The following is a 70,462-nucleotide window of genomic DNA, read 5'->3' as shown; positions in this document are numbered from 1 at the left end:
AGGCGCAGACGGGGAGGGAGAGAGAGGGAGAGAGAGAGAGAGAGGGAGATAACTTCATCACCGGGGTCCCTGGAAAACCCGCAGAGCTGTGGCGGATTAAATGTTAATATGTCAGACTGAAACAATAGGTATGTTGCTCACTCAAGGGAGGTTGATAGAATTACTTCAGACACTTCAGAATCGGGCCCGTTCACTCGTGAAAGGAATGGCCACTCGGCTGATTGTGTACATTCCACAAATGACCCACGTCCACATGTATTATCGTCTCTAATGACCGTGAAGACAACAGTATGAAGGGCTGGAAGGGATCGGTCATACCGCCGTCATTCAACCGCAGACGGACATTTGAGTTCAGAAAGGAAATTAAATCCATTTTCATTCATGTAAATAAACAACAGGATCATTTCTCCGAGCTCATCTATCTGACTAAATCTAATTAAACAGCAATCGTTGAAGAACCTAAACCTATTTATATGAGCAAGTGGGTGAAACTCCCCTTTATGAGGCCCCATAGCAATGATTCTAACAGTTCTGGAGCAAGGTCAACAGCAAGAAAATATAATAACGGCTGCGTGAGAAATGCACGTAAATGAAGTGTAAAAATAAACGGTACCTCCTGAGATTAATGGAGTTCCTGTCCTGGCTGATGTCTCTAATGGCGATAGTTGTGGGACCTTGTCAGCCCCGTTCTGCTGCTTCGGTGGCGAATCGGTGAAGCTGCTTGATGAATTGGCCCTCAGCTAATGGCAGGACTATTTTACGAAAAGACAAAACCTTTTTAATAATAAATCCGCCAGCCCTGTGAGAGGCCGAGAAGCAAACGGCTCTGAGCTCATCCGGAGCTTCTGCCACAGTGAAACGGCATTTTTCACATGGGCTTAGTATTTTAAATCGTGTGTTCTCACACTCTGGATGACGGCGGTGGATATTCTCTTTTCCATGCTCGAGTCAAAGAAAAGTCAACACAGGCTGGAAGTTTGAAAAGCGCTGCGGCGTTACGCAACGACACAGGAGAGCCAAAGACAATGCTGATGAAAAAATAATGCCGCCACAACAGTCAGTCAGAGAGCGAGTAAAAGCTGTGGGTTTAAAGAAAAACTACGGTACAAAGTCACATGCGATCAGTGTTGTAACTTATCTGTATTTTCCCGGGGCTCGTTTTTCCTTTTTGAAGCAAACCTCAAACAATCACATTTCTTTTCGTTTTGTTTTGATTTTTTTCAATAGAAGCGTGTTTTGTTGCAATTCTCCACCTACAACTCAGCCATTCATCCATTTAAAAAGAATTTCTAAGAAACCCCCTAATCAGTTCCCTGTGTTATACTCAGTTAACAAGCTCCAGAGGTATTGATTAACGTTGCAGATATGAACAAAGGGAACCTGTGTGTGTCGCTTCGCCGGGGAAAAAACACGGCGAAATAGGCAGCTGCCTGTTTGATATTTGACTGGAGATAAAATTGCCGGTTAAAGGTTGCGGCGACAAAATGTGGCCGGCTTTCGCCTGGCTGATCTCCCTGGAGGAGAACAAAAGCAGGCTTAGGCCAACTCAAACACGACCGGGACGCTGTTTGCTCTGTTTGATTAGGAGGAGAAAGAAAGCGGAGGTGGTAACGTGTGGTGGGGAGGAACTGAAGACGTCCAGGAGCGAGGTGAAGGCGGCGGCCTGTTATCTGACGCCAGCGGAGGGCGGGGAAGCTTCTCTCAGGTTCGTGTCGCACCTGTTTGGCTGGAGGTAAGAGCAGGTAAGAGCTGAGAGACGATCGGGGGGGGGGGGACGGTACGAAAATGTTAGGAAAGATAATAAATGTGAGGTTTAAAGGGTCTTTCTTGTCTTGGTTCTAAGAAAACAAAGTGTGACTTTTCTTTTTCTACTGGATCAGAGTAAAGGTATGAAACTGCTTCTTTGTTTCCCGACAAACCACCAAGGAAATGTTGATATTTTATAAAACCAAATGTCTGAAGAGTGTTGAACGCAGCACCACACCGAGACCAGAAGATCACAAAACAAACCAGCATCGGCCTTAAAAGCCATGCTGTCAGGATGAGTTTGTACAAAAATGCATAATACAACAGTTAAAAGGGAAGTTCTTGTGACATTTCACTGTATTCTGCACCAGAAGGTTTCATTAAAATTGGCTTCCTGTTGAGACTGAAGTAACTTTCAGGAGACATTGTTTTCATGAAACATACTTTGCACCACAACAACGAAACGTTTAATTTAACGGCTATTGTGGAACTATTTTACCGTCTCCATGGCGACGGACGCTGATCTCCTCTGTGAGGTGCCTCTCCCATCCGCTTTGTATGGGACATATTTTTTCCAGAGTTTTTTTGTTTTTGTTTGGGATTCATTCAGAAACGATTAGCCGTGAGCGTCCCAAGGATGATGACAAATCATCCCTGAAGATTTCATGCAATTCGGGTAAATAGTTGGTAAAATACATACATGCAAATCAATTTAAAACAAAAATAAATAAATACATGCAGACAAAAACATGACCTTTCCCCAATGTTCGTTGGCAAAGGTAGCCTTTCTGTGGTTTCCCTATAAATTCCCTTGCGACGTTGAAGTGTAACCAACCATAGAATTACTTAATACTTCAAGGGGGTAAATAACCATATAAGGACACTACCAGCTGTTTCTTATTTCACTGAAACGAAATGAAATTTCCCTTGTTACCTCACCTGCTTTGTTGCTGCTTCTTCCCATGTTTCCCCAGAAAGTTCAAACACATTGTACACCTCTAATACAACTCAGAGAATCTATTATTCCGTTTTTTTGTTTTTTTTAATAACTTGTTATTCTCCAAATATTTGAACTTCAATCCCAGCGAGAGCGCATCTCCCCTCCCCTCTCACATTTAAAGGCGAGACTCCGACGAGGCAGTATTCGCAGAAAGAAAAAAAAAGTGCGTAAACATGTCATGCAGCTATTTCTGTAAAACGTTCACAAGATTTCCTCCCAGATTTCTGTTTTGTGTAACGAGAGCTGGAGGCAGAGGGAAGCAGTGAGGGGAGCTGTGTGGAACACACAGACAAAGACAGACACTGAAGTTTTTGTTCGTTTTTTTTGAAAGTGAAGCACAATGTCGGCCCCTTTCGTTCAAGTCTGTGCAGTGTTGAATAATCTTTTCTTTTCTTTTTTTTTTTTTGGTAACGCTACCTCAGCTAATGATTACATAAAACACTTCCTGATCCGTGCAGTGATGTAAGGGGTTGGAAGCTTAAAGGAGGATAAAGTTAAGAGAAGATTTTTCACTCTAATTGTTTTGCTTTTACCCTCGCGCTCCTCCACGCCACCTTAAAACTGCAAGACACCTGTCCCTTTGTGTGACACTTTGCACACACACACACGCATACACACACACACCCACACACACTGACTGAAAAACCTCTGGGGGTTTCTGCCCAGTCATTTGGCACATTTTTGATGTTGAATCAAAAAAGACAAAATGAGCGAAAGGGGAGGGAGCAGAGGAGGGAGAAGGAGCAATCTAGGCTTTCCACTCCAGTGAAAGGCACTCTTTGTTGAGCGCTCCTCTCTGACTCCCCCCACCTCCACCTCCACCTCCACTCCCACTCCCCCTCCCTCCCTTCCAAAGCCCGGGTGGATTTTTCATTAAACGCTATCAGAAATGTGACTGGTCCTATTCATGGGCAGATGGAGGGCTGGCTGTGCGGCTGGAGACCAATACCTTCGCTTGGAGAATGACAGGAATCTGGGCTGTAGGTGAACAGAGGACCTGACGGAGGAGGAATAAACCGGAGAGAGCCGCATCGCCGACTTGCTGTCCGATTTCCTCCTTGTGTGCCAGGAGCTCCATTTTCTCAACCCCTGAAATGTGTTTGATGTATTCCTCCGGACCGACGAGAAAAAAGAAAAAAAAAGAAAGAAACAACCTCAGTTTTGTTATACTCGGGTGGCAGCTCCCTGTTTTCACTCCGGGTCCCCCTTAAGTAAGACCTCCTTGTCCTCGTCTTTTCTCCTAAAAGCTACTTAAAGAGTTAAGAGCACTCTTGTCTAAACAAAACAACATATTGTGCCCACTGTTCCCCCAACACAAACAAGGTGACCGGATCCATCCGCTGTTCATTTCTCACCAAAGGAGGGAGATGAACCTCGCATATTGTCAGAGGGCGCTCGATTATGTCCCGGGACAATGGGAGGCAGCGGGTTGGAAGAAAACACAAACAATGATTTCCGCAACAGCAATTTAATCCTCTGGCGTTAAAACCCGACACAAAGTGGACAAAGGCGAGGAGGCTGGCACGAATAAACCCCGAACCTGAAGATTAAGCAGGGGAGGGGAGGGAAAAAAAAAAAAAGAGAGGGAAAAAAAAAAGGGAATCTTTTGTGTAAAAAGGCCCTTTATCTGCTTTTGAAGTCGGTGAGACCTGCCAGCCGTCCTCAGACTCTCTTTGTAAGCGGCCCCCATGTCCCACAGCAAACCACCACCTCACTTTCATCTGCCCGTCATCTTAGGGGGCAATTAATGCCATTCAGGTCTACCCACCACGCAGAGAGAGGGAGCGAGAGAATGGTGGTGGTGATGAGGGGGTGGAGGAGGAGGGTGGAGGAGGGGGGGGTGAGAGGATGGTGGGAAGGCTCATCTACTTGTTGAAGCAGGAAGATGACAACAGTTTAGTGTCGCCTAATGTGTCGCATATAGGACAAGTGACACTTCTTGATCGGATCAAATTGCACCTCCCCCCCGCCCCCCCTCCTCTCCCCGGTTATTATTTATATTTGATTGGGCTTTTGTTTACAGGCAGGCAGTGTGGAAAGCAGCCAGGGCGGTTGCTTAATGAATATTTCACTGCCTCCACACAATGAGCCTCCCATGATAGCCCCGTGAATAAGGTCCCGCTCTGCTCCCGCAATTCCGCCGCGCCGGGCGCAATAACTCCGGCTCATACTTGATAAAGCTGCATGTGAGGAGAAAGCCTCGGGTTTTTATTGTTGACCTTTACGCTCCCCGCTGTAGTTCCTCCACTCGGGGGACTCCCACTGTTTCTCCTTCGCCGTCTTCTAATACGGCGGGGCCCGGCCCCGGCGTCTGCGAGAGGCAGGGGAAATAAAGCCTCCATTTGCATTACGTAATTTCATGCATTATTCAGGGCTTCGGAGAATCATTTCACCTAGACAACTCCTCAGAGGGCAGTGAGGAGATAACTGTTAGTGACAGGGCTGGCTCATGAAATGCAGAGTGACTTAACCACGCAATCTGCAGATATTACCCGGGCCTGAATTGGAAATAGACGCAGATGCGCTCCTTCAAAGAAGTACACACTCCCCGCTATTCTCACTTTTTCTCCTTCAATCGCTGGGGGAGAACAAGAGATATCAGATGCACATTTTCACGGTATATCTGTTTTATGATGCTGTTGATATTTCAAAGGATTATAAAGCCACGGTAGATATAAGCAAGGAGGGGAAAAAAGACAAAAAAAACCCAGAAAAACAGGCAAAAGGCTTTGAATCCAGAGAGGCTGTTGGATAACGATGTTCTAGTTCTGCTCGGCTCGCTCCTTCCACAGCCCGTTATGTTGCAGCCCTGTCACAGCGGGGTGCGTGTAAAGATTTTATTGTCATAATCTGTCTTTTTTAATAGGGCACATTAGTTTGCCAGCTCTACCAACAGCAGCAGCGACGAGTCCGTCACGAGGCGGAGGGGGAGCAGGCGGGCCAATTAGTGCAATCAAACCGCCACCGTCGCACATGCAGCACGTTCCCCCCCCCAGCAGTCCGGCCACTGATTATTGTTTATTGTCCAAATAGGTGTTATGTTAGGGATCTGCGTGACTTTCAGACTTGGCATAACTGCTCGCACTTAACAGACACGTAAAACTGCAGTAAAAGCATCTGTACGGATTCAAGCAGCGAATTTTTAGTGCGAAAATAAAGTTTCAAAGTGCCTCTTGAACCCTGCCAAGTGCAAAATCGTGTCGTGTTGTTATCGCTATGAGTTCGCCCTGTTAAATTTGTGTTGGTGTGGCGTGTTCTTAAGCCATACGTCCGTCTTCTCTGTGTACACAGTGTGTGCATAAAAGAATTGGAATCCAAATTGTAAGTACGTAAAACAAAGGGATGCATTTTTTTTTTTGGGGGAAGGTATTTGGAGTTGCTGAGACTTGCATGTCCTGCTCTTTTCACGTCAAACCGCTGTCAAAAAAAAAAAAAAGATCCACATTTTTGACTAATAAAGAGGCTCTTTGTGCACAAACTAACCTGGAAAAACTGTAAAGTCCACACTAAACAAGCAACAATGGAAATTCCAGCAACCTGCACCTGGACAGGTGATTCTCATGAAGGGGAAAAAGCTCCTTGTTAAATTTCTTTTTTTTTTTTGTTGCCATTTTACAAGCAAACAGACAAATAATTAACTGTGGTACCTCTTGGCTTTCTTGCTCAGGTTAAAAAAAAAACTCTTTCCAGTATTGAGTTCAGCTGTTAAAGGCGAGGCAGAGTTATTACCAATTAATCAAATAAACCAGAATGAAAATAATGGCTTTTTAATTCAGTGCAATCTGCTTTTACCTTGTCCTATGATTGCTTTTTTTTGTTTTTTTTGTTTATTTCTAATTCTAAAATAGAAGTAATCTTGAACTCTAATCTTAAAGGGAAGCAAGCTTGTAATCTGGAGTTTGCTGGTTTGTCACATTGCGGGTCACGTGACCTGCTCAGAAAAGTATTTTTCAAGCAGTTTTCTTCCATTGATCCTCTATTCTTTAGTGCACTGGAGCCGATCCCAACTGCCTTTGGGGCGAAGGCATGTGGTGAAGCACTGGGAGAGACGCTTACATTCACACCTACAGACAAATTAGATTTGCCAGTTTGGCTAAACTGCACGTTTTGGGGAATTGGGCGAGAAAAACCCCCAAATACATGTAAACCCATGCACACAAAAGGCCCAAACCTGCTGTGACGTCAGTGAGCGATCGCCAACCCCGACTCCACCATGTAGACTCCATTTAGTTTCACTTCGATCAATAGCATAACCCAGTAGACCTGAAATGCCTGAAATGTAACTGGGTTGTCTGTAAGAGCTTTAAATTGGATCAATCTGAATAAAAGCTGTTCTAAATAAAGTTATTCTGAGACATTGAAAAGGTTTCGCGTAGATTTTATTTTGCTCTTTTTGAGGTCTAATAGTACTGCGTTTTCAACTGCAAGCATCCCACTACACCCATAAGGAGAGGAGGGGGGGGGGGGGGTTTCCAGCAGTCATGCAGAACTCAGCATAACACCGGCACTCAAAATAAAGGCTCACAGCTCTAATGGTTGTGCCGTTGTTATCGCAGCCGGGAAACACACTGCAACACAAGACTGCCGAGAAATAAAGCCCTTCTCCATCTAATCATAGACAATGGCAGAGTATTTCATTAAGCCAGATAATGGTGTGTGCATTTCATTACCATAGATAACTAGGAATATTTAGATGAGGGATGAGGTGCTCATAAAGCGCCAGTTGGTCGCCATGGAAACCTGGACCTTGGCAAACAAAAGAGCCGGGGAGAAATGTTTGCTTGGGGACGGAAAGAAAAGGGGGGAAACGGAGGGGGAAAAAAAAAAAAAAAAGAGGGAAGGAAGTGGACAGACGGAGTCGCAGGCCGACGCAACCGAGCCGAACCCACGTTTGTTTTGTTTTTTTACTCCAAAAAAGAAAGAAAAGAAGCGACTCAAGTGACGAAGCGGGATCCTCCTTTGTTCTGCAAAGTTAAATATTCCTTTCTCTGTAGGATACCCCTGGGATAATCACATGCTAATGTAGCCGGGGGGCCAAATAATAAACTTAATCACCCAAATGTGGAAATCAATGTGCAGTAAAAAAGAAAAAAAAAAAAAAACCCTAACCATCCATCTTTGCTCCACTACTGTGAATATTGCAATCCAACCCCCCACGTGTCACAGTGCCAGTCAAACCTGGCTACATTTCTCTCTGAATTTCAAATGAAGATCCTCTCTGACAATGAGCCTCGGCGCCCGAATCAGTCCAAACTCTGACCTTGACCTTGGGAGACGGCGCTCATTCATCCCGTTTCATCACCGTCACATTCGGGGAGGAAAGAGCGGGACTTGCTTTTTATTGGCGCGGCCGCCGCCAAGGCGGCGGGAATCCATCCCTCTTCCAGCGGCGTTAAAGCGCCGCGGCGGCGGCGGCGATCTATCGAACCCGTCATTATGAATGCAGGGACGTCATTTTGCAAGCTGGAAAATTAGGGGTTGGAGTGAATGACAAGTCTATACAGCTGATTTGACATTTGCCAAACACGGCAGTGATTACAGCTGTGTGCATTTATTTCCTCCTGAATTGGCCAGTCAAGCTTTCAGACACACACACACACACACACACACACACACACACACACACACACACACACACACACACACACACACACACACACACACACACACACACACACAGTGGTTACAAGTCACAACTGTGTCAATTAAAACATTATCCTGTCACACTGCCCAAAGAAAGCAATTCCCCTCACTTGACATGTTTTCTGCCACTTCCTTTGAACTTAATTCATTTTGTCGCCGAGTGACGTGATCGAGGTTTTTCTCGATTGGGTTTGAATCCTGAACACGAAGTCAGGATCTGTATCTTGCGCGGATGCATTTGCGCCTTGACGCCACACAGAACCGAATCTCTTCACCCAGAGGCTCCGTGGTGAAAGAGCTTTTGATTTTCAGTGTGGATTTTGCATGTTCTCCCTGTGTGTGGATGGGTTTTCCTCCCACAGTCCAAAAGCAATCAACTAAACATTAAAGCTATAAAGCAGGGGTGTCAAACTCATTTCAGTTGAGGAGCCACATCAACCTGATCTGACCTCTGGAGGCCGAACAAGTCAAATATAACATATTAAACTGCAGATATGGACAAATGTCAAAGTCTTTCCTTCTTTTGATCCTTTTGTAACTGCAAGAATTTGCCAGTCTATTCTGAAATTTACATATTAAAGTTAATCAGATATTATATTTGCAAAAAAAAACAACACAATATCTACATCTGGATATCGTATTTTTATTCAGGATTAAAACAATTTGTCAACATCTAGAAATTTGTTTTGCGTTTACGTGTCTAAAGTATCATTTCACATAAATTGGACACCTTTATTGTGAAAGGTGTTGCATCATGTGACCTCCACCGATGCATTAATTAATTCTGACCAAGGGCGGTTTTCAATGTCATTTTTGCCAATCTAGTGTTTTTACATCAGCCTCTGTCAGTTTTCATATTTATACTTTTTTTTTAAATGGTGGGCCGGATTAGATACTATGGCGGGCCGCTTCTGGCCCCCGGGCCGCACGTTTGACACCCCTGCTATAAAGCCATAACCGTCAATTTATTTTATTTTTTTCCAAAACTTTCTTTGTTCCTTGTCTGCTGCTCTTCTCGGCACAAGTAGCTGCAGAGAGAAAGCAAACAATCCTGTGAAATGAACCACACGAGCTGGTTTAAAAAAACAAAACAAAAAAAAAACAACCCTCCCCGGCAGCGCATGTAATAGATGCTGAGCTACAGTCTATCAGTCTGACATTGCTATTTCTCAGACTCCGCTTCCAGCATAACTAAAATCCCCACAGCAGACGAGGCAGACGCGAGGAAAAATAACTGCACATGACCCGCGGGTAGAGTTCAGCCATTAGGTGAAAGCAGATACGACTCCATATGGACAATCGCATTCCACGCTGACAGGAATGCAGCGCTGCTGTCAGGCGTTCGATGTAAAGGAGAAGAAGCCTTTTTAAACATTTATCTATCCTGGGAACTGTTCTTGCGGAGGGGAGCGAGGGCGCTCGCCGACACCCTGCCCGGCTCTCGCCCTCCTCACTGAAGACGTCGAGAAGCCTCCAAGCTGGGTTTGACGGTTTCGGAATTATTATTGTATTCGCGATTTATATTGATTGCGAGCTGAATTTTAACACGTTGGGGTAAAAAAAGGGGGGTAGACTGACACCGAGGTCCTGAATATCTATTAAATATTCAGGCCCGGTGACGGTGCAGCAGGATGAGAACCGCAGGGAAGCACCGCACACGCTCAATAACAACCTTAAATGAGGGGCTTTCGCAAGTGGCGGTACACAAAATTGGCTGTTTCGGCCTTCAAAGACCCCGCTGGAAACATAAACTGCGCTACGCTCGGTACCCCTGTGATAGTCCGACGTTGTTTGTTTGCATAACTTCACGCGGCAGCAAATCCTTAGAAAAGCATTCTTTAGTTTCGAACTTCTGGACAAACACAAGAAATTGCGAAATTCCCGAAATGCATTACAAACGGGAGGGGCAGCATTTTTCTGGGAAGACATCACGAAAAAACCCCCCCCAAAAAACAGGAGTTTTAATGTATTTAAGTTTATGGGTCACGACCTCTTTGTCAATGTTTGGAGAGGAAGATGTCCTAATCCTAGGGTAATGTAAAAATGCGAGGAGATTCTAGCTCAGTTTGATCGGAGCGAGAAAACGCTGGATGTGAGCATGTATGATTACTTGGCCCATAAAGGGGGTAAACAGCAATTAAAAGATAAAAAGCAATCGCACATGTGCAAACACACACACACACACACACACACAAGGTGAATCCAGCCTGTGACAGTCAGCCGCCGCCACACCGATTCCCCCGGTGGTGCATGCAATGTGTTTGTGCATCCAGACACCGGCCCCGGCCCAGAGTAATCGGATCAGGCTGTTTGGGCCCCGACAGGCCCGGCCTCTCTCAGGGTGGCCCATCTGGCCGGCGACCAGGCCGCGGCGCCAGCCACTGGCCTCCTCTGCTTCGGGGACCCATCTGTGGTCCTGTGTGGTATCGACCAGGACGCTGCCAGGCCGGCACAGATCTGCACATGGGTACCCCAGTCAGTGTGTGTGTGTGTTACAGATGGTGGCGGGGTCAACTCATGGCAGCACATCACTCTTACTGACTGCAGAAGCAGGGATTCAAAGTGTGAGGGGGGGGGGGGGGGGGGGGTCACAGTCAGGTGAGAAGTGGGACAAAAGGACAGAAACTCATGAATTTCCTTTTAAAATGGTAAAAGTATTCTTGAAATGCGTTTGTTTCTCACTTTCTTTGAAGAATAAATCACTACAAAAACATTTAAATACAACCACAACATTGTGCTCACTGAGTTCCGACGAGTTGAACCTCGATTGAGTTGCACTTTAATCTGAAATACTTGGCCAACTGCTGAAATTCCTTCATGCTTTGTTTCACTTAGACTCTGGTTGCTGACGGCTCCTCTCTTCCAAGCGGTTGCTTTGTATTGTACCTGAAATGTGTCTTTTCATACTCGGCACACTGATTGTAGAATCATTCAGCAAAGCGAGCTGAAGTGACAAGCGCCCGGATCCACGATGAAATCCAATACATACGTTTGAACGACACTATTATGACACTTGTAACCACAAAATAAAACAAAAGTCGTGCTTTTGGTTGCTTTCATACGTTGTATTTGCACTTGGACTTTAATTCAGATTGGACTGCGATCAGAGGTTTTGTTTCCAGCTGCTGGCTTCGCCTCAAATTCACCAAATACACGTAAAACTCAACATTTGTCAAGCTTTCCAACGTCAAATACATTCAAACCAATATGGGACCATTTAAATATTAACATTTAAGGTGAGCGATATGTGTTTTAATTCAAAATACACTGGAATTTCTTTCACAACTGAAATATCTGAACTTTTCACATAACATTGTCAAAACTAGTATAAAGCCACACTATTTAGTCTGAAGGGAATCATCAGTGAGCACAATCAGTAGTGGATTTCATGCCTGGCAAACATGCAAGTATCTATTTAAGAAAATACGTGCTAAATTCATCAATGCATTTATTCATTCTCTATATCAGTTTTATCTCAGTTAGAGTCACAAGGTTATTATTTTTGTAGTAGTAAGCATTAAAACATGGGGTCTTCTCGCGCAGTAAAGTAAAACAGAATAAAAGACGATTTATATAATAGCCTTAGATGACCGTGGAAGTCTTTCCACTGAAGAGCCGGGCGTCAGGATATTAACCTGGTGATACTGTGGCAGTGGGAGCCGGGGCAAAGGAGAAAAAAAAAACAAAAAAACCCACATCCCTGAGTCGCGGCCTCTTCTGGCCTCACATTGAGACCTAAATTACAAAGTTTCATGCTGAGACTTGAATAATGATGCTGAAAAATCACTTTAGCAGCTTTTCATTTGTTTGACTTTATCACTGCTTGCGGTCGGTAGAGCATCTATTCTTTTTTTTCCCAGTCTCGTCTGTATTGATGTCAAACACATTGCTTTAGGTTGGTTACTCTGACCGACGATCAACTGTACAAACTGCCATGTTTACTAATTTGTTGACTATTAAAGGGTTCCAACTTTTCAAATTTTATTTATTTCCCAAACTGGGCAGGGTTTTTGGTTTTATTGAAGTCCTTCACAACATCAAGACTCATTTAATCTTAAATGGATGTTGAGTTTTATTGTGTAAATGCCACAAGATGCTGATACAGTAATTGGTGCTATACAAATTGAACTGAATTGGAAAAAAACAAAACGCGAAAGATCAGATCTGTCAAAGGGTCAAAGGGTTTCTCAGATCACAGGGGGTCTCAAAGTAGATTTGCATATGTAAAAGTAGACCATAATAGGAGTCTATCAAGCCTGGGAATCTGGTGTCGGTGGCAGTTTGGCTTCACTGTAATGTTTTGGCAAAAATCAGAGGAAGACTTTCCTCAGAGGGTTAAAAAGAGAAAAAAAACACATTTTGAGCACCTTCTCTTTTAAAGTTCTTCCTTCACCTTCTATCTCGCGTCGCCCACACTGGTGTAATCTGGCTGGAGCCAATCTCAGCTTGCAATGGACTGAAGGCAGGGTACAACCTGAATATTAATGCCGCTTCAGCATTTCGATCAGATTTCCAGGCGTATGCCACAAAGCCCAGAGGTGAGACCCCCCCCCCTCCTCAGAACAGTCGGCCTTTGGAGTGATTTCCCCGTTCAGGACATTATTGACCCTGTGAGACCTCTGAAACCACACCGGGGAAATGCAACCCCGCACCACTCCGGGCACATCGGGGTGTCCGTGTCCAGAGCAATAATGAAATCTTTGTGTTTGAGGCCACGTTCTATCTGGTCTGTAGACGTGATCCACACAGCTGTTCAGCAGCGTTGACTTGTGCGGTTATCGTTGAATTTGTGTTTTTGTGACGATCCAAACGAATTATCTCGTTATGGGACAACTGACCATTTCGCTGGAACTGCTGCATTTTGTGTATTTCACGCTATTACATGTCCACGACTGGAGCTGTGCCGCTTGCCTTCATGCTTCAAAAGCTCCACCATCAACCGAGTCCCGAACAAACCTGCCGTCACAGGACTCAGTGACTGCAGACCCGTCGTCCTGACGTCCGTGGTCATGAAGTCCCTTGAGAGACCTTTGAAGTCCTTTGAGAGACCTTTGAAGTCCTTTGAGAGCCACCTGAAGGACGTCACAGGCCCCCTGCTGGACCCCCTGCAGTTTGCCGACAGGTGGGTGGAGGAAGCAGTGAACATGGGACTGAACTACGTCTGTACACCGAATGTAAATACTGAAAGTTAACTACCTCATGTTACATCATCACCCTTTTGCACTATTATCTATTACCTTTTTTAGTCTTGTACATATTAATCTTTGATTACTTGTTTATATTTATTGTTTTGCTTATTGTTATTATTTATTGTTTACATCTGTACAAAGAGAGCACCAGTCAACCGAAGTCGAAATTCCTTGTATGTTAAACGTTACTGGCCAATAAAGCCAATTTTGATTCGTTGACAACGTCCAAATGATACATGATTAAATCGTTATATTAAACTTCACTTAGTTGACCTGATTGGTGTTTAACTTTAAAATATAATAAATAAACTATGAAAAACTACCACATATGTTATAGTTAGAGGACTACCTGTGCAAATAATGCATTATAAAGAAGGATAATGGAGCACAAGGGAGAGTTTAAAAGTTGGAAATGGTGAAATATGTGCAGGTTTCATCAGCACAGGGGTGTTTCCCTTTAAAGAATTAGACTAATCTTAGATAGTGTTTATTTAATCAATGCCAGTCGCTCGGGGTTTAAGAACATACGAAAATCTGCCAGAGGATGAGTAATTAGATAGGAAGGAAGCAAAGCTTAAAAAGAGTGCGCTGAATCCACCAAACAATGAACGTGACGTCTGTGACAATGAGTGGCAATATGGGCGAACAAAAGGGAAAAAGGGATATAATTTGCATACATGCCAAAGACTTTGCAATTCTACTTTTCGCTCGAGCAAAGAATCTGAAACGCCGCTTGTAGCGACGCAATGTTTTCGCACACATCAACTAGTGTGTGTGTGTTCGTTGCCATTTCTGCAGATGATGAAATGTTGAGAATGCGGCTTTTCTGACTCGCACTGTTGTCTGATGACAGATTCTCATTATTCGTGTCAAAACAAAACCAAGATGTTGGCGCATCTGAGCCACCCGCCGCGATGTCTGACAAGAGGAAAATGTTTGAGATCTAAAATGACAACGGGGGGGGGGAGGTAAATAAATAAATAAATAAATACATTCTTTTTTTAAACATTTCACACGGCGTTCAATTTTCACGACCAGCAGCAGAAGTGTCGAGCATCAGTGCGAACGCCGGCCTCATCGGGTCCCGCGAGACAAAACCGCTGCAAACAAAACGCGACTTTTATGGGGGTTTCATGTCCAAACAGAATGAGATTTCCACCGAGCTGCGCGAATTAACCTGAATCTGTTCAACCGCGAGTGTTCGGTTTCTCTCTTAATTCAGTTTCGGGAAGCTGAAAGCGAGGCGGGGGGGGGGGGATGTGGACACGACAGCAGCTGCAGAGCTGAATGATCACAGGAGACAGCGGAGCATGAGCTAATATGAGACGAGACACATCTGCCTCAGAGATCCGCCGCTCCTGTGTGGTAGCAGTTCACTGCATAAATAACGCTACGGCGGAATCTGGACGCATTCCAGCGTCGAAACAATAGCTTTGTTCCGAACACATCTTTGCATGAACAATGAGGACACGAGCAGTAATCACACACACACACTCACGTGGTACTTTCACACATTCATTTGTGTGAATAATTTACAGTTTGACTGGTGTTGGCAGTCTCATATTTTCCAATAGATTTCTGCTTATTTACAGAGGCGCTAACGCTGACGACGCCAAAATGCTAATGCTGAGCTTTATTTCCCCGATGAGCACTGGATGCTGGCGGCACGGCGCCGCAGCGGTTAGAACTGCTGGCCTGACGGGCGTAAGACAGGGGTTCAAACCGCAGTTTCTCTGTGTGCAGTTTGCATTGTTCCCCTTGTAAACACACTACAAATACACTTCCTATGTTTTTAGGCGGGGGGGGGGGGGAAACTGAAAAGATGCACCTAAAATATTACATTCAACCTATCAATCCATTAATTTCCCCAACCCTCTGCTTTCCTGTTGATGCCACACGGGTTGCCGTGGTAACCATGTTGTTTCACAGAACTGCATTTCGTGTTTCATTCGAGGCCTTTATACGCGAGGTTTCCCGACACACGTTGTGCACATCCCTGCACACAAATGTGCATATGTATGAGACAAGTCTAATATAACAAGGCCCAGGTGAAAACAATAGATAGGATATCATAAGAGCATACAAATAAAACAAATCTACACCTGTTCATTCCAACCGTGCATCACATGAATCCTATAAACAAGATGAAACAAACGTGATTTTACGTCATTCTGGTAAAAGATAGAACATAGTGGATGGTATGGAGCCTTTCACTGTGAGGTTTAAGTGCAGTTCCCGGGCCATATATTGGTATTTATGAGACATCCTGCTCACTGAGCGAGAAGAATACCATTAATGATTTTTTTTCTAAAGACTTCCACCACCTGTCACCTGGACACAAATCCTCATGTGATAAAGGAGAAAGATGGATGCAACAAATAGAGAAGAGAAAAAAAAAGCATTAAGTCTGATAATTAAGTTCCCCACATGCCAAAGCCTTTTGGAATTATGATAGCTTCATTAGTGCTGCCTTTTCTAAATATGCTTTGAATCATCCGGTGAGCCTGTTCCTGATCGGCTCTGGAACTGAGGGATGTGTCATTAAGGTTTCAGCCTGCGCCGCTCTGGGACCGCCGGATCCCATCAGGGGGAGACGGCCTGAGATAATGCGGATGTGACTATTAAACCTTTTACCTTTCATATAGACTTTCAGCACATTACGGCTGCTGTGTCACAAGCCATTAAGCGCCATACCACCGCATGCATTACAAGCATGGGTGGCCACCGGGGCAATTAAAGTCCTGACAGTGCCTACTGTTAAAGACTATTTTGTTCCCACCGTAAAATTGATGCCCGCATCAGCATTGTTTCGGGGGGGGGGGGGGGGGGGGGGGGGGGGGACCTTTCCTACCGGGCTGCGTTACTACAAGTTGGACTTCAAACGTGTCCCAGTCCGCTCGCCTGGCTGCACAGTTTAAGAGCTCGACACGGTGCGTGGGACAATGGCGGCCCTCGGAAGGCCATTGTGGTAATCGGGGCCAATGGAATTTTCCCTGCATCATTAAAAAGGGATTGGTCTGCTCGCCGCGTTCATGGGAAGTGCCGTTAGTTAACCCAACAAAGGTGCTCCGGCTGCGGACCCCCAGAGATGAAGGGCATCGCAGGAGCTCAGTGAATCCACCTCTAATCCCCCCCGGCCCCATTGTACCGATACCCCCCCCCACACACCCTAAGCCCTTTGACCACTTCCCGCTCTAATCTCTGCAGATTTCGGTGAGTTAAACAAGTTTCTGATCCTGCGGGGCTTGCAATGTTCCGGCCCCTCGTCCTCCGCCGGGTCGAGATTCGGCAAAACTGACCTCAGCAAAGGTTTTCTCTGATAACACACTCTCAAGTTCTCAAGTTCACATGATCCTACAGGTATTTACTTTACGGTGTGCGTTCCAGTCACACCGACTTTGTCTCATCATCAGGAAAAGCAGTCGGACACTTGACAGGTAACCATAACCTCCACAATGTGAGGATTTGCTGTTCTTTTTTTTTCTTATTTAATAACAGACGTGACCCTAAACTGAACATCTCTGGCTTTTAGGTGAGGAATTAACAGTGAGAACAACTAACGTCTGACTTGTGATCAAATAAACATTTAAGAAACGCTGAAACCAATCTGAGACAATTGTAAATATTCGATCAACATTCCCCCCCAAAAATATATATCTAGTCTTGTTTATTACAATTTTGATAGTGCTAATGGTGTAAATACCATAAAACATAAAAGAGCAATATAGATCTACAAAACGGTCAAAAGAAATGTTTAGATATAACTAATTTTAAAAGAAAAGACTGTCTATACATCACTTCTGTTGTCTAAACTTACTGATATACCGAGTCAAACTGCTCATCCTCTCATTTTGAATGGTGCAGTGAAGTTAAAGAAATGGACAATGACACTAATACGTCCAACTTGCCAGCAGGATATTACCAATATGTGTGTGTGTGAATACATGAATGCTAACTGCTGGGTGGAGGGGGTGGAGTCAGTAAAAGCAGGAAGGTGTGTGTGTGTGTGTGTGTGTGTGTGTGGGGGGGGGGTGGGGGTGGTGGTGATCTTGACAAAGTACTTGACGGGCCGAGAGACACCCCCTAATTCCAGGTTGACCTTGGCTTGTTTAGCATTCTCCACTGCGGCTGGTGACGGTGACACGTGTCTGGGGCCGGGTCAAGTCTAGGAGCAGGGGTCTGGAGGGGGTGGTGGCAGAGAGAGAGAGAGAGAGAGAGTGTGTGTGTGTGTGCAGATGGACGACCGTTGGGGATGCGGTGCTCTGTCCCCAGGAGAGGAGGCGGAGGTCAAGGATCAGAGCCCCGGCTGATTCCCCACCCAGCAGCTCCGTGTCGGGGGAAGAAGCACCGGGCCAAGAACCAAGTGAAGCTCCGGGCCGGCAGCATTATTCAGTTCATGCAATTAATGCAGCAGCAGGGCAGGCAGGGGTCTATAGGAGCAGTGTGTGTGTGTGTGTGTGTGTGTGGGGGGGGGGGGGGGGGGGGTCTCTTGTGCCAGGCCATTGTAGCTTGCACAATGAAGCATCACAGCTGGCACGTGCTGCACACACACACACACACACACACACACACACACACACACACACACACACACACACACACACACACACACACACACACACACACACACACAGCAGAGTCCAGAGAGGTCTTTTAATTAAGGGATTTGTTAATTTTCCATACAACTTGACAGTGATGAATGGGGGTGGGGGACGGGGGGTGTTTGGGGGGGGGGGCTATTCAGCAGACCGAGCCACTTCTGGGTACGAGCCCCGATCTCTGAAGCTATATTTACACATGAAGACATTTTTTTTTTAACCCTTTACCAGCCAGAGACGTTTTCAAAACACTCTCATGCTGCTGAGAAGAAAACATCAAGTGTCCCACAACCAAACAGGAGGATTTGTTATCAGCACTGGCTGCAGCGGCGATTAGCAAACTGTTATATGAAGCAATCACGACTCGAAACACTGAAAATGTCAAAGAGTAATTATAATTTCTTTGTGTTGACGGTGCATTGTGGGGAAAAAAGTTAAAATTGATGTCGTATTCTCATTTGCATCTCAAAATTACATTAAAAAAAAGCTCTCTGTTTGTTTACAACAATTACAAGTAATCCAAGACTGTCTGACTTGCATAATTACGATCTAACAACTTGTAAAGTCTCTGTTGAGTCCCTGTGATGTCGGCTCTGGTAACGTGACGTTGTTGCAGCTCGTCTACTGAACGTATTTAAATAAAGTCTCTCACGTAAACTGAGCTGCTCGAAATGATTTGTCTTGCATTCGTCTCAGATTACGGTGCAATTTGACATCCGAAGGAAATTCTGCGGCCGCACGTCGTTGCGGCGTTCTCGTGTTACAGAAAGAATATCGCCCGCTTTACCGACGACTCAAGGTGTCGTGTTGTACGGAGTTTTGATTGGCTCCAGTCCCTCTGCCGCACAAGATTAGATGAAGCAGTAGAGAAGATTTATGGGGAAACCTCGATTTAAATTCGTTTGGAAAGATGTTGGAAAATTAGCGGCAGGCAATTCGTCACAATGAGGGCAGAAGTCAGAGTTAGTAAAAGATTGGTTGCTGTATTAAGGTACATCTGAGATTTTTAAACGACGGGATTCTTGTTTCTGAGAGTAACTGACTAACACTTCTCTCTGTAATCCTACACACTCCGCATACTTAGCCTGTTTTAAATCTAAATAAAAAAAAAACCCATCTTATTTCTATAAATCTTTGATTATTATTCTCTGCTGCGCTTTGTGGCTCTCTTATTAAATGTGGGGATGATTTATCGCTGCACCATCACCTACATGGTAACTCCCACAATAACAGCGCTATATTTGTCAATTATTTAATTCAACTGCATTCTTTGATAGTTTTTTTTATGTGGTTTATTTTATACATGATTCTTTTTAACTTTTATCTGTACTGTAGAAGAAAAATTAAAAAATTAAACGTGTTCTTTACTCTCATGCCTAAATTCAGTCCAGTCTTTCAAGTGCTGGCACTCTGAATTAAACTCCTCATTCCATATTCATTATCAATACTTTCTTTTGTTGCTGCCAAACATGTTTTGCATTGCGAATAATAAACTCCGCCCCGGAGCCGCGGAGCCACATGTCATACTGGCCCGGGTGCAATTTATCTATTGTGATATGGCAGCCATTCATCTTTTAAATGCTCTCTCATGATTTCCTTTGTGCATGCAGAGCTGGGGGTGACCTTGAAAATGGACCATGCGGTGTATTCTGATGATAATTTATTCCCACATACGAGGAAACTGTCTCGCTAACATGATTTCCTTCCTGCTTTGTGCTGATCTTGACTCACTTGGGAAAAAAAAAAAGTTTTTATGCTCTGCAGCCATGTGCGTTTCTCTCTCTCTCTCTCCCTCTCTCTCTCTCTGTTTTTTTTAAAGGACTCACTTTAGGATTTATAGGAGACGTGCACATTTTTGGACACGGACATGTCTTCAATTCAAAGTATATCCCGTTTGTGCCGCCGAATCTAGACCTTCCCTCCGAGTGAATACAGATGGCAAATTATCTCAAAACTTGAGGAGGGATACGTCCACTGATTGTGATGACATGGTGCCCAAAACAACAACAATTCAGCGTGAAAAAAAAAACCCAAATCTTAATCGACGCTTCTTCTTCTGGAAGCCCCTTCCAGAATCTGCAGCAGACTCACAGTGATTATCTCGTCAATGAGGCCGACCGCAGTGGCAGCAAATCAATCTGACTTCCAATTTTGGTATAATACGACCAGCGGATGACTTTTGTCTCAACTTTGACTGGTCGTATTAGTTCACCTCGAGGTGTGACTGAAATAGTAACACAGTCATTGTCCAGGCAGTCGGACCAGTTATCATCCCCCCCCCCCCCCCCCCCCCATTTACTGGGGTCTGACTGACACACACACACAGACACAGAGGCAGGTTTAATGCATATTAATGAAGTTAAACGGCTGTGGAGGGGAGACAATGGAGTGAAGCGGGGCTGGTTGTGAGCACAAAGCCGGGGACTCGGGGGGGGGGGGGGGGGGGGGGGGGGAGAGAACAGGTGCAGCTTCACGTGAAGCGACGGCTCCATCAGTGCAAGAAGGGATCTGTTGATGTGCTGGAACACAACACACACATGTTTTTGTTTTTAGCCTCCGTGCTTTGTGCCACTGGAGGGTGGTGTGTGTGTGTGTGTGTGTGTGTGTGTGTGTGTGTGTGTGTGTGGGGGGGGGGGGGGTCGTGGTGTTTTTGCACCATCTTCCATTGATCTCCCATCAGTCAAACAGCAACTTTTTTTTCAATTTCAGTCATTTATATTTGATGTTTGATGAACCAACAGCTAAATACATAATACCAAAATGAAACAACGCCCACGTGGCAACACTTTTAAAGGTGAATTCCGTGTGTGTGATTTAGACCTCAAGTGAAAATACTGACAGCAGCAACCATTAATGTCATGATAGAAAACTGTTCAGCTGCTGCTGCTTTTTTTTTTTTCCATGGGTCTTTGCTCTTCTTCTCTCCAGAGACCATAATGTGATTCCAGTTCTTCGCATTCATCTTCTATAACGCCTTATCCGACATAAGGGTTCACGATGGGAGCCCGTCCCCAGTTGTCCCAGCCTGGACAGGTCACCAGTCCACCACAGGGTGAAGAGAGAGAGAGAGAGAGAGAGACAAGCAGCCAAACACTAACTGCACCTACTGCAGGAAATGTGGAGAATTCACATGCATGATTTCAAACTGTTAAGTTCAAACGTGGACGTTCAGGTCTGAGCAGCCACTGGAGAGAAACTGCAGAAGCAATGCATGGTAATGTAGTAGTTCCCAAGAGTCGGAGCGATTTTAACCGACTTTAAATGGTGACGCAGTGGTTTTTTTTTTTATTTAAATGATCATGCCTTTCATCAAAACTGAGCGAGGGTGCGATCTTTGGCCGCCAGGTTTTAAAGGGGAACTTCCACAGTGTTGAACATGAGAGATCCTTCGACGTTTGAGGTTTGGATGACTTCATTCTGAGAAAATAGTCCAAATTCATCCCAATGAGGGTCTATCTCTGCTGCGTGTAAATCACCCAAAAGCTGCTGCTGCTGCGAGAAACCGGGTGGAATTACATATGTGATAAAGTCGTTTTCATTATTTGCGCTCTGCGTATTTCTCCAGTCGTGTATTTTAACTCGTAAATCAGTCAGCCGGCATCTGTTTTATGTCCACATTTGTTCACTGTGGGGTAATTTTTGTATTTGCATTATTGTTTGACAATACCATTGAGCGCCTTACTCGGCAACAGTGCATTTTCACTAAGATTTAAAGCAGCAACAGTCGGTCTATACAAATGTTTAGAAGTCTCTCCAATGTGGTTAAAGGGCATCACTTCTAATACAACAGCTGAGACTTAAAAACCTTGTAAAAAAAATAATCCTGACAGTTAATTAAAAAGGAAAAGATCGGCTTTCTGTAGCTCTTCTTTTCTCATTTAAAATATCCCCTAAACACACACACACACACAAACACACACACACACACACACACACTAACTACAGCATTACAGCCAAAAAAAAATCAATAGTTTCAGGGAAAATACAGCAGACAGCCTCTTGATGCCTTTCTTCTAACACAAAGAGATACGCTCGCGGTGCTAATAGTTAGATTATGGGAGGGGAAATTGTTTTCCCAGCTCAGTAACTCTCTGCTCTGCTCCAGGGACTCTCCTACGAGGGAGGAGGAGGAGGATGAGGGGGATGAGGAGGAGGATGAGGAGGAGGAGGGGGGGATCAACTCCAACCAGACCACGCCCCCGTGTTTTATTCCGGGGGAATTTATCAGCGCCTTCACGCACAATGCTCGGCAAACCAGAGGCAGCGCGAGAAGAGAGAGGAAGGCACGACACATGCTAACAAAACACACGACTTCTTTACCCCTGCAGACTTGACACTCTGCGGCCGTGACAGGATGGACTTCGAGTATCTGGACGCGCGGTCCCCGTACGACTACACCTTCAATTTTTGGAACGACTACCTCGGCCTGTCGACCCTCGTCGCCAAAAACAAAATCAACAGCCCCCCGTGCAGCCCGAACTCCATCACCGAGTCCCTGAAGGCCACGCTGGGTCTGGAGGACGACTCCCCGGTCTGCTCCTGCGTAATGGCGCACGGCCGGGACGCGGACGGACACTCGGACTGCGGCTGCTGCTGCGCGGCCCCGGGCTCCCCGCCGCTCAACATCTACGACCTGCGCGAGCGCATCTCGCTCCTCAGGCCCTACGGCCACTTCGCCGGCGACTCGCCGCTGGCGGGCGGCGACTCGCCCTGCTACGGGGCCGGCTTCGCCGGCCTCGACCTGCTCGCCGCGGAGCGCCGGCGCAAGCAGGCGCAGGCGCAGCGGGGCAAGCCGGAGCCCAAGGTGTGCGTCTTCTGTCGGAATAACGGCGCGCCGGAGGAGGTGTACGGCACGCACATCCTGAAGACGGCGGACGGCCGCGTGCTGTGCCCCATCCTCCGGGCGTACACGTGCCCCCTCTGCAGCGCCAACGGCGACAACGCGCACACCATCAAGTACTGTCCGCTCTCCAAAGACCCGTCCGGCCAGAGGGCGGCCAAAGGCGGCCGCGCGGCGGGCAAGAGACTGAAGATCTTCTGAGAACGACGCGCTTTTTTGTCGATCCGAGTTTTTGAGTTGCACTCTGAAATGTACGTGCAGTAAGTTGCCCACATTTTTTTTAATGCACAAGACAAGTCTGGAGATTTTGGACATTATAAAAAAAAAAGAAAAGAAAAAAAAGATTTCTATGGGTTTATTTTATATGCGTCACAAGCTTCATTTGTAATGTGTTTTTTTTTTTTTTTGAGGGGGGGGTGTGGGGGGGCACAGTTTACACTTGGACGCAGTGCGCGCAATATCCTGGGCAAAGAGTCGGTGACCGAAAATGAACCAAAGTACTGTACAGATCGACCTGTGAATGAACGCCTTCATGCTGTAATCACAAGTTGCTGTTTTGTTTATGTTTTTTTTGTTGTTGTTTTTCTTTCCTGAACTGCAGTGCCAGTGCAAACAGCCCCCCCTGCATGTCAACGGGCTGCCCTGGCTTCATGACATGCCAACATAAATCAATATGCAGCACTCCTTAAGAGGTGAATGTTTAGTCCCAATGTAGTCCGCTGGCAACTTGGACGGAAGAACTGTAAAAAAATGCAAGATGTATATCTTTATATCCAGCACAATTTCTCCTGGGAGACACGTTTTCTACCAAAGGAATACACTTTTGTACCGAAACTGTAATGTTTATATGTTGAATGTCTTATATTCTCCACGACATTTTATGTGAATAGCCTTTTACACGATTCAGCTTGAATGTAACACATCGGATGGAATCTTTTGACACGCAGTTCGTAAACAGTCCGAGCTCCTTTATTTCTGTCAAAGTACTTTCCTTTTTTTTTTTTTTTTTTGCCACACATGATGAAAATGTGCACCTGCAATTGTTGTAAATGTGTAAACAATTTTAGCAATGAAAAGCCTGACATTCCAAAGTCTTTATCTGTCAATAGAAATGTTTTATGTACTTATTTTTTACCTTACGAACCACTGGGGAATATATTCAATGTAAATGACTTCTGAATAAACATGTAATTTGCATTGTTGTTTGACTGCGTCAGATTGAAATTGTCCTTTTCATGGCATGTGTGTGTGTGTGTGTGTGTGTGTGTGTGTGTGTGTGTGTGATCCATCACTTCTCACAGGAAGCTGTAGATGCAGATCTGCAGCAGGATTCATGACGGCATAACCTTAAAGTCAGGAGAAAACAACAGTATCACCTGAAACTCAACACGTGCCCCCTAGTGATCAAAGCGTTCAACGACAGTATCGAAGAAAACAATTGGAAAAAGCAAGACTCTGGACAGGTCATCAGTCAGTCACGGTGCTGAAACAAAGACACACAGTTGGCGATGCTACAAAACACAGAAGCCCTATTCTGGCCCCATCGCGGTCCATCGAAAGCATTGGCGTGTGTGCGTACAGTGTGTCGGCTCATATAAAGCAGAAGTTGAGGTGGTTCATTCACAATCAAATATTTAACCAATTCAAAATTGCCAATTCAATCTTTATACATGCACGATAGAAAAAAAAAAATCACCTGTTGGGATTCAGCCCCTGCAGGACTTCCTGTTGTGAAGTCAAAGTGATGGGACCTGCAACGCTTTTAGTCAAAGTGGTGCGATCCTGTCCCGGCTCACCCCAGGTGAAAGGGCAACAGACACAAACACAGTGGACCAGGAAGAGCATGCAAACTGAACACAAAAGCCCCCCGCCCCCCTCCCTCCCCCCCCACATGTTTGTGCTCTGGCAGCAGCAATAAAGCAGCACTGCTGGAGGCAGTCATGTCGTTTCTTTTTTTTTATTTTCACATGAATGCTGAAAAATCGAGAGACGATTATCTTCCCAACTGGAATCTATTCCACTTTCCAGCTGCATGAGCACATAATATATATGTAAATAAGGTCTAACGTTTTCTCAATTTCATATCCGCATAAAAAAAGAAATAGGTTCTTGTTTTTTATGGTTTCTGACACATTTGTGGCATTTTTTGGTTCAAAATACATAAATTTTCTATTTTCTTTGTTGAAAAATAAAGTCCAAATATCACATTTCTGCTGCATCATTAAATAAACATTCTGAATTATCTTTAAACCTGTTTTGGTTTTTTTTGTTTTTTATTGGTGTGTGTGTGTGTGTGGGGGGGGGGGGGGGTATGAGTATTATTTTAATAATGCAGCAGCTCCAATGGAACCCTGGATCATCTGTTGCTTTGTTTACGCCTGTGAAAAAGTTATGAATGACACAGCTCCATTCCAGTCATCATAGTCATAGTCCTATCATAATCCTGATAGGAGAGACGTTTTCTTGGTGTTTTCGATGAGCTTTCCATTCATAGGTCGAATATGTATTAAGCTTTACTGACCCCTGCTGGCCACGAGAGGAACGACAGGCCAAAATATCACAGCACAAAAATAGCAGCAGTGATTGCCTGAAGGACCCACTGTGGAGGTGGTACCTACTTTAACACTTAAATATATTATATCACTGTTAGAAAAAAGAAGACGCAAGAACACATCCAACAAGTTCAACCCATTAAATTGGCAAGTAACCAAGAATTTCCACTCTTTTGGACAGTTGTGGTCACGACACTCGCCTCACATCGAGGTTCAGTCCGAGTTAATCACTGAAACCTTTCACAAGAGTTGGATTTGACCAGACGGGCAAAAGCTGGGCATCAAATCCATCTGACTCTTTACTTTGGACTCCCACAGTAAAAAAAAATAAACATACAATATTAACTCTAATATTGCCCAAATGTGTGAATGTGAGAGTGTGTGTGTCATGGCTTGTCTCTGTGTTTGCTCAGTGATGGACTGCCAACCCCTCCAGGATCGGGTCCAGCGTCCCTCCACCCTGAGCTGGATTAGAGAACTCCATGATGGAGGAGGAGGCCGCCAGGCTGGACCTTGCAACAGTTAGTTTTTCTAGGCTTGAAAACAACATTTCAGGCTTTGTAGCCCAAAAAAAAAAAGTGATTCTGACAACTTGCTGACAGGAGGCGCACTGGGAATTATGTAAGAGAATTTATAGGGTGGAGATATTTTCCCCATATGGCTTAACTTTGAATATACTCACCAACATCAACTAAGAATGCAAAACATTTGTATCTAGTTCACATCTATTTGCAGTGAGATGGAAGATTTTCAGCAAGAAACTTCATTTTCCCTTTTAAATCGTCCTATTCTTTTATCTTCTTCTCACATAAATTGTCCTACTCTTGTGTAACCCACCGACAGATGCAAATGCCGACCTGCTTTGAGAACCACCAGCCCCGAATTTGTCTCGCCACTAAAAATGCTCGCCCTTGAGCGGGATTCTTCACCTTTCACCAGAGCTGCTTCATGCATCTTTATCAACAAACACTAAGGATGATTTACACGTTCCCTCTGACTCATTTCAGGACAGAACAGCGGGAGTGTTTCTGCGTGTCAGCGGTTACACACTCCCTCCCTCTCTCTCTCTCTCTCTCTCTCTCCCACACACACATCCGTGACTCATCAGTTTACACTCTAATTAGATCAAATGAAAGCTAAAGGCACTGTGTAAACAATACTGTATGAAGGGCATTGCAAAAGAATCTGCATATACTGGAGGATATCATCTCGAACAATGTAAATTAGTGTAAAAAAAGACATGCTAGTGTTTAAAAAAAAAAAGCCTGAAGACACAAGAAAAGTTCAGGCTGCATTAAAAGGGCTTGATAGCTTCAGTTTGACACAAAATGTCTAATTGGTCAATTATCACTGAATTAATCCAGTTATGGTATCGTACTTTTATGTAACGCTGCATTAAACCACTATGTGTGTGTCATTAACACACATGTCCTCCCTTGCTCTCGCTCTCTCTTTGCCCTAGATGTTGATTTTCTCTACTTGAGATGTGACAAAGACTTTGTTTCAAGTCATTTCAGCAGGTTTTTGCACAATTCTACTGCTGTCCCTTGTCTGCAAGGGCATTTGTTGCTTTAAAAAAAAAAAATGCATCGGCGACGTCACTGAGTGCACGAGCGGAGTAAAATATATCCTCAGACACATCCAGAGCAATGAGGCTAAGTGACTCCGATGCTATTATAGGAGAAAATGAAATGGGGGGGAAAAGCAGCTCGACCACACTCTCTCCTGTCTGCTGTAGCTGATAGTGAGCCTCAAGACCAACCTGCTCTCTCCTCACTGCAGCAGCCTGTGATTGGCCTGCAGTGTGCTGACAGTACTGATGTTTCTCTGTGGTGGAGGCGGAGAGGAGGAGGAGGAGGTGGAGGAAGAGGAGGAGGAGGGAGCTGCCCGGCTCTATAAAAGCTGGGGGTCTGCAGCATCACTGAACTGGTGCAGTGCAAAAACGCTCGCTCATCCTCACCGATGGTGTGCAGAACAAGGGGGACATAAAAGAAAAAAAAAAAAAAACTTCTGAAACTACATACACAAAAAAAAAAAAAAATCCACCACAAACAATTCATCATGAGCTACGATTCCTACATCTCCTACCGCCGCCCTTGGGACGGCTACAAAGGCTCCCGGTCCACCACCGCCGCCGCCGCCACCAAATCCTCCATGTCTTCCTCGCTCTTCTCGTCCTGGCGAGCTCCTCCGGCCGGGAAGAGGATCCTGAGGATGTCCCCCTCCTCGTCGCTGCCCGACGGCTCTCCGAGGACGGACCTGGCTCAGGCCAGCTCCGTCAACACCGAGCTGCTGGGCCTGCGGTCCCAGGAGAGGGAGCAGCTCGTGGGCCTGAACGACCGCTTCGCCACCTACATCGAGAAGGTGAGGACCCTGGAGCTGCGGAACCGGGCGCTGCTGGAGGAGCTGGAGGCGCTGCGGCGGCGGCAGAACGACCCGTCCCGCCTGCGGGCGCTCTACGAGGGCGAGGCGCGGAGCCTGCGCTCCGCCATCGACTCGGAGAGCGGGGAGAAGATGCGCATGGAGGCGGAGAGGGACTACCTCCGCGACGTGTTCGGGCAGCTGAAGGAGCGCTTCGAGGAGGAGGCGCGGAGGCGCGCGGACGCCGAGGAGGAGCTCCAGCGGGCACGGGAGGAGGCCGGCCGGGCCGCCGTCTACAACTGCGACGCGGAGGCCGCCGCCGCCTCCCTGTGCGACGAGATGGCGTTCCTGAAGAAGGTGTTCGCGGAGGAGCAGGTGGAGCTGCAGGCCCAGCTGCAGATGGCCAGCATCAGCGTGGACGTGGACGTGTCCCGGCCCGACCTGTCCACCGCCCTGCGGGACATCCGGGCGCAGTACGAGCGGCTGGCCCACAAGAACATGCAGGCCGCCGAAGAGTGGTACCAGGGCAAGTTCGCCAGCGTGGCGGAGATGGCCAGCAAGAACAACGAGGCCGTGCACGCCATCCGGGAGGAGACCATGGAGTACCGCCGGCTGCTCCAGTCCCGCTCCTCGGAGATCGAGGCCCTGCGCAACGTCATCGACTCCCTCAACAAGCAGCTGGAGGAGCTGGAGGAGACGCAGGCGAAGGAGGTGGCGAAGTACCAGGTGAATGATGAGGCATCGGTGGTTGAACCGTTTCGCCGGGCTCCGTCCTGCCATATGCTAACTTTTTAGTCGGGTGTCGAACTTTAGCACAGAGTGAGTCCTGTTTGATGATGTCATGTGATCAGTTATTAACAAATAACACTGTGCAGGAAAGACAAAAAAAAATCTTAATAAGTCTGTACATAGTGCAGGCTTATCGTCTGCAGACAGTGTAGAAGAGACTCAATGCAAATTTTTAAAAAATTCAAAATGCATATACTGCATGTGATTCAGCAGGATTAAAAAAATTCAGGATTAAAAAAAAAAAAAAAAGAAAACAAGCCCAAAAGCTGCTTCATCTTCCTGCAAGATAAAAATACTCCATGAGACAGATCCACCCTTGACTTGCTCTCTGTACTGCTCAGCAGAACAGCAGGCTCTTTGTAAAGGTGAAAGTCTGCAAGGTGACTGAAGTCAGGAGCCTCGATGCAGCTCGAAATGCTGCAAACGTGAAAAAAAAAAACCCAAAACATGCAGTGCCTTCCAGAAAATGCATCCACTCACACAATTGCTAATTTTTTTCCTCCATTTTACAATGTTTTTAAAGCAAACGTTCAGCCAGCCCGGTGTTCTTCCGTGCGCCGCTTCAGTATTTGCTTTTCTTTATATTTCACAGATGAGGATAAATGACCTGGAGCGAGACATCACTGAAGCCAAGCAGGAGATGACACGCTACCTGCGAGAGTACCAAGACCTTCTCAATGTGAAGATGGCTCTGGACATCGAAATCGCTGCGTACAGGTGAGAAGTGACTGTTTTTCCTGGCTTCATGTTTGTTTGATCCTCTGTTGTTTGTTGTATTATGTTCTATCATACTCATTAATGCATATGAAATTATAGTTCTTAGTATATTCCATTATGTGTATGTATGCATTGTGACTATACATGCGAATGATGTAAGCATACGTACTCATTTATTTTGGGTTTTTTCCCCCCATCACTTAGTGACATTTTCCAGATTGTCCCCAGTTTGAGTCTCGGTTGCTGGAGGATGAATTTTGAATGAGTGTCCAACCTGTCCAGGATGCACCAGGCCTTCGCCCTCCATCAGCCGGAATCGGCTTATTTGAATAAAGCGGCGTTCGATTAGAACGTCAGGCAAAGGAAAAACCAAGTAAAAGCCTCTATTTCTGTGTTTCTTCTCAGGAAACTTCTGGAGGGGGAGGAGATTCGACTGGCGTACCCTTCCCTTCCCGCTCTGAATTAAAAACCCAAACGCCACCAGCCTGGCACAAACCTGAATTCTCCACACCCCCTTCCACCCTTGTCCTCAACATCCTGAACATTACAACCCCCCCCCCCCCCCCCCCCCCCATCCCCCCACCACCCCCCCCCCAAAAAAATCATACGGATTTCATCTCTCCTTTCCGAAAAAAACAACAACTGCGCAAACCAAAGCTCATCCTTCTCAAGACAGCCGCGCCCTTGTGCAAAACAAGAGGTCCACCAGAAGTCCCCCTTCTTCTACACACAATCTGACGCCATAACATCACGAAGAAACAAACAAAACGGCGAAACGCAGAGCGGCTGCACTGCATTAGTTTACGTGGCTGCGTCTGTCGGACGGCGGCATCGTTCCAGGTCGAGTTCCCGTCCCGTCACGCACGTTGGACATCCAAGCAGACGCGGCGAACAATTCGACTGAACCCTCATTGCGCAAACATTTGACCAATTGTTTGTGAAGGAGGAACACACCCAAAAAAAAAAAAAAAAGCCTTATTTTAGCCCGTCGTCGCTTGGGTTTCTTCTGTGTTTGACCAGATGGAGAAACTCCACCTCTATGTCCTGCTTCCCTGGTCCTGTAACCATAGTCAGTGAACCAGTGACCTTAAAAATCTTATTTTGATTATGTTAGAGAACCATTCTTGTCTTTTTAGTTCGTCTTCCTCTGCATTTATATTTAACAAAAAATTGCAAGCTTTGGTTTTGAAGATCAGAGTAAATTCAAGTCTTGCGACTTCTCTATTGGCCTTAGTTCAATGTTCCAACAAATTACTGCTTCTGATCGTCTCCTGGACACGTAAATGCCGTGGAAGATTCCCTCGTTGCTGGTTTCTCCTTATAAACACGCGGAGTGCGTCTCGATCTAACTGCACTCGAATTTTCAGTTTTCCGTTCCGTAAGTTCATTCAAAGCTAAGCTGTGAAACTGAAAGCGAAGCGCAGGAGCTCCTTGTCGTTCGTCCGCCCATCTTAGGACTAAGTGGCGCTTTACGTCTGTGAAACTAATAACACGTTTTGCCCCATTGCGCTTGGAGCACCTGTAACACCTGGCGACAAGCTGAATAAACATAACTGACCTGCAACATGCATCAGAGTCTGTGTTTTTAATTCCGACATTTCAGAGTCAGAACTGTTGGTGATTTAGAGGTTGGTTTTTTTTCTGGAGCCAGTAGTAAAGCTACATTTTATTTTATGAGGATGATTGTGAAGGTTGTGACACAGGAGGTGCACCTTACATGAAGCTTTCGATGTCACAGGAGGACCAAACAGCTGCTGCGTCGTCCCCCATCAGTCCACAGTCCTGGCAAGTAGCTGCAGTATGTTGACACGATTGGCCACAGCAGGTTCTTCAGTCATCTCCAGAAACACAGAACACAGTTTTACAAAGCAGCACACAAGGGAATGGTGTATGTCGTCCCTAAAAAATTAATGGATTTCTGTAGTTTAGAGTAATTTTGGGAAGCAAAACGAAGATGTTGGACGACGGTAGAAATCCACAAACTTTTTTTAATCATAGATTTTACTTGTTTATAGAGAGAAAATAAAACAGGAGCATTTAACTGACTTATGACAAAAAAAGGTGTTCTTGATTGTATTTGGAATATTCAAAATATACAAATTGCAATTTTTAGTTCCAGCTTGGATTAGGTCTGGGATAAGCATAGAGATTAGCATTGGTGTTAGCATCAATGCACCAAGCTAGGGTATAATAGCAGTGAAAATAACATTCATTTTAGATATAAACCTATAACAAACTAAATAACTTACTCCTAAAATAATGCAAACAAGTCAATAAAAACGATAACGAGGTAAGCACTCACCTGGAAATCTCTTCAACAATGTCTGGAGCATTTTTTATGCTAAAGGCTAATCTCTGTTTACAAAACGTCGACACGCCTCAGCTTCATAGGAACTTAATTTCTTGAAATGCACATCTGAACACATTCTTATGAAGCATCAAATTCCACTGCTACAGTTCATTTTACTAAAAAGGAAAGTTTTCCTTGTAGTTCAAGACACCAGCTGAATTTAATTACAGCTTGATAGGCTGATGATGCGTTCAGGGCCCACGAGCGAAAACACGTTACTTTTAATTACAGGGGAGTTTTAATGAAACTTAAGTAAAAAAAAAAACTGCTGCTAGAAGATTGTGATTAGTGTCGTGTTTTTCAGAAGTCAGCATTGCTGGCCACAGTGTTTATATTGTCGTTTAACGTTTTGTATGCGCTCTACCGTCCAGTGTTCGTTTCCGGTTTTGTCCCATCCGAAACTATTGTCCCCCCGGAAACAAAGTGAACAAAAGTGTGTTCCTCCAAATGCTGCCGCACTTCCGCTGTGGCTTTTATTGTTGCGTTGTGGTGTTGGTTCTTCTCGGCCATTGGAGGAATTAGAAGCTTCTCAAATTGTGAATTTACGAGTTAAAAGCAGTTTGAATAAACCGACTCCTCAATTTCTTGGACTCATTTGCAGCCGTCTTGGAACAAAATGACTGGACATGAATAAAAACTACCGATAAACACATTTTAAAAATCTTTATTGAAGCAGCGCATATTCATAGTAGTCTTGAACACGTGTAATGTTGTTTGCATTTTTTTTTTCAATGTATGTCGGCTTTAAACAACACATGCATGTTAGTTTGGATGATGGTTATGTGTTATTTGCAATGCAAAGATAATTAATATGACCAGTGACAGTTAATTTTAGCATGTCTAATAAATCCAAAAGTTTGGATTGTAGGATTAATAACACACACAAAAAGAAATCACAGCAAAACAATTACAAATAGTATTAATTTATGAATCGTATTCACACACTGAAATGTAACATGATTTGGAATGACTTTGTGCCAAGTTTTAATGTGCTCCTGGAAGTAAGAGTCAGTGCAAACTGGAACTGTTGGGACGTTATTGTAAACATAAAAAGAAAAACATGAAATCGTCAGCACTTGAAGGAAGGAACACTCATAGGTTTTGAAGAAAGTTCCTGAAAAGGAAAACATGAAAATGGTAATTTGCGAGACAGCCCTAGTATTCTTTTTTTCTCTCAAAAACAGAACACACTGTAACTACAATTTAAGAATAAGATGCATAATAACACTTTTTTTTATTGCTAAAAAAAACTATGCAAAGTAGGTGTGGTCTCAGTTTTGACTTACCCAACCACATCTGACAAATTGGGATCCAGGTACATGTTGCTGTGAGAGAAACCCCGCTTTGCTTCATAAGAGATCATTTTGACTTTGCCATCTGCGTTGGATTTGCTCTGGGCCTGGACTGATATCTGATACAGCTGGAGACGATAAATGAGAGCGTTTGGTTTTGAGGAGGCGGCGGTATCCAGCAGGAAATTGTAGAGACGAAGGGCAGGATTAGAGCATGTGCTGTACCTGCTGACCCATGTGATACGGGACCACGTGGTCATCCTCGGCATGCAGGATGAGCAGAGGACTGGTCAGTATCTCCAAGCTGCAAAGAAAATATTGAAAGTTGGAAACGCATCCAAATCTCAAAATCAGACCCCACGTAGTGAAAATTCAAAAGAGTCAAACTATACTCACTTGTCCTTTTATTTGTACTTACTTTTTGTCGTTCGCAAACACAATATTGTTCTCCTCCAGGAGGTACTCAAGCAAGCGCTTAAATCCCGGCAGGAAGATGTACGGCTGGAAGAAACGATTGCACAAATCATGCAGGAACATGGTGCAAACGTGTGTTTCGTCTAATAACACAAATAAATGCACCATTAAAAACAGCTGTAGGATAAAGAAAACCATGTGTCTGCTTCTTCTCGAGTCTGATTGCTCCCTGCAGTTCTCCTCCCGACCAGCAGAGGTCTCTCACCATTTAGCTGTGGTCAGTCATAACGTCCCATGTCTATTATATTAACTCACACAGATGGATTATATATTATTTTCAGTCTCTTTCAGCTTGTGCACTCAGAACGGCCATCTGCAGTGGGATAGAGGCACTACTGACTGTCTCACTTTAAAATCAAATCTTTTATACACACATTAAATACATTATCGTCATATATAAGTCACATACACTCCCTAAATTTGTGTCTCCATCTTGCCGTCAGCTGTCACAGTCCAGCGTGACAGGAGCTTTACGTATTCAGACATGCCCAAGACATCGCGCTCAGATGGATTAAGGGTGGAAATGATGAAGGAAGGCGATTTAAACCAAAGCAGCTTGTCTGGATATTTTCGCGCCTCAACGTTATGCAATATTAAGCCACATGGACGGAGGTGCACCAAGCGACCGTTCTCACTTTAGCAAACCGATGGGCGACGACGACCTGTCCCATCCTCGTGTACGGAGCCTCCAGGATTAAAGCATCGACCGCAGAGCCTGAAAATAAAAAGCAAAACGCAACATTTATGAGCTTGTGTGCTGAAGTCAACATCTAATTATTGCAATGTCAGTTTGTAGTTTGCTGCATTTTATCAATGTATGCATTAAATATAATCTGTACTTTTAAAAAAAGGCTAAATGGGACAGAACTGATGTTACTTGATCAAAACCAAAAGGGGAATGTTGGTTAAATGCAGCTTGAGATAATTTATTGCTACATACTGAGTATTTATTGAATCAAAAACCGTATTTCATTTCTTAGTATTTCACCTGGTCTTGAAGTTGCAGTAGATAATTCTTGAGGTGAATCCATGGCTATTGTTCTCGTGTTAGAATATTGCTTATTGACTATTTTAATTTATTCATTGTTCATGACTGTGATCCATAATCAGCTACAGCAATTTTAAATAAATATTCGAAAAACACGTCAAGTCAATCTGAGAGGAAAAAGTGATTAATAAGCATTAAGAATCAAACGTATAAAAATAGATATGCCTTTTTAAAACAAATGTGATATTAATAAAAGATATAAAACAGTTTTCTTGCACCGTCCCAAAAAAGTTAAAAGATTATTTTTATACATTGTGCGACTACGTTGCACAAATTAATTTGAGACAATGATCAACATGTCATTGATTTCCTATGTGCACATGATTTTTAATGACATGATGGAAATGTCTTTAGATGTATAATCTTTAACCAACATGTCTTCACATCAGTGTGCCTGAAGACACCGTGAACTCACCTTCCTCCAATATCTTCACTGCAGTGTTTGTGGCCACCCTGCGGAAGATAACGGGAATATAAACTTCCTATAATTTAAATCGGCGTTACGATCACGGGTCAGACGGCGGGATGAACTGACCCGGTGCCCAGCGAGTGTCCCCACAGACAGACCAGACTGCCTCTGCTGTGTCGCTTTACCCAGTGGTACAGGTAGAGGGCGTCACTGGTCAGTCCGGCTTCACTGGGATCCCCGGTGGAGTCTCCAAAACCTCACAATGAAAACAACAAATCACACACATCTATGATTCTATTCACGCAACACTTCGACTATATGGTATTTACACCCCGGGAGACGCCATTCAACCTGCTGTGTGATCAAATAAAGGTGATAATACAATTCAAAGTGACAGAAAAGTATATATTATTCACTAAAATGAAATAATTTGATTTTTTTCCCCCTTTCCAAATCAAAAATATTGATGACGTTGTAAATAATTCAATACAATTGTGCAATATAAGTTATTAAAAAAACACTAAATCATCTCTGTAAGTGGATTTTGAGCTGCTAAACTGAACCCAACTATAAAAACGTCGTCACTGGTATTACCTCTGTAGTCCAAAGACAAAACGTGGTATCCAGCAGCACTCAAGATCTGCAGAAATACGCAGCGAGATTAAAAACATCCGACGGCTTAAAGAAGTTTATTCATCCTGATTAAAACGCCTACCTTCACCAGTTGCACCCTGTTATTTTTTGCCCTGCAAATAAATAAACAAACAGCAACAATCAACGCAGGCGAACAAGTGGCTTTCAAGTGACTCATTTATTCTGACCTGCAACCCCCCACCCCGGCGTGCGTTTTTTTCCCCCCCATGGACAAAACCAGAGGCCTCAGCGGCCCTGGAATACCCACTAGACTCCATTAGGATCAATTCAAGGATCCCTACTCCGCCGCTCTCCACCCCACCTGGTGCCGATGTTTCCATGGAGATAGATAATAACAGGACGGTCATCTCCCAGAGTCTCCCGGTACCACTCAGGGCTTCTCCCGGCGGCCTCCTCCCATTGGCTGGCGGGGAGCGTATGCCTGCGAGACACAAAGACAGAAAGGAAGAGACGCAGCGAGACCAAACACACAAAAAAAAACACACACACACGCGCCTGCGTTTCAAGCGACGGCGTCTCCATTCGTTCCACCTGTGCAGAACGTGCATGGCGGTGCGGTGGCCTTACCACACGCCCACCGAGACGCCCTCCTCCGTGTCCAGGTAGAAGTTGCGTGTGAAGTTCAGCACGTCTTCGGGCCGGCCTAGATCCACCAGGAATGGCAACCTCACTGCAGACCAGAGCGCTCAAGGTAAGTCCAGTTTTTATTTTTATTTTTTTCTACCTGATGTCAAACCATACAATTATTTACATCTGATTATGATTCTCACTCTGCAATTTTCTAGTTTTTTTTCATGCATTGCTTTCTTTCTGAGAAAAAGAAAGCAGAAAAAATTGAAAAAATTGTAATAATGAAGTTTTAAGGTGATTTAATCTTTATTTATGTGTTTTTAATTTAATTTAAATTCATTTTAACAGTCCATGTTACATTTTTCCAGTATTTCTATATGATAAAATTGCACTTGTGGGACAACAGCCTACTATTTTTTTGATGTGCTTTTTATTTCCAATAGTTATTTAAAAAAAAAAAAAAGAATAAGTGGAAGGTAAAACTATTGATGTTTTTTATTTAAAAAAAGATGAAGTGAAGATGAAAAAGATGAAGTGTGTCCATCAAACACACTTGAAGCCAATTTGGAGTCGATAACAAAGAACAAGGATTTTTCAACTATTTCATTTTAGAATATGTTAGAGATATATGCATGGATTTGATCTAAACTATTCACTCAGTTATTTTGTTTTTACTTTTTTTTTTAATTAAGAATGACAATAAGACAATTCTGATTCTTATGACCAACAAAACTCAATTTGTTTTTTCCTCGTCATCCTTTTTTCTCCGCTTATATAAAGAAAAATGCTAAATAACGATGAAAAAGATGAAGAATTTTTTTAAAAATGAGAATCTATTTTATATTGTTGTTAATTTTTTTCCCCCTAAATACCATAAACCCCCCCCAGTGTATTTACTTTCAGAATTCCTTTTTTGCACCCTTGTGGATTGTAACCTTACATTTTCTAATGGGGGTTGCCGCCACATCCCATTGTTTAACCTCATAATAATGACGCACCACTGTTATTGTGTGCAGCCGAGACGCACATAGAAATGAGGTCAAACAAACTCCTATTTAGTCTGAATTTTAGGCAGAAGATACAGTTTTGGGGTCGATTCTCTAGACGCCAACTACTAGAAATGTAAATTCACCAAATCCTACTTTTTGATATGTTTGTGGATATTATGAGTATTATGTATGCATTATGTGCATGCCTTTTAGAAGACGACTAACAGGGATCCCTAAACAACAAAAAATAACAATAAACACTACTGGCTTTATACGTTTTGGCCTTCTTTTTTTTTTTTTTTGCCAACTTACATGACAGTGTTTTAATATTCTATTTTAGTGATGTTGTCTGTTTGCTGCTTTTTTTTAATTAATTTTTTTTACATATAGTGTTCATTGTTTTCATGTGTTTTTTATGTTTTTATTCAATTCAACTTTATTTATAACGCACCAAATACAAATAGTAATTTCTCGGTGCTTTTAACAGAGAAAAACCCAACGAATCCACTAAAGAATAAAGAACGATTTGATTTCCGCACGACAGAATTTCAGACACGCACTAAAAGTACTTTATATTTCTATATACACGGTCTGGCCTTTTATTTTATTCACTGCAATTATTTTTTCTTTTACTAAAACACAACACAGTAATGAAGGAGTTAAGTTTTGCATTTTAGTGGAATTAATACTATTTATGCAAGATAGAGAGACATAGACATAGATATAGATAGATAAAGATATAGATAGAGATACCACTGACCCAGGTGAGCAAACACTACATAGCTGAACGTCCAGGGGAAGAGGTAAAGCACCACGGGCAGCGAGACGTACGCGGTTATCAGGAGTGAAACGAGCCTCTTCATCTCGGTTATTTTCCACTTTGCAGCCAAACCGTCTGTTTCTCCGCGTTTCAGCCTGAGAACAACAAGAAAGAGAAGAAAAAAGAAAAAAAACCAAACCCGGTCAAGGTTCAGCTGGTGCTTCTGGGCCAGAGATGATTCAAATTACAAGAGGAAGTGGAGACAATCGTCCTCGCAGAAGTAGAAATAACGAGCAAAATGTGTGCCGTGACGAGGAAACAACGTGTTTATTTAAAAAAAATAAAATAAAAAAAGTGAGAAACAAACGCGAGAGCAAATGTTTGTTGTTAAGAATTGTTCTTCTTACCTTAGAACGTCTCTTCAAAACCGAGCGGACCCAGCTGACAGCCCGCAAGGCATCATGGGTATTGGAGTTTTTTTTCTTTTATTCTCAGGAAGAACCACAACGGTGCTGGTTTTCTGTGTTTCCTGTCTGTTTCCTCTGTGTTTTCTGTGTTTTCTCTGTGTTTCCTGTCTGTTTTCTGTCTGTTTTCTCTGTGTTTTCTGTCTGTTTTCTCTGTGTTTTCTCTGTGTTTTCTGTCTGTTTTCTGTCAGTCAGTGTCAGATATAAACTCAGATAATCAAGATATATCTCAGACATATTAGACATTTTGAGTGGGTTGAAATGGAATAATCTATTATCACTATGGGTGGATGGCTGGATGGATGGATGGATGGAGGGATGAATTGATATATTGACATATCAATGTATGGAGGGATGGATAGATGGATGGATGGACAAATAATGGAGGATGAAGGATGGATGGATGGGTGGATGGATTGGTTTACATATGGATGGGTGGAGTGATGGAGGAATGGATGATAGATGGATGGACGTATGGCTGAATGATGGATGGATGAATGGATGGGTTGATTTTTGGATGGAGGAATGATGGATGGAAGGGGGGGATGATGGACAGATAAAAGATGGATGGAATGATGTATGATGAATGGATAGGTTAATTTATGGATGAATGGACAGATAGTGGATGGATGGATGATAAACAATAATTTAATTTTAATACTTTTAGGATGTTTGAAGGTTCTCAGTTATGAGTTTTCTACAATCATACCTTATTTTCTATTAAAAATAAATTCAATCCATGCATCTTTTTTTCATTAATTTCTTATCTAAAAAATAAAAAGCTACCGGAAGTTGTGACACCACGTGCTTGTCTCGGTTTGAGCGCGTTCGTCGTGAACTGGGCGGCCGGTGTTCGGCGGGAGGCGGCGGGCGGCGGAGGGGTGGGGGTGCCGGTGGGCGGTGACCCGTCCCGGGGCCACTCACACTCTGTCACCGCCTCTTCCTCTCCCGACAACCGCGTTTCAAAATCCGCGTCCAGCCTCAGGAGGATGAGACACGAAGCGCCACGGAAAGGCTCACGGCAGCGGGGATCCAGGGGAGGAAAGACCCGGGCAGCGTGGCGCCTTCATGCGGCGGAACTTTTCTCCTGATCCGAGAGGAACAAAAAAAAGAGAAAGAAAATACCCCGGAGAAATGATGAGAAATTCGTTTTAGAGGCGGTTTAAGATTTTTTTTTTTTAAAACGCGGATCTCAGTTTTGGACAAGGAACCTCAGTTCGCAGACTTTGGGTGAGTTTCACTATCAAGCAGCGGCTTTCTGCTCGTTTTCAGTTTGTAAATGTTTCCTCTCCTCGGTTAACCTCGTCTTTACGCGTTTCCACTGCTTGTTTCACGGCTTGAAACCACATTTATATCGAGTCAAACCTGTTTCCAAGCGCATCCAGGAGCGATCGGTCACAAGTTTGATTGTATTTCTGGCAGATGAAGTTTCACAAAGTCGGTCTGAAGGTTTTGCAACAGGAACACTTTAAATCGCAAGTTTATCAATGTCTAACCTGATAAAATGTTGTAAACACAAGAAATTGTTATCTGTTTAATCATTTACAGTGCATGCAAGACATTTATTGGGAATCAGTCGTTGTATATACAATAAATAATGCTAATTTTCAAGTTTTGTGGTCAAAACAGAACTTTATGTGAGATTATTTCATCTTTCTAACAATCCCTGGAAATAATCCCAGTATTTTATACTATTAAGCATCAGCTACATCAGTCAGCTTGAATTGAAGAGTTTAGTCCAAATACAATTAAAGACATAAGCTATAAAGGGGACTTGATTTATTTTCAAAACTATAACCTGTTTAAATGCACTCAAGCCACGAAGGAGGAATAAGATTAATGTTTTATTGTAGTTATTCAACTGTTTCACCAGAGGGGGGGAAAAAGCAATTCTGTTAATAAGAATATTAATGTTTAAAGAAATAGTTATTTGGATCAGTGAAGTCCTCAGCATCGTCTTCTCTTGAGATTGTCAAGATCAGAGCTGCACTGAGATTAACTTTTCACATTTACTCAATAAAAGAGATGCTTTCTATGTCATTTATCCGCCTTTCGTGTGAAATATTGAACAATCAGACATCAGCAAGTGGCTTGCACACTTTTCCCACATTTGACCTGTGGGAATAAAAAAGGAACACTGGTTCTGATTTAGGGGTTAGACTGATGTGATTATCCAGTTTGATATAATCTCATACAGTTTAGATTACAATCCCAGTGATGTCTCTTTATCCATCCAGGAAGTTTACCTTGTTTGTTTTTAGATCGTTTACCAGGAAAGTGCCTGTTCAGATTGAAGAAATGCAACTTGATAAGTGTCTGGAGCAAATATGTTGTGTTTTTCCCTGATAATCCCACATTAACATGACTTTAGAGTCGGTGACGTATGTGGAGGAATGCAGGAGCTGTGTAAGAAATATGGCCACCTCTACTTTTCCAGGGGACATCTGCTGGTGATAATTGCCAGTATTACCAGTGAAAGCCGTCGGGATTAACCTTCTTCTTGTGACCTGCACTGGTGTGTGAATATTTGGCGGCAGCAGCTGGAGCATACAGGGGCCGCCAGCATAATTGGCTCAGTTTGGAGAAAGCAAAAAGCGTGCAGCAATTATTTAGATGAGGGGGGTTTATTTAGATTTAGATTTTTTTTTTATCATTTCAAGTATAGTTTCTTGTCCTGGTCTGTTTTGGGTTTGTGTTTTTTGTTAATTTGTGACGTATAGAAAAAGAAATCAGATTAAAATGTGCAGATGTACTGATGTGGGTTTTTTTTGGTGGAAAGCCCATTGTCCTCGGTGAATAGGGGGACCCCCCCCCCCCATTGGCGTGGAGTGTGGGGGACACCTGGGCTCGTGGAAGGCAGCTGGAAGAGCAAAGGGTCAGGCGGCACAACCACCCTCATTATTATGAACACAAATACCCCCCCAGTAACCCCCTCACCACCACCACCACCACCACCAAAGCTGAGGAGCTTCAGCTCATTAGATGTCGTGGCACGCTCTCATCTCACCTCCTCTTTTCTGACACAGATGACATGATGACGCAGTTATAGGTGAACTAATGTAACATCACCGTCATGTCATTTTGCAAAGATGAGACACAAAGGAACATTATTTATATGTCGGTTATCTTTTCTTGTCTGTCTTCTTTCCACTCTGGCTTCTACATTAAAAAAAATGTTTTTTTTTTTATTCAACTTGTGAATATTAACCACTGATATTCTGCACCAGGATAACTAATCCACATGGTGATTGTTGGTGTGTCAAATAAATGAAAGTTTGACTTTTTAATGGAACACGTTTGTTCGCTATTTTCCTCCATACATCCAAACTTTCGGGTGCAACAACAAACAAAACTTCCCTCATATATCGTCTAACTGCCAATTACCTTGCGACGCCCAGTACACCATGTAGAGCAGATGAATAAATGTCCATTCATCAGTGTCAGATTGAAGCGACGCCTCTGTTTGAGTTGCAGTGTCAAAGTCTGTCTGTTTTCAGAGTCTTGTTCTGAAGGGAACCTGCTTTTCACCTCGACGACAGTACGGTGTGTTGTTGTGTTAAACATTGAGTGACTCGGGACACCATCTGGTGGTGAGAACTGGTATTGCAAGACTAAACGGGCGGGGGCCGGTTGGGAAAACGTTGCCGATCGCGTCGCGCTATCGTGTTTTAGATTAGATCATGATTGTTTGATTTCTGCCTGAAGCTTTTTGGTGACGATCTTCATGTCCAAGTGTTTTTTTGTTTTGTTTTATTGGAAAGGTCATGACCCCTTTTTTTTGTTTTTTCTTCAAAAAAAAAAAAAAGGTTTGTTCATACAAAGCATTGCAATATTGAGCTAAACTGAGGTTCTTACAGTCGGCGCTGTTGCATTTATTGTTTTTCAATTAAAGAAAATGCTGCATCAACACAGAAAGAACATAAACGTTGTGTGTGTGTGCGTGTGCGCGCGTGTGCGTGTGCGTGTGTGTGTGTGTGTGTTGCCGCCAGCCAGTCAATGTTGGCATCCTGCTCGCTGTAACCTTCTTACCTCGTCCTTGGCTTCTTGCTCCACTTGGTCCAGTGCCACCTTGTTGTATTTGCCCTTCATCCCCGGCTGGAATATGAACATTTATGCTTTTATTTTAAATCTACATGTAGCCCACAACTACTACATCCATCCTTTTTTTTTATCTCTTCAAAATAATTGAAAACTTATTAATTGTTTCACCCTCCACTTCTTTGAAATTAAAAGTAAAAAAAAAAAAAAAACAACAATCCTGTCTGAGCCTCAGGTTTTACCTGCTGTACAGTATTTATATGTTCTTTATTGTTCCTTTTCTTATTCAGCCCGAGTGAAACATCAGCACCCCGAAGCATTAAAAATAGACTCTTGCTCTGTGCGTCTGTTAATTTGCCCGATTGTCTAATCGTTGTAATTGGATTAACTAAAGCCCGGGCGGCGAACGCCGCTTGTGGCGACGCGCTTGACGTCCCAGTCCGCGAGCCGCGCTCTCGGATGAAGGTGCAGTTAGGAACCCGCGCTGTGGAAGTCGATGCTTCCACCCGGCTTGTGAGTTAAAGTTTGGCATGGACGTCCTGAACTCTGAAGTAAATGTATATTTTGGCTCCGTGCCTCTATTTTGTCTGCTTTGGTCGCCCTGTGTTGACGTTTGAGCTCCAGTGTCGTGGAAAATGTGGCGTATTTACATTCATCAAGTGTTTCTGTCGGTCTGTAAACGTGTTGGTAAACCTTGAACGATGAGTGTTGATCTTGTAGCTGGTGATCCTCCCACATGGTAAATATTCAGTTCAGAGGTCATACGCGAGAGACTGTTTAAATAAATTAAATTAAATTAATTGTGTATATCAATTCTGGCAATTTACTCTATTTTTAGAGGATTTCTTTCTTTTTTTACTGGATTGTTTTTTTTTTTTTTTTTTTTAACTTCTATTTTTTGTGCTCTTTTTTTGCTCTTGTTTAGATATTTACATATGTTTACACATTTTAATTCTTTAGTTTTATAATTTCTGCACCTTTTTACCTTGAGCTGTTGTAAGTTTGTGTTTCCCCCTGGGGAGGAATGAATCTCTCTCTCTCTCTCTCTCTCTCTCTCTCTCTCTCTCTCTCTCTCTCTCTCTCTCTCTCTCTCTCTCTCTCTCTCTCTCTCTCTCTCTCTCTCTCTCTCTCTCTCTGTCTTTCTCTGTCTTTCTCTGTCTTTCTCTCTCTCTCTCTCTCTCTCTCTCTCTCTCTCTCTCTCTCTCTCTCTGTCTCTCTCTCTGTCTCTCTGTCTCTCTGTCTCTCTGTCTCTCTGTCTCTCTGTCTCTCTGTCTCTCTGTCTCTGTCTCTGTCTCTGTCTCTCTCTCTCTCTCTCTCTCTCTCTCTCTCTCTCTCTCTCTCTCTCTCTCTCTCTCTCTCTCTCTCTCTCTCTCGTACAAATTAGGCATTAATTTAACACAGTAAAATAGAAATGTAGCTGTGAGTTAAAAGCAAATAGCCGCTATTAAATATTTAACATCATGTTTTCTGAGAGAGGTGATTTAAAACGCACTTGAAAACGGAATATTTCTCATTTCAACGTGAACATAAACTCATAATTCTGTCCCATCGCGTCGGTGCTGATCGTCCCTCGTTCTGAACCTCGTGAGCTTATCGGGTGGAACGACATCTCCGTGGAAAAGACGGATATCATAGGCATGACCAAGTGGTTTAAATTAAAACGAGGCATTTGTGCGCTTTAGCATTTTGCTGTTTATCGTTCCCCCGAATGGCTTTTCAGCTGTGAGTCTCGCAGGTCAGGATTTTAATCTCTCTTCCATGGTCGTTGCATCTCCTCCAGGGCCGGCTGCTGTCCGGCGGTGGGATGGGGGACGGCCAGGAGCAGGACCAGTACGAGGAGCGCCTGAAGGAAGTCTTCAACAGCTTCGACGCCGGCGGCCGCGGCTCCCTGAGCCCCGAGGAGCTCCGCGAACTCTGCCAGTCTTTGCACCTGGACGACGCCACGCCGCCTCTGCTGCAGGCGCTGCTGCAGGACCAGGACCAGGACCAGGACCAGGACCAGGACCAGCTCAGCGCCAGGGTGGGTCCATCCTCCACAAAACTGGCTTTTTAACTGGCTTACTTTAACCCTTGTATGGTATCCGGGCATGCAACAGTCTGCATTTACATTATTTTTCATGCATTTCTGGATATTTTGCTACTTTATGATGCAAAGTTTAGCAGGGATGCGTGTATGCTTGTTGTATTGCGTGGCACTAGAGCGGAACACACACAAATCTTCAGTTTTTGCATTATTCAGTTATTTTGGAAAGCCTGTTATGGCGTATTTGGGGGAAAAAAAAAAAAAAGATATGCCCTGTGGATTTTTGCCCAAGAGACATAGTCAAATCTCCAAAAATACAAAATCGCTTAAAGACAAAGTTCTTAGGTAATTTTATTTTGAGGTGCGGATACTTACAAATCATACTAATGAAATGCTGTAATATGACCCTGTTGCGACATTAAATAATAGTTTAATAGCCTATAGAAGTGAAACACTTATTTTATTTTTACTCTTGGTTGCCCCATATATCTAATGTAGTTAAATCTACGTTGTACAAGACTGTCACTTCCCCAGCCGGGAGGGTTCGTTGGTCTCCTTCAGGTCCGGTCGCCCCCGACGTCTGTCGTCATGACAACCCAGCCGGCTAATCACCACACACATTTCTCTTAAGGGTGCTTCATATTTCAAGTCGTCGGGCACAACCGAAGGGCAAATCGTTCACGTTTCCACCTCCAAGTCGGAAAAAAACCCAAAAAACGAGAGTATCCAGACTCGCCTGCTCACTTTAGCGCAAACTTTTTTGTTTGTGTACAAGCGTGTGAGCAGACGGGTGCCTATTGTTGTTTGCGACGTGGGGGTGTATTTGGAACACGAGGGGCCAGTGAACTGAGAAAGTAGAAAGTAAAAAGAAAAAGAGAGAGAGCTCTCCCTCCCCCGCCAGCCCGGAAAAACAAAAAACACAAAGAAAATCAGCATATCCAGGGTGAGCAGCTGTTGATTCTTGAAGTGTGACCTCCGCGAAACCCTCCTCCACCCACACGGCCTCCACCCGGCACGCTGGGAATTACGCCCCATCACAGGAATCCACTGTCGTCGTTTCTTTTTTTTTTTAATATGTATTTTACACAAGGAATGTACCAGACGTGGCCGAGAAACATTCATGAGGCGGCGCGCAGATGTGAAAAAAATGTAAAGGTGACGAGCTTCTTCTATCGGGACTCGCTGACCTTCTCTGAAGAGATAAAGCTCACGACACGTCGGTTCACCACTTTAGAAACCTTCTTAAAATCCATGCAACGTCTTTCTTTTTCTTATAACTTCCTTCTTTTGTGGGTAATTTCTGCTCATCCTGTCTCTAATACCGCAAATACAGACATGCTGAGCCTCGTGAGGCTGCAGGAGTGATGGAGACGTAAATCTAGTGAATTTAATTATAATTTACAGCCATTGTAGCAGCAGTGAATATATTAGAAAAAAACTTTTTGTATTTCATAGAATTCTACTTAAACTCTTTATTTTGTATCAGTTTGTCCATTGTTTTATACTGAGTCACTTCTTTACGACCTGTTGTTCTCACTGACTTACTTTTTTTACCTCTTCATTCTTTCTTTTACTCAATAGTCATACTTTTGAATGAATTAAAGCTTTACTCACTTTCTTGGACTATTTCACTGACTTTTTACCATCTTTTTTTGCTCAATTACTCAATTTTTTCACTTGCAAATTCACTTAATTCCTTGAATATCCCCTCTTATTATTATTATTATTATTATTATTTCTAATGTTGCCTTTGCACCTTTTTCTTCCACCTTCATTTTCTCTACTTCTCACCGGCCCGATTGTACATTTTTCTCTGAAATGAATAAACGAACGTCGCTCAATTCTTCCTTTTTCGTTGTTGCAGGTCGACTTTGACCAGTTCAAGAATGCACTCATCCTGGTTCTGTCGGCGGCCGCGGCGGCGGCGGCGGCGCCGCCTCCAGAGGAGCAGCCATCTTTGCCCGAACCGGGTAAAATCCTTATGTTGGGACTTTTTTTTGTGTGTTTTTTTCCGTTTCCCCGGATCACTTTAGCGTAGACGGTGGCAGCAGCCCAGTTAAGTGGAGCAACCTTCATGCTGATTCAGCTGTAAATTCACATGCTGGGGATCAGCAGCTCGGCTCAAAGCCAATTAACTTGACGGCTGAACTCTTTGCACCGTCATGGTTTGACCTCCGAGGCAGCCGGCCGTCCTACAGGTTTTCTGAACGACGCTTTTTTTTGTAACGACGGAGCTCCGATCGAGATGCGGAGCTTGAAGAGTCCAGTGTCAATATTAATGCTCCAGCGAGTAGATTTTCCTCCGCTGACCTTTTTTGGTTTAATGTTTAACTCGAGCAAATAGGAACACGTGGCTGCGATCGGCAGCTTCTTTTTTTTTTTTTTTAGCCCGTGGTCGTTTTAGAGAAGTGGCTATTTTAGAAGTGCTCAGGCGATGGTTAGTCACCGCCGTTTATTTTAACGTCTGTCCGGAAATTCTATCCATCTTCATCTGGAGGGCAATTTGTAAACACATAAAAGCTCATTTTTGGGGGGGGGGGTTTTGTGTTTCTTCTCAGAATCCCCCGAAATCCAGCCAAAGTTCGTGAAAGGCAGCAAACGTTACGGCCGGCGCTCCACGCCGGAGTTCCTGGAGGCGGCGCCGGACGTGTCTGAAGTGGCCGACGGGACGGATCTGGAGGACAACTGTGACTCGGCCGTCCCCAGGAAGCGCGAGGTAAAAAAAAAGTTCTCGCCGTCGCCGAACCTCCAGACAGCCTGGATGCCTTTCTTATCGCCTCCTGTCCTTGCATGTAACCACACACACACACACACAGCGTGGTTTCCCTGGCAGCGCCGCCGCGTTATTCGCGGCTAATCTGCTTAGCGTAGCGCAGCGCAGGTCCCGAAGTGTGACATACCTGCACTCCTGACTCGGGATGCTCAAACACCCTGTCGGTTGCGTAACGACCCCGGGGCGCCGTCTGCAAATAACACGGCGGACGTTATTACTGGGTAATAAGCCTTATGGGTAACGAGCGCGTCAGCAGACTGGCACATAACGTGTCCGGCGGGGAGTTTTAGCCGATTGTATAAGCAAAGCGCTTTGAGGATGCGAGTTCTCGCCGCGTACAAAGAACACATTGTGGCGTTTTTTTTTTTTGTTTTGTTTTTTTACAAACTCCTGGGAAAGCTGCAAGCGTTGGAATGAGATTGATTGTAAGCCGAGGAAGGGGGGGGAGTGAGAAGTGCGGGAATATCACTCAGTCAATATGTCGTCTAAAATGAAACGACAGACCTGCAGAGCGTAAAGTATAAAATAAGGACTTTCCCAGCAGGGCGGCTCTGTTTTAGTCAGATCAGAAGACAAAAGCCTAATGGCAGATTAATTTAACCTCCAGTTGTAAAGCCTAAGCCGCCATTTAAACCCGCCATTATATATAATGGATGATTAGATAACGACCTCAAACTACTTGTCTTCACTCCGTCTCATATCCTTCGTATTAAACTCACCACAGGAACACTGAGATGGAAACATCTTGACTTAAATGCATGAAACTCCTATCCGGGGTTCATCTCGGGTATCAGGTTTCCTTTGAAAACTTGTTGAATCTCCCAGAAAGTAAAATGTTTACACCAACAGGTATGGCTTAAAAAAGCCGCTCCGCCCGGTCTTACTGAGGTTGCCAACTTTTTTGGGGGATAAAAATCCAAATTTCCCTCCATTAAAAGAGTTTCAAATGGCATTCTTGAGCAGGTTTAAGCTTTTGTTGTGAGATTTCTGTTGTGTTCCTTGGCTTCAGAATTGGCAAAACTTGTGCAACATCAACTTAAAATCTAAAGTATACATGTCAATTCCTGCCTGTCACGACAAGGCTTTCATCCCATTTAGATGCCTTGTTCTAATTTAATTATTTATAAACATTTCAGGGACCTAAGATGTATAGTAGTATATTTTTTACACAAAAAGACACATTTTACATAAAAAATCTCCAGTCGTTTCTGATGTCCGACTCAAAACTTCACAGAAAATACTAACACATATATTTTATGTTTTATATATATATATATATATATATAAGTTCTTCAGTTGGTAGAAATGACTTGATCTGAACATGGGGGGATAGAAACAGTGATTTAAGTTCAGGCGTGATGCAGTTAATCAGATTAATAGCTAATCAATGGAATTTTCCAGAGTGAGAGGTCGTCGGACAGCAGGCTGGTCGCTCACACTGATCCTTCCTGGATGAATGTGAATCCTGCAGCCACACGAGTTTCCACAAAGAAACCCCCCCCCCCCCCTCCAGATTGTCCACCGTAAACGGTATAATGATGGTCAGTTCAGCTTGACGCCGGCTGGACGTGTTGATATTTGGCGCATTGTCTCTGACTCCGCCCCTCCGAAGTGTGTCTCCCGGCGTTGACTAATCTGCGCCGGTGTCCGGGCCCTCTGGGCCCAGCAGATGGGGCTGGGTCAGGGGGGGTGGAGGAGGAACAATGAGCCCCTCCGCCCCCCCCTCCAGGATGCCGACGCTCCATGTATCAAAACGCCACTCGCGGGATCCCATCTGCTCCTCATTCCCTCACTGCCGGCTTCCCAGACAATGGCAGCCCAGACTCTCCCCAGTTCACAGCAAGCTGAAAACTCAAAATGTGGTTCGAGGGGTAAACTTATTAAGCAACACAAAAAGAACTGCCGTGGACGGAAAGTTGATATTTCTAAATTTAAGATGCTTAAAAATTGTTCCAGGAGCTCACATATATACTTGAAATAACTCAGTTGCTGATCCTTTTGTAAGCTACGGAAGAGGATTATGGCCACTGGAGAAAGAACACTGAGTTCTGACTTTTTTTCTCAGAATTCTGACTTTAAACAAAGAATTCTGTCTTTTTTTTTTCAGAATTCTGACCTTTTTCCTCAGAATTCTGACTTTTTTTTCTCAGAATTCTGAGTTTAAAAGGCAGAATTCTTTGTTTAAAGTCAGAATTCTGAGAAAAAAAGTCAGAATTCTGAGAAAAAAAAGTCAGAAGTCAGGGTTTTTTTCCACAGTGTCTCTTCTCCTCTTCTGTAAAAAGCTGATCTGTTAAGGTACTTGATGATTATAGATATGGGATTAACATGAGTCAGTTGCATAATGTGTAATTTTTATTGCACCAAAGAAGAAGGCGATTCATTAAAAAAAAAAAAAAAAACTAGGCCAAAATTACTTTTTATCAGTCTTGGTGATTTTTTTTTAACAAAAAGGCCCAAATCGTATTTTATCATGTTAATTTAAGCACCTATAGTTTTCATATCTCGATAAATTTCTCCTCATGCAGAATTATTTGTACGTTGATTCAATTTGAATAAATTTAAGTCTTTTCAAAAACTGTTCAAAACATTAGGTACTTATAAATCCTATTAAATGTTGTTGTTAACTCGCATTCCGTTCAGTTTACTTCTCTGTACATTTAAGGCACATTTTATCACACAAAGTAAAGTATCTAAATTTTACACCATGGCAATTTGTTTGAACACATGTAGAATTAAAGAGGGAAAGAATTTATTCAACAATCTATTATAAAAGTAGTAAACTACTTGATTTATTCAGTATGAGCCTATTACTTGAGAAGAATACTGAAATGTACACACACCCCAAAATAGGACTTGATTATAACCTCAATGTGTGGATTTATAATTTGTTGCTTCCTTGATTGATTTTCATGAGTTGATTCATTTATTTTTATTTTTGTTTGGCTGTGCAAGTTACAACTATAAAGAATTACCGCAGAAAAGTGTAGCTTTTAATAAACTCTTGCTCCCTCAAGCTGTTGGGATAATACCTTTTGTTATAATGTAGAAAACATTCCAGCTCTCGCTTGTATGCAAAGTTATGACAACTTAGCAGCTTTACAGTCGAGGGAAGTGTCACTTTAATTATTTCTACTGTCAATTAGTCTCTAATGGAGAACCAGAACGTGTTTGAACACACAGCAGAACCCTCGTTGTTCTCAACCCGTCTGTTTTCCTGATTATTCAAATCAGTTGAACCGACACTATCTTCACTTCCTGTCTGTTTCCTCGCAGCGCTGGAACGGTTACGCCGCCGCCGCCGCCACCGAGGAGTATGAAGCCGAAGGTGAGTCTGACTTTTTTTGCCCACGGGCGTCATTCGTTTCACGTACCCCCCCCCCCCCCACCCCCTGACGTCCGCCCGTGCCGCCGCGCCGCCGCAGGTCAGCTGCACCTGTGGAACCCCGACGAGCCGAGCACGCCGCGGGGCTCCGCCGCCGCGCCGCCGGAGGAAAGGCTGCGCGACGCCTGCGAGGAGCTGTCGATATCGTGGGACGGGTGCGCCGGACACGGCGAGCTGCTCGCTCTGTGTGAACGCCTGGGCCTGGAGGTTTGTCCCAAACCACTCTCACCGCCTCGCTGACGAGTTTCCAACAATCGCAGATCTATAAAAATATAAGACACGCTCTCGTTTTCAGGTCAACGGAGACGTTCTCCTGAGCCTCGCCGGCGACGGCGCCGTGAACGTCCGGGACTTCGTTGCCACGGTTGCGGGCCACAACAAACCCCCGACGCCGTCCGCCTCCACTCCCTACAGGCAGCTGAAGCGGCTTCACTCCACTCAGGTTCGCCGTGTGTTTACCGTCTCCCTGCCGGGTTACCGGCTCCCGGCCCACTTCAAACAAACAAGGGCAAACGCCATGACGCACACATTTCTTTGCCCCGTGCGTGTGAGGACATGCCCTTTATTGCTTTAGATTTTACGATGTTGTTGTACCCGACCTTTTTTTTTTCCTCTTCTTCTTGCCTATCCCGTCATCAAAGCATGTCATGATCGTGACTGTTGTTGTAAAGTCGGGCCTTTTCTCGCCGCAGCCCTTCGACGAGGGCGGCCGGAGGATAGCGACGCCCTCGGCGCTAACCAGCAGCATCGGCGCGCGTCTCTTCTCCAGCCTTGACGACGGCAGCGGCTTCACGCCGGCCGAATGCGTCCTGGACGCTTGGATGGAGGAGGGGATAGAGAACAGCGCGGAGATCCTGCAGGTACCGCAGGGAGGTTTTCTTACCCTGCAGTTGTACTTTTATTAACACGCAGTTTGAAAGTAAATTGTTAAAACGTGACTCACTGCACCACCTTGTGGCACAAACGGGTAAGATAAATCTCAGGGAGAGCGCCATAGCTTTTTAGCCTCCGTCACATTTATTGACGACATTCTGACGACTGTTTTAAGGGTGTTTTGGACTGAAAATACGACATAAATAAGACTACAAATAAATTCCAGTGATTTATAGGGAGTTCCTTTTTATAGGCATAATTTATTTCTCGTTTCACTTTTCACCACCGAAAAGTGCTTGCAATCAGCAACTCGTTCTTTTCTGGGTTAAAAACACTGTAATCATGTTGATTGTGTTGTAAATTAAGCTTTATAATGTAGTAGGACTGAAATATTATGTGGGATCTTTTTACTTTTCACAGTGTGAAGGCAAGTTTCGGTTTTGAGCTGTTAATTAAAAAAATGGCTTTTTCTAATCCCTAAAAAATTAATTCGGTAACAATAGCTTATTTTTATCATAAAAAGGTTTTCTAGTAACTAAAATTAATAAAACATTTAAATTGAACATAATATCTAATATAATCAACCAACTGTAAATCGATCTCTTGGTGTGTTATTGATATATCGATCAATTATCGTTGTTTTTGTATGATTTAATATTTTGCAGGCTTTGAACTTTGACCTCGATGGAAAGCTGAGTCTTGGCGACCTCACCATGGCGCTTGAAAACGAGCTGCTCGTCACCAAGAACGGGGTTCACCAGGCGGCTCTGGCGAGCTTCAAAGCCGAGATCAGACATCTGCTGTGAGTAAACTCACTATTTCAACCTTTTTTAAAACGGTTCCACTTGATGCCGTCGTCTCCGTTTTGTTTCCTCACGTGGCTGTTTGTGTGATCGGTTCTGGCCAGTGAGCGCGTGGACCGAGAAATCCGGGAGAAAGAGAAAATCCGATCAGACCTTGAAAAAGCGGAGAGGCTGAAGACGCAGTTTGCCACCGAGGTGGACGAGCATCACTCTGCAGTGGAGCACATGAACAACCTCAACCTCAGGTGATTCGTCCTTCTCTACATCTCAACCATTCATAGACTCTGGCCAATTGTTTCACATAATGTTTGTGTATATATATATATCTATATATATTGATGTGTGTGGCCGTGTCTCTGCAGGAAGCTTGAGCAGGAGCACAAGGAGAAGCTGGCGGCGGTGCGGTCCGAGCTGCTGAGGGAGATGGACCAGATCCAGCAGCAGGCGGGGCTGCAGCGCGACGAGCTGGAGGCCGAGATCGAGAAGGTCCGGGAGGACGAGTCGTTTCTCCGGGACCACCTCTCCATCTCGGTGAAGGTACCCAGCGACTTTTATTGTCTTTGATCGTTTGAAGCTTTTCAGGGTGTTTCACGTCGGCGAGTGCAGATTTGGTGTCGGAACAAAAATGTTCATTTGATACAATATAAGGTGAACATTCACACCCACTCAAACTGATCTGATCTGATGGGGCGTTTCCATGACTACACAGCAAGATGATGCTCAAGGAGTCATGTTTCCATGACAACAGAGCCTGATGACATGGATGACATGTTTCCTTGACAACATGGAAGGCATCTTGTTTCCTTGACAACATGGAAGGCGTCTTGTTACCTTGACAACATGGAAGGCGTCTTGTTACCGTGACAACATGGAAGGCGTCTTGTTTCCTTGACAACATGGAAGGCGTCTTGTTACCTTGACAACATGGAAGGCGTCTTGTTACCGTGACAACATGGAAGGCGTCTTGTTTCCTTGACGACATGGAAGGCGTCTTGTTTCCTTGACGACATGGAAGGCGTCTTGTTTCCTTGACGACATGGAGGGCGTCTTGTTACCTTGACAACATGGAAGCTGTCTTGTTTAAATGACTACAGAGCATCACAACACAAGTGTCATGTTTCCTTGACTCCTTTGCATGATGACCTCTGGAGTATCATGTTTCCATGGCGACGTGCGGAGCACCATGTCAATGGTTTCCTCTGGCTGGAAGAATTTGAGAATGGAGAATTGAACAAATTAATATTTCATCTTCACCCAACCCCATATTTTGTATGAACAATTGTTATTTTAGATCTTTTTTAACTTGGTCCTGAAATTTCAATCCAAATTCGTTCCAATACTGTCTCCAGTTTTTAGTGACAATGAAATCTCTCTCTCGTTTGTTGAAATATATGGAAAATGATTTGAGATGTTGTGTATTTTCAGGAGAACAGGCGTCTGGAAATGGAGTTGCTGGACGGCACGGAGAAACTTGTGGAAGCACAAAGTCAAATTTCCAAACTCCAGACGAATTTAGACAACATTATGAAAGGCAAGGTACGAAGACTTTTCATTTTTTTCTATAACTATTTTGACTGTCTGTGTAGCTATCATTATGTTTCTTTTGTCTTCATGCACTTCAAACTTCTTCTCTATCGTGCAGTTTGGTGACCTGGACCCCGGCAGCGCCGACGTCCTTCTGCAAGAAGAACGAATCAAACGGCTCCGCAGCGGCTATGAAGCACAGTGCAGGGTAACTGTGGCTCAATCTTAAAGCTTCGTACTGTAATCTAACTACATGTTTAATTCTGCATAATAAAGTTGTTGACTTAAATCATTGTGGAGCAGAAGCGGAGGGAAGATGGAACTTTTTTAAACTTACAAATATTGGTGCCTAAACCGGCACAGATTGCATATTTTTCCACTCATTAATTACATACGTTGATAAATTGCCTGGTTTTTTTTTTTCCGTTTCCTGTGTGCAGGAGCTGCAGGATCGTATCGACGAGCTACAGTCGGAGTTGCAGGAGTTTCACAGTCTCGGTCGAGCTCATCAGTCCTGCCAGAAGCCGCTCTCCGAGGAGCTGGAGAGCAAAAGTCCCGGCATGGAGTCCGACCCAGGTGAGCTGAAACGAGTCGCTTCAAGTGCACAAACGAATGTAAATACTGACGCGACCTCCCAGAGGGCTCGGTATCCAACCACCTTTGTTCTGCTGACCGTCGCCTCCGCAGGCATCGGCTCCGAGGAGGTCCAGCCCTTCAGCATGAGCCTGGAAGCAGAGATGATGCTGGAGCAGCTGAAGGAGCAGCACCTCCAGGAGATGGAGGATTTGCGAAACCGGCTGGAGAGCAAGGCGAGTCCACTGGAGCCACGATCGGGTGTCATGAAACTGTGCAGCAAAGTTTTAGAGGGAAAAGCTTTTGTGTTGGAGCGTGAAGTGAGCTTCTTCTCCCTCTTGGCTCTTTTTGTTGTTTTATCTGTTTTCTCTTAATGCTCTGGTGAATCTTGGTGTGACTTTTTTTAATGTTAATATTGATGAATTTAATAGATGCAAATGTATTGAATCCCTGCAGATTGGCGAATTTGAGAAGATGGTGGAAAAGCAGAGGTCGACCCACGAGGACCAGAAGGCCGCCTTGTCCCTCCAGTACCAGCAGGAGGCCCAGGCCCTGCAGGAGGAGGTGGCCAGCGTCCAAACCCACGCACGGGAGCTCCAGAGCCAGCTGGACCGGGCCGAGCAGGAGCAGCGGCGCCTGGAGCGGCGGCAGGCGGAGGAGCGGGAGGAGCTGGAGAGCCTGCAGGACGAGGAGGTGGGGAACCTCAGGCAGCAGCTGCTGGAGGCCCACCACCTCGCCGCCGACCTGGAGGAGCAGCTGAAGGCTCTGGAGACGCAGCAGGCCGAGTCGGACGGAGAGCTTCGCGCCGAGGTGGAAAAACTGCGAGGGAGACATGCGGCGGAGGTCGGGGGCCTCAGAGAGGAACACGCGGAGCTGCTGGAAGCCCGACTGGCGGAGCAGAGGACGGAGTTGCGGGAGGCGGCGGCCAGGCTGGAGCGGAGTCTGTCGGAGGGTTGGGAGGAAGAGAAGAAATCGTTACTGGAGAGCCACGAGGGGGAACTGGAGGGGTTGAGGTCGGGGTTCGAGGCGGAGCGCCACGAGGTGGTGAAGAACCTGACGGAGCAGTGGCGGCGGGAGAGGGCCCAGCTGGACGAGCAGAACGGCGAGGCGCTGCAGGCGCTTCTGGAGGAGGAGATGCTGAGGCTGGTCCGGGACCAGGAGGAGAAGCAGGGCGTGATGGAGGAGCAGTGGCGGCAGGAGCGAGCTCGGCTGCGGGAGGAGCAGGCGGCGGCGCTGCTGGAGAGGCTGCGGGACGAGCGCCTGCACTTCGAGCGGCGGGAGACGAAGCTGCGGGACGAGTGGGAGGCGGAGCGGCTCCAGCTGGAGGAGGACTACGAGGGGATGATCCAGGACCGGCTGAGCGAGGAGAGGGAGAAGCTGGAGGCGGAGCGGGCGGAGGAGGACAGGAGGGCCGACCAGGCGATCGCCGAGGAGAGGGAGCGCCTGGAGCGGCGTCACCGGGACGCCGTGAAGGAGCTGAGGGCGAAGCACGCCGAGGAGAGGGACGCGCTGAGCGCCGCGCTGGACAAACTGCGAGACGACGTCGCTCGGGAGAGGTGGGTCTTTAACCTGATTGTTATTAGGACAGGTACGTTCCGCTGCAGTTGAGGAATTTTAGTCTAGGATATCCTCGCAAATTAATGCAAACATGCAAACTCCACACAGAAAGTATATCAAACTGGGGTCTTCTCAATGAGTGTCTGCAGAACTAATCGTTACCCTCACCCGTGCAGACAGAGTTTGGAGAAACCATTTCATGTTCTAAAATAACCAAACATGAGAAAAATACTTTTTTTTTTTTTTAAATGAAGAAATTCTAACATCAAATCCACTATTGTCAGATATTTCACCAATTTAATGACAATTAGATTGTGCTTGTGTGTTAAGATGACCGAAACCGAAGGCTTAGCTACAAAAACGGGACCTCGTGGGCTCTGAAGACGGCATTACTAAAATCAAAGCACAAAGATGATACTGTTTTGTGAACACAGTCGAGATAAAGATATAATTTTTATGAATGTAGTGCATTATTATGTTTACGCCATCGGAAAAAACAAACAAACCATGCAGAACAAAATAGCTGTCGTCCTGTAAAACATAGAGAAGGTATTGTCATGTTTTTGAGTTGATGTAGTATTGCATTATATCATGCTGTTACAGAGATATTTTCAAAATACATGTGTGAATTTCTAATTCCTGACCTGAAATCCCTTGAAGATGGAAAGAATGTTCTTTTGTTTGTTTGTTTTTTTTTCTTTGGCTTAAAAAAATGTGTTTTAAATGGAATAATCGGAATATTTGGACAAAATGGATCGATTTGCATCCATTTGTGGGGAGCGAGGTGAGTGCCAGTAATTCAAATAAGATTGTATTCTCTAAAAGCTCGTGGAGCACTTGTCGTCCTCGAGGATATTTCAAATGTTGCCTTAACAAATGCTCAGCGCTGTTTGTGTGACCGTCATTGAATGTGCAGGGGGGAACTGGAGATCAGCTTCAACCAGAGAATCAGAGGAGTGCAAGATCGTTTGTCGGACGATCAGGAATCCGTCGCGGAACGTTTTCAGGCGGACGTTTTAAGACTTGAGCAGCACTACCAGAGTGAGCTGAGGGCGCTGGCCGACGGCCACGCCGCACAGCGGCGCCGCTGGGAGGAGCAGACGCAGAAAGCTCTCGAGGAGCAGAGGGAGGTGATGGAGGAGGAGAGAGAGAGGCTGGACCGGGAGTGGAGCGAAGAACGACGGGAGCTGGAGAGCGTCCACGGCGAGGAAATGGAGGCGCTGGTGTCGGCGAACAAGCGGCTGCAGAACGAGCTGGACGAGATGGTCGGCGAGGCCCAGACCAAAGAGATCGAGCTCGGCAGGCAGCTGAACGACCTTCACTCCCGGCTTCAGGAAAGCCTGAGAACCAAACACGACCTTCTTTCCCAGTCGGAGGACAGGGCCCTTCAGATCGAGCTCCTGTTGAATCAGACGGCGGAGGACTTCAGACGGGAGAGGGCGGAGCTGCAGGACAGCAACTCCGAGCTGGAGGCCAAGTGCAAGGAAGTGCTTTCCCTTTCCGAGAGGCAGGTCGTGGAGAGGATCGCACTGTTGACCGAGCGCGACGATTTGAGCATGAAGATCGAAGAGCTGGAGACGCTCCTGAACCAGGCTGCGGGGGACTTCGAGCAGGAGAGGAACGAGCTGCAGGAGAATCTCGCCGTTCTGGAGAAGATGCTGAGGGACACTCGGGAGATCGACGTAGAGGAGCTCAAAGCAGAGAGAGATGTGCTCAAAATGAGGGTCGAAGAACTCGAGATGCGGCACAAAGAATTGAATTACAACACCGGAGATGGAGGAGCATATTTAACTCGGCTTGAACAAGATGAAGACGTCAGAACTGGAGCAGCGGAGGAAGATGCTGAAAGTGGAGAATCTGTTTATGAGCAGGAGAGCGGGGAACCTCGGGAGAACCTATCACTTCTTGCGAAAATGTTAGAAGAAATCGACGGAGAGGAGCTCGGGGCAGAGAGAGACGTTCCCCTCGAAGAGGTTTCGTGTTTTGCACAAATGGTTGAGATGGAAGGAATTACGGAATCAAATGCAAAAGAAGCTGATGCAGTCCATGATGATGAAGCTGGAGGAAATGTAGATGAAGACGGTTCTCTTGACCGAACAGAGCAGGATGAGACGACCGAAACTCGTGACCCATACCCTGAAAATGCTCTTTCCCCCGAACGACCCGACCGCCAGGTCGATGTTGTTCCCAATCACCGGCTCCAATCTTCCACCCCCGGGCGAGCCTATCTTTGTCATGAAACCTGTGAATCGACTCCCGGTGAAAACCACAACCCAGACCCTCCAGGAACGTCTTTAAAACATAAAAACCAAGCCTTTGGTTTGGAGACGCGGCGGGACCCTTTCTCTTCACTCGGGGCGTTCGCCGACCCTGAGAACAAAATCCTCCTCCAATCGTGTGAGGAGAAGAGTCGACCACAAGATGCTGCCGCTGTGGGTTGTGGCGGCTGTTTGCAGGAGGACGAGCAGCATCATGAGTTTTTGGTCGAGCCGTTATCGCCGGAGGAGACGGGCGACCCCGACGAACCCTCTGCGGAGGATCCTGAGGTTGATCGTTTACCAGAGGACTCTCACGACGGCAGAAAGGAGCTCGCTTCAATCGCAGAACGTTTAACCACAGGAGTAAGGCACGCATGTGATGGAGGCGGACACAAAGAGTGCTCTCTCCTGCGACTGCAAACCCTGCTCACCTCCGCCACGGAGGAGAACTTCCTGCTGCACGAGAAGGTTTCCCTGCTTCAGCAGAAGGCGGAAATCCTCGAGCACCTGCTGGCTCACAACGCCCAGAAGATCAGAACGGGCCAGCAGGTTTTGGAGGAAAACTACGGGCTCAAGGTGAAAACGCTGCTCCTGATGGAGCTCGTCAAGGAGATGGAGACGGAGGCCTTGAAGGCGACGGGCCTCCAGATCCGGTACGAGGATTGCGTGTGCGAGACCGCCAAGCTCAGGGACCGGAACGCTGAGCTGGAGGCGAGGGTTTGGATCCTGGAGGGCGGGGCGAACTTATTCCGCGGCTTGCGAGACGGGACGGGGGAGGAAAACTCGCCGCCGTCGGAGCCGGAGGCAGACGGCGCCGTCCCGGATCCAGACGGCGAGCTGGAGGACTGCTGTCTGGAGTTCGAGACGCGCAACGGCGAGCTGCGCCGAGCCATCACCGACCTGCAGGACGAGTCTCAGACGCTAAACGAAACGACACAGGCTCATAGGTAACGTGGAGAAGAGTAGGACACCACCCCCTCCCCCCCCGACCCTGAGTGACCTCCGGTGACCTCCGCTGCCCCGCCCCTTTGTGCCTTGATGGACTCCTCCTCCTCCTCCTCCTCCTGTTCTTGTTGTTGTTCCACCTGTGGCGAAAACGCTCCTTCACCTGCTTTGGTCCTCATAGAGCGCCAGCCAGTGTTTGGTTTTTACGTATCTAGCAATGTGGTTCCCCTTCTAGCTCCCGCGTCTCTGCTAAATATCTTTAGTTTTATCATGTACTGCAAAAAAACCCAAAACTTGCACCAATTTCTGACTTTACTGATTCAATTATAAGCTTCACTCAAACTACCCCGCTTTAATATCATCACATCTCCGCTCCTTTTTTTTCTCCCCTGGTTTAAATAGCTCATTGTCAAGAATGCAGTGATCTTTAATGGCTTGTTTTTTTTAAACTCTACAGCTTAAAATTAGGTTTTTAGTAATTTAAACAAAATGTCATTTTAAGATTAGCGCAATCTTTTACAGAACAAAGACTTGGAGATGGATAAAAAAAATCTAACATTTTAATTAATAAAATAAGATTTAACAGAAAGGCTGTGTATGTTTACCATGAATCACCTCCGATTGTATGAATATTACCGTTAATGTGGAGGCTGGTATGTTTAAAGACATGTACTGTTATAGCAATGACATTTCCTGATACAATTCATGATGTTTATTAAAAGCAGGATTAAAAATAACAAACAAACATAAAATCGTTTAATTTGAAGCTGCGGAGTCGAAAAGAATGATCAGAAAATCTCAATCAGATGGGTTTTTTTTGTTGAGCTTGACGAGACATTTCGACACTCGCCCGTCAAGATTTTGGGTTTTTGCAGGGCTGTGCGTTCTTTTCCTGACTGCGTCGTCTGTTGGCAGATCTGAAGTCGGTCGTCTGGCCGAAGAAAACGCCGTCCTCAGGCAGAGAATCGCCGCACTGAAGGTGGACGACTTGAAAGACGTCCAGGAGGAGCTGACGTAAGTTGACGAGGAATTTATGCTGCAGTGAAATTTCTTTTCCTCACATAATACCAACTTTTAAGATCTATAGCAGTTCCCCAGTTGTTGAAGTGCCGCGTTAATCATTCAGATAATCCTCCAGTCTAAAGTTTAGGGGTTCAATTCCCCCTGTTCAAGTGTCGAAACTCAGGTTTCTCGCACTTCCCACTGAATGTGACTTATCATGTAAATCCCTATGAGGTCATTCAAGCTGTAAAAATCTGCTGAAAGCACTAAAAAACTCATGTTAGAACTAGAACAGTCACTCGGTAGAGCGCGTACCTGGCACGTTAGCTGTTAGCTCATATTGATGCTAACTAGCCTGTCGGGAAGCTACATCACTGTGTGAAACACAGATTAACCTCCACCCAAGTCGATGCGCTCACGCCGGTGCATTCTGGATACTTGCCGCACCGAGATATCGGTTGCAAGATCTGGAGCGTCTCCATGGCAACGGACGACCACAATCGATCGGTCCCCTGGATGGAAGATAAATCGTGGCTGAAGATTTTAATGCAATTCTGGTTTGGAGATTTGGTGGAAAGTTCAGACTTGATGCCGTGATGTTGAACTACTAACGATGAACTACTAACGGAACCTCCGTACCTGCAGATCGGTTTACGTCGGTGGTTTTTGTGTCGGGTTTCCTGAGTGAAGACGCTTTTGGCTGTCATTGCAGGCAGACCCTGGAGAACTTGAATCAAGAGAAGTTTGGAGCTCAGAAAGCGGCTGAAACTTTCCAGAAGCAGGTAATCTGTGAACAAAGTTCTAGAAACAATCTTATTATTGTGTTTAAGAGTCAGAGGTCATTCTCCCCCCTTTTATTTTTTTGTCCTCCGCAGGTCTCGGAGCTCCGCTCGCAGAACCAGCAGCTCCACGACGACAACCGGACGCTGCTGGAGAAAAGTTCCCGGAGCGCCTCCGCCGCGGAGAGTCTGCAGCGGCGGCTGGACGAGCTGACGGAGGACGGCGTGGCGAGGGACGCGTCCCCCGCCGAGGACAGACATGAGGTGAGCGCCCGGTGACGGCCGATGGGTGTTTTTTTTTTTTTTTTTTTTTGCTGTGGTTGAGGGCGGTAGTCGTAGCGGGTAGCTAACTGGCGGGCGTTCTGTGTTAGCTGGCGGCTTGCGTGTCGGCTCTGGAAGCAGAGTTGACCAGAGCGCTGGAGGACACGGCGCAGCTGGAGGACAGGAACGTCCAGCTGTCTCAGAAGCTCTCCGAGTGCAGGGGGAAGGTGAGCGTCTTCGTTTGGACACAAAATTAACAAAAAAATATATAATACGGCTGAACAAGAGGCTGGATTAGAGCTACAGTATGACTATAGTCTGCCCCCAGTGGACAAATTAGGAATAGCAGTGTTGATCTATTTTTATTTCTTGGCTTTTGTTCTGATGATTTTTGTTTGTTTTTTGGGGGGTTTATTTTTGCTTCCAGGCGGCGGAGGTGGACTCGCTGGAGGTTCAGCTCAGTCGTCTGGTGGAGGAGCGGGACAGCGTGGAAAACGAAACGCTCGGCCTCCGGAACGAGCTCGCCAAAGCTCAGGAGAAGGTAACCAGCCACACTCTCACCTCTGGGTTGGATTGTTGAAGAGCAGCTTTGGGAAAATGCTTTTTTTCTAACTATTACGACACTTCGAAGCACTTTAGTTTTTTTCATATTATTATTTATATTTAAATTGTAATCCGACTCAGTGACTTTTGTTTTGAAAGGAGTGAAAAACCTTTTTCAGTGCAGCTTTGATATGAATTCATTGAAAACTACGACTTCAACTACAAGTACTAATGATACTACAACTACTAGTAGTCCTACTGCTACTGGTAGTGCTCGTGTACTAAGGCTACTAATAGAACAACTATACTAGTAATGCTCCTACTACTACTACTACTGCGAAGTGTACAAGTGTTACTACTACTGCTACTCTTGCTACTAGTACAAGTATGAATACCACTACTGCTGCTTCTATTGATAGTACTGCTGCTGCAAGTGTAGTCGTACTCCTACTATTACTGATAATGCTATAAGTGACATTTATTACATTAATTGTACTTGTATTTACTGCTGCTTCTGTTGTACAATACGAGTTCTACTCCTACCAATACTTTCATTGATGTTTTTGACATATTTGACATATTTATCTACTTACAGTATGTATGTGTATATATATATATATAAGGGGAAGTAGTCATCAAGATATACTATCAGGGATTGTGTCATTTCACATTATTAACATTTATACGATTAAAAACTAAAGGGAAGTTGCAAAGAAAAACAAGGCTGTTGAAATGAAGTAATCCCTTTTTTTTATTCAGACTTAACTTGTAAATTCCTGCTTTTCATTAATGCTCAACGCTGAACGCGTTTCACGTTTCCCCTCCAGGTGAAGTCGTCAGACGAGAGCCTCCAGAGCGTGAACCGCCACGGCGCCCGTCTGAAGTCGGAGCTGCGCGTGGCGCAGCAGGAGAAGGACTCCCTGAAGCGCGAGGTGGCGGCGCTGCACAAGCAGCTGCAGAACTCCAACGACAAGGTCCCGCGGCTTTTTCTCTTCTCAAGTTTTAATCCGGCGCAGCAGCCGAGGACGCCGAGCGTGACGCCGCCCCTCTACACCCCCCCCCCCCCCCCCATCCCTCTGTAGAACCGCGTCCTGGAGATGGCGCTGCATTCCAGCGGGCTGCAGAACCAGAGCAAGCGGCGGTACCGCGACGAGATGTCGCGGCTGATGGAGCAGGAGCAGCAGCTGCTGAGGCAGGAGAACGAGCGGCTGCAGGCCGAGGTGCGCGCCGTCAAGGGCGACCTCGGCCAGTCCAGAGAGAAGGTGCCCCCGCGGAAAAACTTTTGCGATGACTTTTTATTAAACAAAAAAAAAAAAAAAAAGACGTGGTAATCAGCGTCCCTGCTCCCTTGTCCTTGCGCAGGCCCGCCAGCTGGACGCCACCATCCTGTCCCTGAGGCAGCACAAGCAGCAGGGCCAGGCGTCTCTGGTGAAGACGCTGGAGCAGGAGAACGTCGCTCTGAAGCAGGAGCTGGAGGCACGGCGCGAGCTGGACAAGGTAGAGGAGACTAAAACCGCCGTTTGGCTTTTTTTTTTTTTAAACAAATTCTGTCCGGTTTTTTTTGTGCTGCAGTGGATTTACAGCCTCCTCCCGAATCAGGAATAAAAACGTGTTTATATTTAAGCATATATGTCTCAATAGGTAAGCGTATACTTAGAGACTTGGACTTTCTTTATTGCCATTGCACAGTACGTCACACAGTGAGGAAGCTGGCAACGAAACGTCGTTGCTTAGCAACCGGTAAAAAAGGCATTAAAAAATCTTATTTTAAATAATTTTTAAAAAGTAGTGCAATTTAAAATAAGGTGCATGTGAACGTTAAATAAAAGAGCAGGATGAGAAATGGGATTGATTAAAATTGAATAATTGCACATTGTGATATTTAGAAGCCCTTTTTTTTTAATTTATTTTTTTAGACACTTTGATATAGACTTACTTATTTTGAGGTTCTATTACTAGAAGTAGATATTCTTTTTTTATATACACCTGTATTTCTGTACCGTCAACCTCAAGCAGCAAAGAGCAACTCCAGCTTATCAAGAGTTCCAAACATGGATTCCGACACGCGTGAGCCTTTGTTTGTTTCCAGAGCTGCGAGGCTGAAGCGATCCGGGCGGAGCTGCGGGGCCTCCAGCAGGAGAACGAGGCGCTCAAGGGCCAAATGGCCCGACTCTCCACGCAGCTGCTCGAGGTCGGCGGCAACAATCCGTCTCTCCTCTTTACCGTAACATTCCGTCTCACCACAGTTTGGTTGTATGATGATTATTTTTTTTTTTTTCCTTCCCGTTTTCTCTCCAAGGCGTTTCAGGTCCAGCTCGTCGGACTCCTGCCGCCGTCGCCTCACAGGATCCCCCGAGGTCAGCACCGCGCCGACGACCCGGACAACGTGCAGGTACAGGCCACTTTTAATCTTCACTGGCTTTAATCTCCTTTGATCCACTCAAGAGTGACATGAGAAAGGTTTTTTTTTTTTTTTTTTTGCAATTTTCTTGTGTTACTTGAAGTTAAAAGTGAGCTAGGAATCTGAAGACTTGGGCACCTTTTTTTTTTTTTTTTTTTGCATTATTACATTCATTTCCTGCCATTTTTTCTTTCTTTCAATGCCATTACTGTTTGTTTTCATGGTTTTCTGCCGTCACACCATTTTCCTCATCACAACAACCCGATAAATCAGGGGCGTCGAACATAAACCGGAACACAAGAGGCTCCAATCCGGCCTGCAAAACCTTGAACAAAATAATATTTTTTTTTTTATCATTTATTTATTTATTTTTTTATTTATTTTTTTATTTATTTACATATGTATTTATTTTAATAATTATTTAATATTTTTTTAAATTACTGTAACTAATTATTTAGTTAATTATTTGTTTATTTAATTCATTGTTTATTTATTTGTTTTTCCCAACAATTTAAAAGCCATGTGTGTTAAAAACTTGCAAGATGATTTTAATTTGTGTGAAAATTTTAGACATTTTCAACACAGGAGAGCTTTTTTTTTTTTGTAAAGTTTAAATTGAAAGGTTATTATTATTATTATTTTACTGATCCGTCCCACCCACCATGAAGTGTGTTCGACTCCCCTGCTCTTAAACGAATTAACTTTTCACTGTTCTAGTTTATTCTAGTGTATTTAAAAAAAAGTGTTTAGTTGTATGAACCAGATGTGAAATAAAAATATAGTGAAGCTCAACATGAAATAGAATTACGAGTCGCTTCCCCAAGACGTGACGGTAGACCCTTTTATAAACGCCGGATTACTCACATTGTGTTTGTTACGTTCAAGTAAATCGCTCAGCTCAGGTGCTGATTTTTAAATTTTTTAATTTTAATCTTTCTTAAATCATTTGTGTCGGTAGATTTGAGTAAATTGCATTCGAGAAAATCAAATTAAAACATTTACCGTTTGGAAATCGTAAAATAATTCCCTGAACACCTGAGCTGAGTTTAGTTTACGTCATCGGTTGTTTGGTTTTTTTTTGTATATTTTTGCTGCTCCTCACGGATCCATCTCCTCATGTCACACACGTTGGCGTTTACTTTCGGGGTTTGGTGTTTCGTCTCTGTTGGGTTTGTTTCCTTGTTTGATTTTTCCACCTCGGGACTGAAGTGGTGATCGTGTGGCTCCTCCTTCCATTTGTCACCTTTGTGTCCAAACAAACCTTCACCTGTTCACAGCCGATACGTTGATCTAGAAGTAGCTCCTTTCACTGTAGACTCATTTTTTAAATCGATTTGGAGCATAATGCCAGTTTTTATACCAAGTTCCTTGTCGTGCATGAATTGGGGGAACGGTTAGAAAGCCTGACGTCGCCCTCTTATTCCACTAATCTGACGTAAAGCCAGATTTTTTTACATTGTGATGATCAAATACTGTCATGATGTTTCAGTCAGTGTCACAATTCCATGATTTCTCTGCATCAATTCATTCATTTTGCTTATTTTTCTTTTAAAATAGGGGTGTCAAAGTCAAAACTGTTATTAAAATGTACAAAGGGGAACATTTGGGTTTTCATTAATAGAGACTAGGACTAATTTATGACTATGACTTTTGCATGGGTGGTTGAGGTTGTTCCCACGCCCGGCCAGCCGGCGGTAGGGTCGGTAGAGTGTAGGGTCGGTAGACTGTAGGGTGTAGGGGTCAGCGCAGAGGCCCGAGCTCTGGTCAAGTGTTCCTGCCTTTTCTCTGCAGGGCCCGATGCCGGAGCAGCGGGCGGCTCACGCAGACAGCTACCGGCGGATCGGCGGATTGTAACCCCCCCCCAGCGTCTTTCCCCCTATCTAACCCCCCCGACCCGTAAACCTGCTTCCACACTCTGCATCCTTATAGGAGACTGTTTGACTGCCTGATTGAAAAAGGCGTGAAGCTTGTAAACTTGTTTGACTGCTGCTAGGTGGCAGGACAAACAGCCTGTTTTTGTTTTGTTTCGTTTTGTTTTGTTTTGTTTTTCCCAATGGGATTTTAAATGATGGTTATTCAAAACGCCTGTCAAATATTCTATGAGGAATTTAACATCTTAATTGTTTGAGCTGGACAAACTTTTTTCTGTAGTCAAATTCTCTGTTCTGATCAGAGGATGTTTTTTTTTTTAAATGTATTTTCTGGGAGTAAACTGGTTTTTTTGGGTGAACAGGGTATGTTGCGTCAACGCTGAAGCACCAAAAGCAATCGCACAGATATGAACAAATGTAAACAAAACCCCCACAAACATGAATGGAAAATGTTGTCAAAAAGACAAAAAAAAATTTGGCGTCACGGTGAACAAAAGCTTACAAGGAGGATAGAAGAACGACAACACGGAAATGTTTACGCGTCACAGCTGCACAAGCGACCTCACAGTTACAAAAGCCCCAAAACACGAATGTACACGTCACAACCGAAATACAAAAGATGCACAGGATCCATTCATTCCTCCCGCCGTTCAGCCACTGGAGGCGGAGTCACTGCCCGACGGTCCTCTGACTGCCTTTTTCTAACAATCAGCCCTCTGCTACCTGATGATTTTTTTTTTTTTAGCCGTCATATCAACCAGGTTTGATCTTGTTTAACCTTTGCTGTTTGATATCGACGGCGCCTGAAACTACCTGTTGGAGGCTGGAGGTTCCGTTTGTGTTCAGGACTTCCTCAAAGCAAAGAGGAACCCGCCGGTTAATGTGTTTTTATTTTATTTTGACAACTGTTAACTTTGAATGTTTATCTATTTAGTTCTCGTAGAAGCTTCCCACCAACTCTTTATATGTGTTTTTTCTCTGTGTTGTCATTTAGTCCGACTTTTCCGTCAAATACACCCGAATGTATTTCGTTTTATTTATTTATTTTGTTGCCATGTTAGATTTTATTTTTATTTATACATTAAATTATTATTTTTTTGTAGATTTGTCTGGAATATAGGGCGTCATTTTTATACCTATTTATATTTTATTTATTTTTTCCAGTCCATCTTCCTTTAGAAATGTATCGGAAGTCATTTCTTGCACAAAGTTTAATAATAAAAAAAAATCAACAATTTAGCATACAACAAACGTTTGCGTGTGTGTGTTATTTCTTACGCGTTTTTTTTTTTTCATTTGTGAAAACGGCGCGGCGGTTGGGTGACGTTCTCGGCTGTCTTGTCAGCAGGACGACGGCGAGAGGAAGGTGAAGGTCATGGAGGAGCGCATGAAGGAAATCGAGTTGTCGCTGCACAACGTGAAACTGCTGCTCCGAGAGAAGGCCGCTCAGCTCAAAGACCAGGTCAGTTTACGGTTCGATTGACTATCAAAAATGCCTCTTTTTAAAAAAAAATTTTTAATAAAGATGATTTGAATCATTTCCTAAAAGTCTTGAAAGTGGAAAAAAAAATAAGGACTCACTGGCTATGATTTACTCTATCGAGATCAGGGGTGTCAAACATGCGGTCCGCCAGAGGATCTAATCCGGCCGCCATGTGATTTAAAAAAACTTTTTTTTAAAAGTATAAATATGAAAACTGACAGAGGCTGATCTAAAAACACTCGATTGGCAAAAATGACATTCAAAACCACCCTTGGTCACAATGAATTAATGCATCTGTGGAGGTCACATGACGCAACACCTTTCACAATAAAGGTGTCCAATTTATGTGAAGTGATACTTTAGACACATAAACTCAAAAAAATGTTCCAGATGATGACATATTGTTTTAATCCTGAATAAACGTATGATATCCAGATACAGGTGACTGAGGGTTTTTTTTTTTTGCAAATATAATATCTGATTAATTTTAATATGTAAATTTCAGAATAGATTGGCAAATTCTTGCAGTTACAAAAGGATCAAAAGAAGGAAAGACTTTGACATTTGTCCATATCTGCAGTTTAATGTTATGTTTGATTTGTTGGCCCTCCAGAGGTCAGATCAGGGTGGATGTGGCCCCTCAACTGAAATGAGTTTGACACCCCTGATCTGGATTATAAATTGACAATATGTTTGTGTAAATCATAAAAAAAAAACCAATAGAAGATAGATATATATAGAATAGTTGTAAAAAAAAAAAAAATCAAACAGCTCAGCCTTGCAATACCGCTTTATACCACCAGATGGTGTAATGACTTGCTCTACAAGGACCTCAAGGATAAAACCAGTTTAAATCCTCAATCTCTTACCATTTATCTTTATTTGTTTACATTTTTTTTCCACAATTGTCTTGCAGCTGCACAAGAACGGCAAGTCAGACGTGCTGATCAAAGATCTGTACGTGGAGAACTCCCAGCTGCTGAAGGCCCTGGAGGTGACGGAGCAGCGGCAGAAGATCGCGGAGAAGAAGAACTACCTGCTGGAAGAGAAGATCTCCAGCCTCAACAAGATCGTGCGCGACCTGAACCCGGCTCCCCTCCCGCCGCTGCCGTACCATTACAAATGCTCCTGATGTCAAATTACACTGGGGGGGAGGGGATGAAATCGCCAAAGTCGGCCACAAACTGCACTATTTTACTACAAAACCCTTTTATTTTTTGTGCCTGAATGTGTTTTTGCACTAAGTTTTAGTGGAATGGACACAGAAACTGACAGGGTCTGGCTTTTTCTTTTTTTTCCTACTTCTAAAAATGCAGTATTTCTATTTTAAGCAATAATTACACGGACTTGTGAAGCGTTGAAATGTGAAGTCAAACTGTAAAGAAAGAAGTTTTCTTTTTTTTAGCAATAATTTATCCTTTTAAATTTTATTGCAGTAACTATTACATGTGCATATTTTATACTGATGCCGAATGTCTTGGTCTAAAGCGAGATGCAATACTCTATATATGTGTGTATATATATAAGTGGTCTTGTGAGTATGTTTTCTATCTGACTCTCCTCAATCCTTTATGTAAAGGTGAAACGATCATGTGCACAGAGAAGTCAAATAATCCCGTGACCTTTGCAAGGTGTTTGCTTCCGACGTGACGCGACTCGAAGTTACACAAACTTTAAAAAGTCCGTGAATATTTCACATATGATTGTACGCGGTGGCGTCCGATGGCCTGCCGCAACACGTTTGACCGTGAAGGTGGTCGCACTAAGAATGAAGGAGTTTGTAAACGCTGCCTCGGTGAAGAGAAAACCAGGTCGCAAGAAGGAATAAACTACGTGTGAATGCGTGTGTCTGGTGGTTGATTTGTCTGCTTATTACTGTGGAGTTTATTTATATAACAATTATAGAGCCTGACTGCAGCATATTACCAAATATTTACCATGTGAGGAACTGACACTGAAAACACTTGTGCTAATAAGATACAGCAAATTGTGCATTTGTAAAGTTTTTATAGTAATCTGTTAAATCAGGGATGCCAAACACATTTTAATCCAGGGGTTATTATGGCCCAGTTATATCTTGATTGGGCTGCATTGGTACAATAGTGTCATATGTTGTGGTGCAGCATATATATGATAAAAATCTATATACTTTCACAAAATCAAACATTCACTATGGAAAATGACAACAGAAAGGGCACTTTTAATCATGCAAAATACAGTGAAATAGCATTATGCATGTTTTTTACAAACTCAACATTCAAGATATTTACGCTTATATATACAGATTAACAGACATTTGAAACCGAAAAGCTTAATTTGCTGGTACCCAACCTATAATTAACTACAGAGAAAGAAAAGAAAGAAGGAGTGAGGTTGCTATTTTTCATGGCAGCATATCAACATCTCAGCTCATGTAGTGGGAATAAAAAAGTTTTATTTTGAAATTTTTGGTAGTTTAGTGGGCCACATTGGAGCGACTTGCAGGCCGCTTTTGGACCCACGTGCCTCATATTTGTTTGTTTTCTATCCATAATCTAAATGAAAAGGTTTGTTGGTGCACATGTAAACATTGCTTGGTGCTGATCTCTCCTCCTGCAGAGGGCGAGACGGGAGGAGGAGGAGAAGGAGGAGGAGGAGGAGGAGGAGGACCAGCAGCAGAGGCAGAGGCGGAGGGGAACGGGACCTCCAGCAGCAGCAGCAGACGCTCCCAGCGGCTCCACCGCCGCGAGCTGACGCGAAAAAACCCCCGCGAGCCTGGGAAATGTTCACCCGCCGCGCCTCGCGACGCCACGATCGGGATGGTTGCAGCGACGTGGGCTCGGGCCGTGACTTTCCAGCGCCGCGTTGTCGTTGTTGTTGACGCCCGCGAGCCTTGAGTTATGCTCTCACGAAAGAAAAGCAAAAACGAAGCGTCCAAACCGGCCGAGG

General features: G+C 44.5%; 5 protein-coding genes across 6 annotated transcripts in view; 4 read left to right on the top strand and 1 right to left on the bottom strand.

The window, feature by feature from the left end:
* The first annotated feature begins 22,460 nt into the window (after window positions 1–22,460).
* On the top strand, window positions 22,461–24,059 carry nanos1 (nanos homolog 1). Its single transcript, XM_080513044.1, has 2 exons — window positions 22,461–23,276; window positions 23,618–24,059. Exon 1 carries the CDS (start codon window positions 22,531–22,533, stop codon window positions 23,215–23,217), a length of 687 nt encoding a protein of 228 aa, XP_080369170.1. The 5' UTR covers window positions 22,461–22,530; the 3' UTR covers window positions 23,218–23,276; window positions 23,618–24,059.
* A 3,508-nt stretch (window positions 24,060–27,567) lies between these two features.
* On the top strand, window positions 27,568–29,901 carry neff2 (neuronal intermediate filament family member 2; the record flags this gene model as incomplete). Its single annotated transcript, XM_080513036.1, has 3 exons — window positions 27,568–28,655; window positions 29,311–29,435; window positions 29,841–29,901. Exons 1-3 carry the CDS (start codon window positions 27,630–27,632, stop codon window positions 29,899–29,901), a joined length of 1,212 nt encoding a protein of 403 aa, XP_080369162.1. The 5' UTR covers window positions 27,568–27,629.
* Window positions 29,902–32,466: 2,565 nt separating this feature from the next.
* Window positions 32,467–38,440, bottom strand: LOC308142560 (lysophosphatidylserine lipase ABHD12-like). The gene is made up of 13 exons (XM_080513042.1): window positions 38,389–38,440; window positions 37,982–38,136; window positions 36,230–36,332; window positions 35,964–36,083; window positions 35,724–35,754; window positions 35,603–35,648; window positions 35,135–35,264; window positions 35,015–35,052; window positions 34,187–34,266; window positions 33,496–33,578; window positions 33,303–33,381; window positions 33,072–33,205; window positions 32,467–32,899 (listed from the first exon to the last, which is right to left on the bottom strand). Exons 2-13 carry the CDS (start codon window positions 38,082–38,084, stop codon window positions 32,878–32,880), a joined length of 969 nt encoding a protein of 322 aa, XP_080369168.1. The 5' UTR covers window positions 38,085–38,136; window positions 38,389–38,440; the 3' UTR covers window positions 32,467–32,877.
* A 5,829-nt stretch (window positions 38,441–44,269) lies between these two features.
* nin (ninein (GSK3B interacting protein)) lies at window positions 44,270–68,678 on the top strand. Its single transcript, XM_080512579.1, has 28 exons — window positions 44,270–44,503; window positions 46,371–46,476; window positions 47,065–47,222; window positions 50,553–50,604; window positions 50,702–50,868; window positions 50,957–51,103; window positions 51,354–51,521; window positions 52,200–52,336; window positions 52,442–52,582; window positions 52,700–52,874; window positions 53,763–53,873; window positions 53,980–54,069; window positions 54,302–54,437; window positions 54,549–54,670; window positions 54,891–55,990; window positions 56,908–59,196; window positions 60,110–60,208; window positions 60,909–60,978; window positions 61,072–61,239; window positions 61,347–61,463; window positions 61,664–61,777; window positions 62,607–62,753; window positions 62,862–63,041; window positions 63,142–63,276; window positions 63,869–63,970; window positions 64,079–64,171; window positions 67,397–67,513; window positions 68,451–68,678. The coding sequence occupies exons 1-28, from the start codon at window positions 44,288–44,290 to the stop codon at window positions 68,664–68,666; spliced, it is 6,873 nt and encodes a 2,290-aa protein (XP_080368705.1). The 5' UTR covers window positions 44,270–44,287; the 3' UTR covers window positions 68,667–68,678.
* A 1,534-nt stretch (window positions 68,679–70,212) lies between these two features.
* Window positions 70,213–70,462, top strand: part of sav1 (salvador family WW domain containing protein 1) — a 9,011-nt gene continuing 8,761 nt past the window's right edge. For both annotated transcript variants that reach the window (XM_080513035.1, XM_080513034.1), the window contains exon 1: window positions 70,213–70,462. This exon is cut by the window's right edge and continues 45 nt beyond it. In XM_080513035.1, the coding sequence (XP_080369161.1) occupies window positions 70,414–70,462 (49 nt within the window). In that variant the 5' untranslated portion in view covers window positions 70,213–70,413.

The sequence above is a fragment of the Blennius ocellaris genome (genome assembly GCF_963422515.1).
Source record: "Blennius ocellaris genome assembly, chromosome: 17".
Lineage (NCBI taxonomy): Eukaryota > Metazoa > Chordata > Actinopteri > Blenniiformes > Blenniidae > Blennius > Blennius ocellaris.
The sequence above is the reverse complement of the archived record's forward strand: the minus strand, read 5'-3'. Positions and strand labels throughout refer to the sequence as shown.

Excerpts from the sequence above, each read along its gene's own strand:
- nanos1 (XM_080513044.1), top strand. The coding sequence starts at position 22,531 with ATGGACTTCGAGTATCTGGACGCGCGGTCCCCGTACGACTACACCTTC.
- LOC308142560 (XM_080513042.1), bottom strand. The coding sequence starts at position 38,084 with ATGAAGAGGCTCGTTTCACTCCTGATAACCGCGTACGTCTCGCTGCCC. Across the intron at positions 36,084-36,229 it reads GGCGTCTCGGTGGGCGTGTG|GCATACGCTCCCCGCCAGCC; the intron begins GTAAGGCCACCG and ends TGTGTCTCGCAG. Across the intron at positions 35,649-35,723 it reads ACAGGGTGCAACTGGTGAAG|ATCTTGAGTGCTGCTGGATA; the intron begins GTAGGCGTTTTA and ends GTATTTCTGCAG.
- nin (XM_080512579.1), top strand. The coding sequence starts at position 44,288 with ATGGGGGACGGCCAGGAGCAGGACCAGTACGAGGAGCGCCTGAAGGAA. Across the intron at positions 52,583-52,699 it reads ATGAACAACCTCAACCTCAG|GAAGCTTGAGCAGGAGCACA; the intron begins GTGATTCGTCCT and ends GTGTCTCTGCAG. Across the intron at positions 63,042-63,141 it reads TCGGCCAGTCCAGAGAGAAG|GCCCGCCAGCTGGACGCCAC; the intron begins GTGCCCCCGCGG and ends GTCCTTGCGCAG.